The sequence below is a fragment of the Mesocricetus auratus genome, unplaced genomic scaffold (genome assembly GCF_017639785.1).
Source record: "Mesocricetus auratus isolate SY011 unplaced genomic scaffold, BCM_Maur_2.0 Super-Scaffold_4256, whole genome shotgun sequence".
Classification (NCBI taxonomy): domain Eukaryota; kingdom Metazoa; phylum Chordata; class Mammalia; order Rodentia; family Cricetidae; genus Mesocricetus; species Mesocricetus auratus.
The window spans coordinates 109,870,759-109,942,847 of NW_024429182.1; the positions used below are offsets into that span (position 1 = coordinate 109,870,759).

Here is a 72,089-nt window from a genome sequence, read left to right on the forward strand (position 1 = left end):
TAATCCCAAAACCATATAACCAACAAAAATGAACAAGTTTTATTTATACATTTATGTGTATATGTGTAACAGCAATGATCAAAGAATTGGGGCTATCAACTTGAGAATGGAGAGCATAGGAGAAGGTGATAGGAAAGGATTGGGAGGGGCTAGAGGTCGTAAAAGAGGAAAGTGATATAATCTATTATAATTACAAGTGTACTAATATTAAAAAGTAAAATAAGGACTTATCCATTTAACAGATGCAAAAACTAATGCAAAATTCAGGGTAAGAAAACTTCCTAGGATTTAGCAAATTAGCAGCCAGAACTAGGAAGATTCTGGACACTATGACTCTGGGCTATGCCAGAATTAGAAAGTCCAATTCATTTTTCCCCCCTTTACCCCATGGACATGTCCTATAGATCTTCTGAGCATGTGTTTGGGAAGGTTTACAAGAAAGCTCATTCTTGTTTTTCCTGAGCCTAGCGTGTCTGTAGACTATGATGATATGACTTTTTGGTGCTACTATAAAGTATGTATAAAAAGCCTTCTTTGCTGCATGTCTTAGCAGTCTGGAAAGATGGTATGTGACTTAATTGCCCACTTTACTGAATTTTATCAACCACAGTATAGGGAGATGCTCTCTGCCTTATAGGAAAAACTGCTCCCCTTACCCCAATATAGTCTAAGCTTCACTTTTGAGTACAGAATACTTGTAAAAGTACTTGAGCTCTGATTCTTAATTATTCCTCTGACTACCTGAAAAGTTAGGGTCTCTTTAAACCATTGTTCTCAACTCAGCATAATTGTAAGAAGCAGTACACATAGCCAGTCAAGTTCAAATCTATAATATACCTTCCAAAATTTCCTAAAATATTTAATAAATGTCAGTAAATATACTTTAGACTTCACACAACTCACAAAGGAGAAAAGCAAGGTATTGTATAAGAATAAAATTATATTTGATAACAGTCACAAAAACTGTATGTCTTGTTGGAGGCCTACAAAGTAATGGTCTTAGCCACCCGTGGCAGAATATCTGCTTCCTTATCAGCATGAGAAAGTCAAAGACTTTTGGCTAACTCTACATGGTTCAAGAGGCTGTACCTTAAACATGGTATAGCTGGCCTTGGTAATGAAAATCTACAGCCCTAGGGCACAGTAGGAAGAATCAAGAGGATTATATGTCAAAGGCTAGGCTTAGGTAAATAGGAAGGCCCTGTCTCCAAACACCAAAAACCCAACAAACATGCACAAAACTTCAAAATAAGTAACAAAAGATGAATCCAGAGAGCATGTTTCTAGAGTGTTACTTTCCTTCAAGGGTAGAGAAAATTTCATTTTAGTCAACTGAAATAAAAAAAAAGAATCATGTCTGGAAGACAAGAGGTGCTCTGAGGTGCTCTGGGAAAACTGGACAATCTGGGTCTTGGTCATGACTCTATTTATTAACTTCAAGTCTCACTATGAAACCTCTTGCCCTTTGTCTAAATTACTGTCTTTATCTGTGTAAAGAGCTTAGGTGATATGACTTCTGTGGTCTTTTTGAGCCTCAAAACACTTCTGGTTTGTGACACTGTTGACCTAATTTGCCTGTCACATTACTTTTAATAGATATCAACTATTTATTCAGCATAGCAATTTCAAATCATTGTGAAACATCCACAGAGATCCCCAAGAGCTACTCACTAAGATTTCACTCACTAAGCTACTATTTTTCACCAGTCAAAGTCCACCAACATTTCCAAATGTAGAAGACACACCACAACAAATAGTTTAAACATGCAGGTATTATCAAAACTCCTTTATTTCCTGTATGGATTTAGGGTTCCTCGTCTAAGTTTAAACATTTTGTTGTTGTTGTTGTTTATTTTATTTTTACTTAAGTGTGTGTTCACTTATGCGCAGAAGCATAAGCATGTCTGGAAGACAGAGGCGAGAGATCAACCTTGTCTATAGCTTCTCAGGAACAATGTCTAACTTGGTTTTGACACAGGTCATTCAGTGACCTGGAAGTTGTCCATTTAATTACACTGGTTGACCAGTAGGCTCCAGGGATCGAATGTCTCTGCCTCCCTAGTGTTATGATTACAAGTGTGTCAGCATGTTTGGCTTGTTTTCTGACATGCATCCTGAAGACTGACTTCAGGTCCTCACGCCTGCACAACAAGCACTTTTGTAGCTGACTTATCTTCCCTGTTACCTAGTTTGGTTCCTACATGAAATATTTTCAATGGTTTTCCTCACTAAAGAAGTACTTCCTGGGACATAAATGCTTCTAAGGGAAGGAGTCAGTGACAACATTCTCTTAAATACACAGGAATTTCATAGTACCAACCAAAAGATGATTTATTTAAAAATCCTTTCAAAAATTAACTATCTTTGTCATGTTTTCATGTGAATTTGTAATTTAAAAACAAGACTCCACTTTTATATAGATTTTTAAAAAAATAAACATCTGGTTGCATTGTAGATGACCAGCAAAATTTATTATTTGACAACTTAACCATTGTTCGTAAAAGTCTTCCTTAACCAAATACTTTGGAAAGTAGTTCAATGTGTTTGGTAGAGAGACTACAAAACAAACAAACCAAGAAAACAAAACAAAAGGGTAATTTTAAATTCAAAGGCAAAAATCTTCATGGAAACTAGTGATATGCTTCTGGAATTGCTGTTATAGAAGCCTCAAGTCTGTGACTAAATCACTCTATGAATAAGGAAGACCCATATGGAACACTGGGAGCCATACCCTACAGTTTAGGAATCGGTATGGCTGCCACTGCTATACTCTCGATTGCACACTCGTCAGTTCCTCTGCGGATCCGGAAGTAGCCACTCTCACCCCATTCAGTGCCCCAGCTGTTCTTCACAATCCAGTACTCTATACCAGTGTCTGGATCTCTTCCATAGCCCACAAGCAGAACAGCATGATTTGTCAGCTCAAAGGGGTTGAAAGGGTCTCTCAGCCCGGTGTGGTGGTAGATTCCACTGTGGTAGTGCAGGAAGTCATCCTGGACTTCAAAGGCAACTGCCATGGGCCCGTGTTGGACCAGTTCAAGCTTCATCAGGGCTTCATTGCAACCACCATAGAAACCACCCACATAGTAGTACCCAGAAGAATAGTAGCGGAGGCAGTTCTCCTTTGGTTTGCACGGAGCATCTGTGGCTGTGTAGGGGAAGCAGTCTTCTTCCACCACTCCAAAATCTTGGGCATACTTTCCTGCAATGAGGTATGGGAACCCACCATCACAACCTAAGGGTGAAAATACACATGGTTATTACACTTCTGCTGGCAGAAGGCAGACACAACTTCTGCTATGTCCTGTTTTTTCTTCTTTATTCCCTGGAAGTTTTTCTGAGTTTAAATATAACTTCATTCTTCCTTCCTTGGGCATTCTTCGAACAAATACACCCCCCCCACACACACATGTATCTTTACTAGGCATTTATTTAGCATGTAGTAAGAAATATAGCTACTCTAGCATAGTGGTTGGGTGATGGAGGCCCTGTAACCATAAAAGGTTCAAAACCAAAAGTCTGTGAATCATTTAACCTCTGTTTTCTTATCTGTAAAAAGTAGATAGTGACAGCACCACCCTCAGGGTTTATAGCAGTTATTTCATATAAAAGCAATAACTTTAGTAATAATGAAACCTCATGACACACACACACACACACACACACAAATACACACACACATACTGGCTTTCTCAATCAAATCTCCCATATCTATCCTCACACATATTAATAATTTGTACTTCTATCAATTCCATGATTGTTTTCAACATTATAATTATTTAACTTTTGTTTCTGTTACCTAATTGCAAACTTCATGAACATAAGAATAATTTTGATACCTTACATTGTCCAGGGTCTAGACTTCACAATATGTCATACAGTATTTCAGAGAGAATGAATGGTTCACTTACAGTCATTCACCAGCAGTTTCACTGGAAACCTAGAAACTACATCTAGGCTGGCATCAGAAAACTTTAAAATGGCAGTATTTAAAATAGTATTTCCTTCTGAATCCTATCTGAGTATTCTGCTGTATAGCCTGCTCTGAAAGGCTAAGTATAGCATGCTAAATTCTCTTAAAAACAGTTACTATACTTCAGTAGGAACCGGATAGAGGAAAGAGACCACCACTGGAACCCAAAGCTGCAATGCTTAAAAGCTGTATGATTTTCCAAAAAAAGCTTGCTCTGACTCATTTTCTGCTTTTGAACAAGGTTTATGCCTGCTTTTTTTTTCCTTAAGATTTATTTATTTATTATGTATACATTTTGCCTGAATGTATCCCTGCAGGCCAGAAGAGGGCACCAGATCTCATTACAGATGGTTGTGAGCCGCCATGTGGCCACTGGGAATTGAACACAGGCCCTCTGAAAGAGCAGCCAGAGCTCTTAACCTTTGTGCCATTTCTCCAGTCCCTTATTCCTGCTTTTTATAGTTTTGTATACTGTGAGGTGATATTGTAAGAGGCAGTACTCATTTGACATATATACATCTTACTATAGGATACAGTAGATTCCATGATGAACTTTCCACCAATAATTGATGGAGCCAGATTCGCATCAGGGTTTTCTGACTATAGACATTGTAGCTTTCTGCTATGCCACCCTTTTATTTTTGACAGTGATAGTTACTGACACGCAGTCAAATAGCACATAACATAGCTCTGAAATATTGCATTTACCTTGGGCATACATGCTACAAGATACAACCTCCTGAGGACTCAGGATTGGGGTCTGAGAATTGTTGGTTAATATGCGGATTCTTGCTTCTAGCATACCCATAGAGGCAAATGAATAGCAGCTCCCACAAGATTCTGTAGATGGAGAAAAAAATAATATATATATATATTATCTATTTATAATTTCACAAAGAAACATGAAAACCTGAGTAAATGAGATATTTTAATATAGGATTTATAATATAAAAGGTTGGTTTTTTTAATCAAAATCAGTACAATATAGAAGACTCAATCCCCAAGCACTGAACCTGAGATATTTCTTTACAGTGAAGACTGGATTTGTGTCTATAATAGTTTAGTCTGAGAGAAATATGGAAGGACACATTTGAGCTAAACTTAAAAGAAAATCTCTAATGCAGTAGAAACTTTGAGTTCACACAAAATTCTTGTTGAAATTCCAAGCTCTGCTTCCAGGAGTTGGGAGGACTTCTCATGAGTGGGATTAGTGGCCGGTAAAAGATATTCTATGACTTATTGGACAAGGCCAAATGAATTTATTAAAGGCATCTGCTATGAAGACAGTTGCCATCAGAAAAGGAGAAAAACTGTACTATGAGATAATGTACATGAACAATGCTATTTTTCTGTGTTTCTTCAAACTGCATGGGCAAAGAAAAAAATAAACATATATAACAAAATACTGCAAAACTGCACTTCCCTTTGTTATAATCTTTGCGCAAATGAATATAGCTTTATATTTCTATTGTCACACAGCCTCTCTCATCTGCCACCACTCCAAAGATTACAGAGAAATATGCAAATCTAAGGTAAAACCAGTACTACGCAAGATGTATATCATTCAATTTATTATATTAGTTTCACTAAACTGTTTACGTGCTAAGCATTCCACTATAAATCTAAAGATTTATGAAGTCAATTCAGCTAATTTTGAACATAGAGGTGTCTGGTTATGAAAAATTTGGTAACTGAACTGAAGAGATGGCTCAGCAGTTAAGAGCACTGACTGCTCTTCCAGAAGACATGGGGTTAATTCCCAGCATCCACATTAAACCTCATAGCTGTCTGCAACTCCTATTCAAGGGATCTGATTCCTGCATACAATCATACTTGCAGGCAAAACACTTTGTATACAAAATAAAATTAAATTACAAAAAGTTTTCTTTACAGAAAAGCATTATGAAAACTATTGTGCTTTTAAATGTTAGCAGGAAGACTGTTTTTCCTTCTCCAGGTAATAATTTATGAACCCCCTGGAGGCAAAGAAAAAGTCATGATGTTGTTCAAACTCCACCATCATAAACCCTGCTTGAAACATTTAGATTGTTTTTTCTTTCACTAAGCTGGATATGTCCTCGAGGACTCTTTATCTTGCCACGTGATACTGGAAAGGAGCTCAGTGCATGTTTGTGGAAAGAATGAGTCAAGAGATAATAAGTAAGCACATTTTTGCAATCCATAAATGAAGCAAAATCAAGGCAAACTATCAACCATTTATTTCTGAACTCCAGAGGATGCAAACTTTGTGTTTCACAAGTCACAGTGCCACATGACCCTGAACCCAACCTACCAAGCGCCTCCTTTCTACTTAACTACTGTCCTGTCTAATGCTCCCACAAATTCTCCCTTCTTAAAGTCTCATTTATCCATGTTATCCACTGCCGAGGCATCATCTAAATTCTGAAGATGAGAAGATAAGCACATGTAATGGTGGCTTAGAAGTACTATTCTACAATCAACTCACTTGATAATTGAGACCTAGAAACTGAGGCAATGAGCTAAACCTAGAAGCTAATGCAGTGGTTCTCAACCTTTGGGTCACATCCCCTTTTGTGTTCAGACAACCCTTTCACAGAAAACACAGATAGTTACAGTATGATTCATAACAGTTGCAAAACTACAGTTATGAAGTAGTAATGAAATTAACTTTATGGTTGGGGTCACTATATCATGAGGAACAGTGTTAAAGGGGTCACAGCATTTGGAAGGTTGAGAACCACTGAGCTAACCAATAGTAGATGTGAGTACTTGGTTTTCTCTTCCTGCTGAGCTCTTGGCATTTGCATTTTTTTAAGTCATTGTAATGTTGAACCACTACTTTGTTTATTCACGAACAGAGTATAAGGTCTGTAAGGGGAAAGACTGTCCATTATTCACCTTATTCACAGAACTGCAAAGAAAATCACATATTTTCTTTTCTTGTTTGGCTTTTGCTTTTTAAAAGTCTGTTTCAGATTTTCTTTCATTGTCACATAATCACTACATAGAAGATTAACTTCAACTTTGTGGTTTCCAAACCACCTAGAAAATACTTCCTTGGGACTCTTCCTTTAAACAAGGGAATAGGAAAGAACAGATGTGTGACAAAATAACCAAAGTCACTATCTATCTCTAGCTGGAGATACTAAAGTCCTATAAACCATCCAGCTTCCTCAGCTTTTAACAGCTATGGAGATGAGCCTGTGAGTATTAATCATTAAACCCGTTATCTGACCATCCTGTACGATGGGAGGGACAGGTCACAAGAACAGTCTCGTGGCTCAGAAAGTGCTTTGTTTTGAAATCACAGGAATGTGAAAACCCCCTTTAGGTCCTTGACTTTCTGGGAAGATTGTCAACTGTTAAGATAACCATTACCTCCTTTCAAACAGAAAATCTAGTCTAGTTTCCAAAAGAAAAATAATATGTAAGACAACTATAATGCAATAAATAAGGGGCCTGTCTCTTGGAAAGCTCTGTTTGTGTCTGCGCTTCCACAAAGAGATAAAAACGAACATGGTATCCACATAATGCACATCCTCCCCCAGTGTGATAACACATTGCAGTAGCATGGAAGAGTGACAGTTCTCACCTCTCTTGCTTTGTCCCTCGTTAGCCATGTGACCCTGAGCAAGTCACTTAGCCTTTCACATTTCTTTTCATTTTAGTGCAAAGATAAATTAGGTGGAGTGAACAATTTAACGGCCTTGTCTTCCTGCTCTAATGAACATTTATAGTCAACACTTAAATAGAGTGGATTCTAAATATCAGGAAAACCCTACACATTACCTAATATGACCCTGGAGAGACACTCTCATTCTCCCAGATACAATAAGACATGGTGGAAAACGAAGTAATCCATCTCACTCGGTTTCCTAGCTTCTCTCCCTACTTCCACCTCACAGCTAATCTAGCTATAAAGCATTTTAAAGAAAGTTTTAAAGTGTACAACTTCCAGTTTCCAATATTTCTTTTACTTTAATCTTAATTTGTTCTCAGACTAAAGAAAAGTCGTTAATGACCTTAACTATGCCCCTTTTGGAATTCTACACTGCATAAAAGACTAGTATTGTAAAAGTGGGACATTTCCAGGTACCCCAAATTAACAGGAAGAGGAAAAAAAAACAGTGTCTTTTCCACTCTGAAGTATAAGAAAAATATCAAAAAGTTCAAAGAGGAACTTCCAAGCACATTTTGTTTTCCTCAAGCACCTGATATGGCAGTGCAGGTAAGAGACTGATTGAAAAGCCATCAACCCACAAATGATTTGTGTCTTGAAATTGCTCTTTCTTGGTACAAATCATGTTTACAACATACAAAGAATGGGGAGGTTTGGGGACATTAAGCCTTTTTACCAACTTACCAGGAAAGCAATGTCAAAGAACTTCCTTCAAAATGTCTCATTTCCTTCCCCTGGATTACTGTCTCATCTTACCTGTTATCCATACATGTGGGAATAAACTCTACCCTTCCCCACTGAATTCCATAAGTCTCTTATTAATGTGATTATCATGTTGTACTTTAATGTCTTTCTTGTATATCCTTCTAAAGTCTAACTCTTGGGAACCAAGAGCTGCTACTCTTTAAATACTCTGCCATTATTAAAAAGCTTCTTAGGGGATGGAGAGGGGGCTTAGCGGATAAAGCACTTGTTATGCAAACACAAGAACATGCTTTCAGATTGCCAGGAGCCACAAGAACGCTGGGTGTGGCAACACATGTCTGTAACCACAGAATTGGGTTGATGGAACAGTAGGAAGCTTTTTGGGCAGCCAAAATGATGAACACCAGGGGCAGTGACAGATAGTGTTTCAAACAATAAGGTGAAGCATGATGAGAAAGACAGCCTTGACAACCTCTGGTCTCCCCACACACAGGTGAAGGCAACCACTCATACGTGTACCTACATTACACACACATACACATAAGCTTCCTAGCATAGAATAAATGACTACAAGCAATGGGGGATGCAGCATCAAAGCATTAGCAGCTCACATTATCTAGCAGTTGCTATGCGCCAGGCTGTCAATAATGAAGTCTGCACAGGACATTTCCTCTGTTCCCTAATTTCTCAAGTAGGTTCTAAGTAAGGGTTCTATTGCTGTGTTACAACACCATGACCGCCGGGCGTTGGTGGCGCATGCCTTTAATCCCAGCACTTGGGAGGCAGAGGCAGGCGAATCTCTGTGAGTTCGAGGCCAGGCTGGACCAACAGCCTCCAAAAACAGAGAAACCCCTGTCTCGTAAAAAACAAAAAAAAAAACAAAAAACAAAACAAAACAAAACAAAAAAAATAACAACACCATGACCAAAAGCAATTTGGGGAAGAAACGGTTCATTTCATCTTACATTTCCAGATAATGCTGCTCTATTATACAGGTAAACCAGGGCAGGAACGCAAGGCAGGCACTGAGGCAGAAGACATTGAAGAGGTCTGTTACTGATTTGCCTTTTATGGCTTGTTCAGCTTTTCTTACATTACCCAGGTCCACCAAGCTCATGGATGTTATCTTCCTCAGTGATCTGGACCGTTCCACATCAGTCTTCAATCAACAAAAAGCCCTACAGGTTGCCCACAAGCTGGTGGGGGCTTTTTTACAACTAAGGTTCTATCTTCTCAAGACTCTAGTTTGTGTCAAGTTGACACAAAACCAGCCAGCAATGGATCTATTTGATGATCAAGTAAGCTTAAATCCTTTGCAGGCTGAGTGACTGATTAGAATGCTATACTAGCGAATTATTTGAGATTCCAGATTCTTTTTAGCTATCTTTAGTGGCCCCAACAGCTATTTACGCACCACTGCTGTAATCTGACCTAATATCCTTTTGGTTACAAAGTAACTTCTTTGGAATGTACTAATTAACTAACTTAATAGCAAGCCATGAACTTCCATTAACCCCAAAACCCAAGAATATCATTAGATAGCATCTGAATCTCCCAGTCGGGAATTGTCATCTTTCCTGTAACCCACCTACTTGATGCTCCCGCCAACATATTTGGCAAATATATTCAGTTATAACTTTGTCTTGTTCTGTGACTCCAAAACATTTTGTTTAAAATGTAATGGCTCCTTACCATAGAATGTCACATTTGGAGAAACCTAACATCTTTTTTATGTGTCAAAAGTTGATTTACCAATTACTTGCCATTTTCCTTCATTTCCCTCCCTAGGAAATGGAAAAGGTAAGGGATATCTGGATGTATGCCTTCTCTAGAGGCAGTGATCCCAGGAAGGTTAAGGGGAACACCCCTGGAATCAAATGAATGATGGAGGTCTTTGCACTGGGTGAATCCAGACCTGATCAAAACTTTTCAACACTCAAAACTCCTTCATTGAGGAATTAATGGTAAGACATGGAAGAAGTTATTACAGATATATTTGTAGAAAAGAGGAAGAATTTCTTTTTCAAAATCATACATTTATAATGATGGTCTTCATTTGATAAAAACTATGGCTAATTTATTTTCTAAGTGGAAAAATAAAAAATATTGAAGAATTCCTCAAATTTTTCAGGGTTTATGCAGAGTTAGTCACTCTCCTTTAGCAAATTTGCAACATCTACAAACAAAACCATTTTGTTGTTGTTGATGTTTTATTTTTCATAGTAACTAACAACTTATCTTCAAATTGAATGAGTGTGTTCTTTTACCAGCTTTGTGTCCTTAATTTAAGAAATCTGCAATCTAACATGTTAACAAACTTTGAAACTTATTTTAACATCACAAAACTTCTTGGAGAGTGTCATGTTTGGAGCACTTCAGATCAGATATATAACATGTAGTAATGAGTCTTTATGCAATTGTCGTGTAAAACTTGGGAAAGTAAGATTATCTGTTATTATATATAGCTAAAGGAAGTTTTATAATTGTAAAACTAAATCAACTCATGACTTAGGAAACTGAGTTAATCCATTCCATCAGAACTCATATTTTGATACAAAGGGGATTAAAAGGTCCATATACAGCTCAAGAAATCTAAGCTTGTGTGGTAATTAAAGATAACATAATGGTAGAAACAGGAGGGCAGATAGCAGAAGAGATTCAACAAACCAGTTTAACTTGCATTGGAAAGAAGACCAGTTTAATTGCATACAATTATTTTTTTCCACAGAAGTATCTCCTAGCAGCCAGGTAAATGAGTTGTACTTACTAATCTGGTGAAATCCATATAGAGAAATGTTGAGCTCAGCTAAAAAGATTAATTTTAGCACATTTTGTCACTGATGCAAAGGAAGGGAGTAAGAATTCAAAGGCCACAATTTTTAAATGCAGAATCACACTCCATAGTGTGGGCTATCTACCAATTGGCAGTCCTCCCTCCTCAGCCTCCATGACATACGCCACCACACTTGGCCTGCATCTGTATACTAAATCGCAAGATCATGACCATCCCTTTCCTGTATCCCTAAGTCCATCCTAGAGACTAGTACACAATGAATATTCAGTTACCAACAGCTTGGAATAATTTGATGAAAACTCAGACTTTTGTTAGTTTTACCTTGGTTTCGAACAGGGCTAACATAATTGACACCATGGACATTTCTCCAGTCCCAAGATTCTGGCAAATTTAAAATCTGTTTCTGTATTTCATCAGTCATCGGGGCAGGTTTAGGCCTAGAATGGAAATATATATTTAATAGAAACATAAAGTCTTTCTTTAAAGATCATCATCTAACCTCTGATTCCAAGGTTTAAGCCACCAGAGTAGCTAGTAACTTCATTGAGAACCAAAGAGCACTTGTCCCATGAGTGGGTCAATGGGGCCATTACACATGTGTCAATTACATAACTCAACTGCATAAATAGTTTTCATTTACTGCAGATTTATAGAATCTAGTCATTTTCCTTGTACAGTGAAAGCTAGTTTTAGAGCTCTTGAACAGTTACATTCCCTTACTTTTGGGAGATGTTGGTCAAGAAAGGAGATACAAGTTAAAGATGATCATTTAGAGGGTCCAGAGAAAACATTGAACTAACTGGTATTTGACTCAAGAGGTAATGATTGTTTTACACTTATTATGTGACATTCTGTAAAGAAGTTTAATGTCATAAACAAAGTCCTGTTTATTCTTAAGAAAGTAGATATACCTATTTCAAAGAATTTTCACAAAATTCAATGAAGTAATAATAATAATGATAATAATAATAAAACTCAAAAATGAAGACATACATATAAATTATAGGTATGATAACTACTATCACCATCGTATATGCCCCTCAAAATACTAAGTAATATAGTGGTGCTGTGAAAAGACTTTCTGGTACAAACTGTATATTGAATTGCTAACTTCTGTCTTCTTTGCATTCTGTAAGGAAGAGCATTTGGCCATAATACACACATACTAAAGAAAATAAAAGTTGGAAAACAACATTATATGGGCACAAACAGAATGAGAAAGAAGAGTTTAGGGGCACTAACATAGAATTAGAAACACTTTACAGATACTGTCCATTATCAGGTCTTATTGCCTTGGGCCTCAATGCCTTAGGGGTCCAGTGAAATGCCTGTGTCAGAATGAATGTCTGTGAAATCTCTGTATCAGAGAGTTGCTAAGAAGTATAATCATTGTGTGTGATTGCAGTAGTTCTCTGACTTCTTAAGCCTCAGTTTAATGATATTTCAACTTTTTACTATAGAACTACATATTTACACCAGAATCAACTTATATACAAAAATTCGGCTGGAAATCAAGCAGCCAGACTTTCATATTTGCTTTAATATTTCCTTCTCCATATGACTTCCATCTTATCTTAAACTTTCTATGGCACTCTAGTGGTAATAACTTTCCATAAAACAAATGTTAGTGTGTGGCCAAAGTCTAAGATAAAGGGTATCCCCTGAAATATAGCATGTAACACATAGTTTCAGACTCACACTCTCAGAGCAAGCCCCTGCCTCCATTGCTAATCCCTCTGTTTCAGGTTTCTGTTAAACAAGTCTTAATGTTTTCTCACAGATACAGTGGCAAATTTGACAGTTATTGTTAGTAAGTTGAGAGATACCCAAGGAGCAAAAGTGGTGGCAGAAAAATAAAAAGAAAACAAAGTTTTCAAGAATGTTTATCATAGTTTATGAAAATAAGTCATATGGTAAACACACTTATGGTCCTATTTAGATTACCTGGGCTAGCAAGGCTGAGTCTAGTGATTAGATTGTGGTCAGTAACAGCTGTAGCTGGGGACAAGAAAGTGAAACTGAAAAATTTCAAAGAATGGCTAAAAAATGACAATAAGGAGAAGAGACAAGACAAGACACAGGCATAAAAAGAATAGACACAAGAAAGATCCACATGACTTGGAGGAAAAAAAAGACAACAAAAATCCCAATAAATTGGACTACTAATTAAAATCCAGTTGGGACTTGAGTAGAAGGAGGATAACCTTCAGTATTGAAGTTCTTACTAGTGACAAAGAGAGACTGTGTTACCTTGGGATCCTTTGGCTTTGGCCACCACTTCTCCTGAGCAGATCTCTTAGGCTCAGTTTCTCATATTCCTTGTATGTGGTTGCAGTCCAAGATTTCTGAACACTGTTGATGGCCTTCACAAAGTCGTGGTCATAACTGTAGAGTCTATTGGAGAATCTGCCAACACAGAGACATAGTTTCAGATGTAGTCTTGTCTGGTAAAACGGCTCTCCAATAAAACTGATACTTACACCGTCAAAGAGTGAGTGGTATAGTCTTTTAGGAATACAGATGGCAACAGAAAAGAGTTGAAAGCTGTTATGTCTCCCACAAAATTTAAAATTAAACAGGATGTATACAATATTTGGTAGAATACTTATGCACTAGTGATAGATTGGAAACAACCTATATCAATGTCCTAAAATAAGGAACTTATTAATGTAAATGATAGTCCATTTATATATATTTCATGCTATAATATATATAGAAAATTATTTAGTGATATGAAGAGAATTTATATTATATTAATTTTAAAAGGTAAACTTTATACAGAATTAAATTTTATAAAAGTTTATATGTAATTTCTTTTTAAAGTCATGTTTATCTTTGTAGTTAGAATGAGAGTGTTATTTTTTCTGCATGTCCCTTTTATATATTTATTTATTTGTTTTTGAGGTTGGCTTTGTACTCAAAATCATTATGTATCCAAAGATATCTTTGTACTTCTGCTCCTCCAGTCTCTATTTCTTAAGTGATGGGGTTACCGGCATGCAGCACTACACACGGTTTATGCAGGTACTCTACCTGTCAAGCTAATCCTCAGTGTCTACATTTTCCCTTCCAAAGTGCTCCTTTATAATAGGTTACATGAACAAAAGAGGAGAGCAAAGGGTATATGTAATATACACATGTTTTATAAATACACAATTCCTAAATATTATTCTGTATAGGTGTTTTGTGCCCTTGTTATTAAAACCCGGTATCAGCAGGCATATGTGAGGACTTTTAAACAATGTGGAAAATACTCAGCTCAGATCCTTGAAATCACAATCTGAAATAAGTTCCTCATGTGATACTCAGCTCAGATCCTTGAAATCACAATCTGAAATAAGTTCCTCATGTGATTCACAAAAACATCAATGTCAGAATCATTTGTCTACTTTGTAGTGATATATTATTTATGATGTATTAAAACTTGACTGAAGATTCAGAAAAGCAAGGTTAACTATTCATTGAATTCTAACATTTGACAAACCTGTGTGTCGATGGACAGCAATTATATAAGTGATTGCTATACTTCTATTATAAAACACTCAATGGTTTGAGCAAATGTAACTCATCTTCAAGACTTTCACCAATATCCACTTCCACAAAGTAAGATGCACCCAACCCAAGCGACACCTAATTTAGGCACTCGGAACTTTTCTTTCACATTTCATTCACATTTGTAGAGAAAGTATTCTGATAGAGTCAGGGAAATAGAGAACAGTGCAAAGAAAACTGTGTATCACACTGATAACTATTTTCTCAAAGTTCTTTCCAGTTGCTCCAAAGTGTGACACCAAAGGACCCTTTATTAGATAAGCCATGTATCTGCCCCAGCCTTAACCCAACAGTAAAAAGAAACTACAGGTTTTTGTTTTTATTTTTCTAGATACAAGAGTAAATTTTAAACAGTAAGTGAAATATTTTAAAATATTTTCCACCAAGTCCATTTTCCCCAGTCTATTAAATTTGAGAAGCATTGCTTCCTGCTTTCCTTACTTAACCATAATTAGTAGGAGAGCCTCATATGTTGATATATGCATTACAGTAATGACAGGATACCATCATAGTTGTTAAATGCTATTTTTGGTGCTTAAGAGTCAAGGAGATTTAAAAAAAGATCAAGTCAGTCAACATTCAAGTGTGGATGGGGAGGGACTCGGGAGACCACATCCCTATCTGAGAGCTACTGACCAATGACGGCTGGAGGGGGAGGAAGAGTCAGTTCTCTTTAGGGGTGTGGCCTCAGAAAAGTTGCCCAGCTCCAATGGAGGTTACACACCAAATTGGACTCAGTAAGGTGTAAAGGAAAAAAAGGAGACAAAATAAATATGAATTTTAAAGGGAACATGGGAGGTGGTCTTGGAGAAGTTGGAGTGGATGACTGAATGGCAGATATGAGAAAAATATATTATATAGATATATGAAGTTCTGAAAGAACAGATATAAATAAAATATAATAATGTATCCAGTATTAGGTAACATATCACTAAGAACAGAAAGATCTCTTAAAGTTAATGTAATTGATAGCAATTACATTACAATCTCAAATAAATAAATAAATAAAAAGTCACATTTAAAATGCTTACCTCCAATATCTCAGCCAGAGATTGGATTTGGAAATAGGTCTTTAAAGAGGTAATAAAGGCTAAATGAGGCCATTAGTGTGGGCTCTGGTCTAGCTTAAAAGGTCCTGAGAAGCAAACTTTAGGACACAGCAAGGAAGGCAAAGTGAGGAGACAGTGGGAGGGAGAGCTGCCAGTAAGCAAAACAGAAACCAAGTTCTGGCCTTTAAAAGCCACAGCAGAAACTCTCCTTTAGGCCCCCCAGTCTGCAATGCTTCCATGTGACAGCCTGAGCAAATAACACACTGTGGAAAAGCCAAGAACTTTAATTTCAGTTGCTAGCTGGGTTTGCAGTTTGTTGAGTTTGTAACTGGACACCCATTGTAGCATCATCACATATGTAAATATTATTCAAGACATTACAATACCACAGCCAATGAAATACTTTTTCCTTACTAGTAATTTGCTATTTTGTTCCTTTGATGGTTTTGATTTTTAGGCATTTCCTGTTCCATTGGTTTTGAAATATTACTCACTTTTCCTGGAGGCTTCCTAGGTGCGCCAAGTTCATATTAACCTTCTCCAAAGGACTTCCCACCTTCTTGCCGGAAAAGCAAGCCCAGTTCCGGCCCAGCACATCATGGACCCATCCGGTCATGGTCTCATGGCAGTAGCTGATGACTTTGCTACCTTTGGTTTCATACTGCAATCAAGCAGAAACACAAAAGGGTAATCACACCTGTGCTCGGCTCTCAGGTCCCGTTGCCTGGCTATTTGCCATAAAGCTGCGCTGGGGCCCTCAGCCAAGCAAAATGAATACTTTAGCTGATAATGGTCTGATAATTGTTCTAGAAAGCGAAGGAACCACTTCTAAGATTAGCATTGTTGGCCACCCAACAAAAAATGTACTTCTAGGAAGGAATGAATGGCTGTGGGAAAAGCTCACATTCTTGAAGGAATTTTCATATCCAAGGCAGTTTGCGTGCATTTCTCACTGTAAGTCTCTGAAGAAATAATAAACGATCCTGGATTTCCGATGACCATTCAGGGAGAGTCATCATTCCTCCTGTGGCCACAGAGCTGTTACCTGGCAGGAACAGTTTCCTCCTCTGCTTTATTGTCAGAAGAGGCTCCCATCAGTAGACTATAAGAGCAGATGGCAAATACTTCCTGGGTAGCTAAACTAAATCCTCTTTTGCTGTTAATCTCCTGATGTATTAGAATATGCCCATTATGACGTACTTAATTGTTGTGTCCACTTTATTTCAGTAATATGACTCGTTGCACGTTTCCATGAAAGAATGCTATGCAGTGACAGGCCCAGGTTTGAATTCAGACACATTGGCTCTACAACCCCGTTACTTTCATGCAATGACAGCTCATCAAGGAGAAGAATATGACCAGAATGAGCAAGGAAGGAGGCAGGCAGAAAGAAGAAAGGCATGGGCATAGGTTTAACTTGCAGAAATTTGAAGGAGATTCTATTAAGCCATATTTATCTGTAAAACAAGGATACCAGAAAAAAAAGACACCCAAAAGTATAACACGGGGACTCTGAGATCCAGTATAAATTGATAAACTTGTCACCAAATGGACAAATACAAACGCTTTAGACTATACAGTATCAAAATTTATTGAATCTGCTGACTCTGACACACAGCTTGAGAGGTTGAGTTTAATAAAAAACATTTTGACATAATTATTTCCAACACACAATGTACTTACAAGATCCTGGCCAAATCAAGAGACAGCCCTACTAAACTACATAAAAGTTCTTATCAATAAATATTGGTGACCTTATACAATAAACCCTAAATTCCTTAGACCTTAATCATGTATTTCTTTTCGGTTTTAGAATTTGGTCCTATTCATTAGTCTTCTCTCATTTGCTAAGACAGACCAGGTAGGCCTTGGAGGGCCATTGCTGACTGAAATGTTTCAAAAGCCCTGAAGTTTTCCTTATAGTCATATCTTTCACTCCCTGTCTCCATCTCCCTCTCTCTCTACAGCAATATTCCAGTAAATGTTTACAGCAGTATAATAGGAAAGTAAAAAGAAAGAAGGCTAAACAGTTTCAATATAAAAATTGAGAACATTTTTATTAACTAATAACATTTTGCATGATTAATAAGTTCTATAAGAAAAGGGGAGGCAACCAAGGTTCGGGAAAACTGGGGAATGTGCCTCATACTGCAAGCCAGTTTTCTTGGACTCCTGGGAAGCGTTGATACATTTCACACAGCCGCTTTTCCATTACAAAATCAGAAACCCCCTCTTTTCTTAAAAGCTGTTCAGATTCCTTATCCATCCTAGGGTTCCAAGATAACATCAAAATATCTGAGGGCAGAAATAAAAGATCTAAGAACTTTGTTAAATTAGAATTTAATACCAACCACTCTAACAACCAAACACTGTTCCCTATATCAAGCCGTGTTTCTTCATACACTGCTCTTTCACAAACAGCTAGAGTGGTCAATGACACAGAGGACAGAATCCAGGAACTACAGAAAAAAATAAAAAAGGCTAAATTCTCAATGATGCATCACTCTGTGTTATCCCAACCTCACCATAACGTTTTGAGACAAGGAGAGCTATTTCTTTCTGTAGTAAAGGTGGTCCTGCAAAGAGTGAGGCTAGGTGGAGGTCACAGCTAACACTCCTTTGTTGTTCATTTGGTTTTTAACCCACTGGATGTTCTGTAAACACCAGATTAGCTGACTCAGGAGAGCTTCACACTGTGGCTCATGACCATTTCCAGTTCTTTGCTATTCTTGCCAAGGGCCCATTACTGCAGAGCAGAGGTGAAAGATACCTAAGCCCTGGGAGGCTTGGAATGTCTAGATAGACTCCAGCTCTGCTGCTGTGGGCCTGTATGATCCTGTGTCAGTGTCTTCCATCTGTGCTTCCACTAGTAAACTGGAGTTGATAATAAGAGACTCCATTCCACTGACTGTGTTTGTGCTCTCTCCCTCAGGAAACCTCTATGTTTATTCTTCCCCAAAAGACATAAGCATTGGGAAAATCAGATTTTTGTTTATTTACTATCTAGGAAGCTGCCTGACAGGAGGAAGCGAATAATTATTGAATGAGTGAATAAGCAAAAAATGAACAACAAAGAAAGAGCCTTATTAAGACTGATTTCAACATGGACTTACAAAATTCAGAAAAGGTAAGGAATTAATAATTAATAGCAGAGTTGTAATGCCAAGTCATCCAAGAGCCCAGAAATAAAACAGTGTGTCTTCTGAAATGCCCACTCTTCTGCAAGCCTGTTTATGCTGTGAATCCAGGTTTACCTAGCAGTCCCAAACATTTCCCTGAAATTTCTGTGGGTCTAGGCAAGATTAGCAAAGTCTGGTAAATAACTGTTACTGCAGACACTTTAATTTGTGTACATAGGAGTAATTTTTAAAAACATACAAGTGGGTCATTGTAACTCAATTTCGACAAATAGAGTAAAACTGGCGTTTGCAGTCACTTCTGATGTACTAAATTCATGGAATCATTTTCTGTTTTAAACTTGTATTTTATAGTATTCTGTAGCTGAGGAATCTGCTCTTTTACTTTGGTTAACCTGAAGTCACCTTGTGACAGGCAGGGCATGGTGGCACAGATAGGGCAGACCTGTCCAGTGTAGCTCTAAGGGGTAGAAATGCAGCATTGATAAGGTTAGCTCAAAGGTCAAGCACTAGAAACCTTAACCTGACTGCCCTCCCCAGAGGAAGTCTTTATTTCCTTGATTTGAAAGTTCCCAGGGTCTCTTCCAGCTACAGTGAACTCTTAATGTTTATGAGGACTAAGAGGCTGAAATTTTGGCCACATTATTCCACAGTAAGTGTAGTCAGTTTTTCCTCCCAAAGAATTTTTTTCATTTGTATCAACATTGGTCTCTGGAGACTGACTTGCATAGATGAGACAATTTAAGTTTCCACTCATGTTTGCCAATTCCTGCTGCAACAGAGAATTTGTTACAATTCATAGGCCTTTCAACATGTAGCACTTAAAAGTTCAGAGACCTGCTGTGCAGGAGCTCTTCTTCTTCAAGGTTCCTATTAATTTGTCATATATTCTCCAAAGTCCTTCCGTAATCTCCCACCCCCACCTCACCAACAAAGTTTCATCAACTTTCCTAGCTCTAACCTAGCAATACTGACTTCATGGGGATATTTTATAAATTAAGCTATTTAACCTATAACTTTTTTTTACTGCTTTGATACTTTAAAGGTTTGTATTTTTGTTGTTGTGGTTTTTTTTGTAATTAAATATCCTTCCATTGCTTCTCTGGATATACTTTACAGCAAATATTTGAATGCTTATTTCACATAGTTCACTGGTCAAGAGACACCAACAACCAAGAGTTTTGTTTCTGAAAGTCCAGTTCTGTTACTTATCATTCATGAAGCTTTGAGGAAGTTACCATTAGGAAGACTCTCTCTGTTTTCAACTGAAATGGGCAAGATAGCTATGACTGATCCTACTTTGCTTGATTGCTAGGGAGGATTAAAATAATGCTAAAGCTTAAACGATTTGAAATACTTAAAAAAAAACTCCCTGGAAATAACAATATAAGCACATATAAACAATTGTAAAGGCAACTAAGCCATGATCTGTTGCTGTTACTCATGGACATATAGGTAACAAATGTGTTTAACATTTTATCTATGCATTCAGACATCTTATACTTAATTTCAAATAGTCAACAGAGCTGTTTCTTTATTTAAAAGACTGGCAGTGGTGCACACCTAAGTCACAGCACTCCAGAGGCTCCTGTAATGCCAATTTAGGCAGCAACACATCAGAATTGTTTTTTGGAAACAGGACTCTGATAGTGACTTTCTTTCATTATTTAATGATTGCATCTGAAACTTCTTCTTATAATATACACTGCTCATTCAATCATTTAACATCTCATACACATTATAACACTACTATAGTGATCCACTCATGCAGTATTAAAAGATGTCTATACGAGTCATAAAATAAATAAAAACCTGGATCTGGAAGACTTATCCTTCAAGTTGATTAACTATTTCACAGAGCAGAAACTCAGAGATGGTTGAGAATTGAATGATAAACATGTATATGGAGATATATGACATCTGAGTAACACTAAAAACCAGGGAAGGTTACTCAACTTTTTCCCTTTCTTTCCCTCCCCTGGAGACAGTGACCTCAAAGCAAAGTAAACCACTTCATTTGCTGCTATGTTTACTGTGTGAAAAAAATGTTAAGAAGCAACAAGATGACCAAATCCACATTTGGCTAAATCCCTCCAGTTTACCATAGCTTTCTCAGAAAGTCAACTTCCCTAATTCTGTTCCAAGAATAAGCATCGGCATTCTGCCTATTAACAAACTAAACAGTTTATTTAAAAAGTTGAATTCTAATCAAATGTAAAGCTGCCAGGAAGTTGTAATCAAAGTAATCATACATTTTAAATGGGAAATATCAGCATTTAGATTCAAATATAAAAATTGAAGACATTAAATTTGATTGTTACCTATGCTGAAGACACTTCATTTAAGATCAAGAAATTTCAGAAATAGGTAAGAAACTACCATTTACAATGAAGCAAAGTGGTTAGTTCATTCTCAGTGCCTTGTTCACAAAGTCTCAACTGTGAGGTTGGAAGAAAACATAAAATCTCATTAAACTGTTAATTAGTTCCAAGTCCTTCATAGGCTCAGCAGAGATAGGGCATATCCTATTCTGTTCCAGGCTAGTTAAAATAGGAACTGCCACAGACACAAAAATCTCTCTTTTCCTAGGCCACTAATTGAGTTGAAGCTCCAAAAGCTAGAACTTTGCTATTTTCAGTTTAGAGCCTTTTTTGGTTTCATAATCTCAAGAAATTTAAGACATAAGTAAACACACACACACACACACAAGTGAATCTGATCTCTTTTCTATTAAGTCACTTAACAAATGACTTGAAGGCCTGCCATAGCCTCTAAGGACACAAAGGTAAGAACATTTGGGAAATATCAATAAAAAAATACCACAACAAGGTTATTTCTTTTAATCTTCTTTCATACAAAATTATTTATTCAACCCATTATTTTCATGTTATTTGACAAATATTGCATGATATACACAGAATACAGTATTTTGTAACACAGTCAATAACCCCTTCTCTTACAGAGCAGAAGGGAAAACAAACAGGCAATTCTAACAAACAATGCTAAGCATTAGTGTACTGTGAGCCCGTCTGGCACATATCTACAATTTCGGGTCTCCTCATTTGCTCACATGATCATTTAGAAACCAAATTACACAGAGAAAGATAAGAATTACTCCTAGAAAATACATCTCTGTGTATAGACAACAATATTTTTAGACCTTGAAAATCAGCTTTAAAATACATAACTCTCTGAGGGCTCTGAAAGAAGGAAACGTGAAAATATTTCCTGTAACACAGAACTCACGCTATAGCGCCAACCTAGGCCAGTGTTCCCAGAACCCCAGAAAAGTGGTACTTTGTGCGTTGGTTTGAATGAGGATGTCCCACTCCCAGAGGCTCATGAGCTTAAATACTTTGTTCCCCACTGTTTGGGAAGGATTAGGACATATGGCCTTGTTAGAGGAGGTGTGTCACTCACTAGAGGTGAGTTGAGAGGATTCAGATGACTCCACAATTCTCTCTCAGTTAGCTCTCTCTGCCTAGAGGCTGTGGACCTCTAGGCCATTCTTTCACTCCATCATCATGGACTGTAGCCATCTAAAAATGTAAGCCAAATTAATCACTTTCTTTTATAGATAAAGCCATCATCATGACTCACAGAGTATAAATCTTCTGAGTTTACCCAGCCATAATAGAAAAGCAGGGTGGGTAATATGGATTATGTACACGTGCACCATTTAGATCTTCTAAGTCAGTTCTAAACCCAGTGAGAAGGAAATGACTCCACTGCTCAGCAGGAAAGAGCTAGAAGATAGCAATCAGGTTGAACAATAGTACAATTAAGGAAAGTCAATTTCACAGGGGATTTCTTTGGGGTTTATGCTTCAGTTCAAAAGCTTGATTCTCGGTGTGTGGGACTCCACAGGGGAAAGACAAGTTAATGTTACCCGCTGAGTGAAAGAACTCTGGTTTAAAGTAAGGAAGTGAGTGTGCTCAGTGGTAGGAAACCTAAATTGGAAAGGCACTCACCTAAGTCTTCGGTGACAGCCAATGCAATACACACTCCACCCCACCAAACCAACCCTCAAGATGCTTATGTGCTGGAATGCATCAGAAAAACTTCACAAAGGTGGATTGAAATATCATTTACTTGGTTGAGATGGCTTTTCTTTTCTTTTTTAGCCCCAGGGAACTTCTGAGTTTTGAAAGATTATGGAGTGTCATTATACAGTCAGAAATTACATGACCTTGAACTTTAGAAGAGACTAAGCAATGCTATCGGTAAAAGGAAATTAGTCCCATCACTTTTATAGGGCTTTCAGACTCATAGCAAGTCAACTTAGCAAAAAGCTAGCACCTAATTTAGAAAACAAATGAAGAAGCAGAAGAGAAAAAGAGAAGAGAAAAACAAGAGAAAGAGAAAGCTATTAGCCACATCATCTTTATGGCTAGGGGTGCTGCAAAACCACTGTCTACAAAAAGATACACCTTTCAGTATTTGGCTAAGAAAGCATCTTTCCTCCTTGTACATGCCTTGCATGGGACCATCTTCCCTCCAGTAGTTAGCATATGTCTACTTTAAGTCATCTCAAAGCCTTCTTTTCTTCTACATTAGGTGTGGGACTTACTTACTAGAGGAAATTAGAGAAAGCGAAAGCACCAAGGAAGAGTGAGTAAATTTGCACTGTGACAGAACACAGAAAAAAGATCCCCAAACCCAAAACCCAAACCCTGTCTAGTTTGAAGAAACCATTTTAACATGACAGTATTCAACTAAGAAAAGAAAGAAAAAACACTTGATGTGTTATAAATCGTTCCTCTTATGAAAACACTAAATGCTGAAGCCCCTGAGGCTTCAGCTTGTCCACAGTGTTTTCCCTTTATTCTGTGAAGGTTCTGGTTGTTCACATTCCACAGTGGTGATTACTTTTTTCCAAGGAAACGTTCAGGATGGCAGCTGCCTTGGAGGTAGGTCGCCAGGACTCCTCTGCATTTTACATGCAAACAAACTCCAGAAGGGACTGTAGCTGCCATGGCCTCTGCTAGCTGCTAGAGGTAGATTCAGCTCTTTGCCTCTTAAACCAAAGTCTATTCTTGGCTGTGGTATTAAAAGAGCCTCTCAACAGACGATCTATTTAATAACTACAAAACAAAAACTAGGGTTACATACCAACAAAGATCATATACCATCTCTTAACACTTTATCACAGTAATCTTTGTTAAATTAAAAAAAGCAATACGAGCACTAATATATTAGGTGTTGGTAGCTATTGAGGTCAATACTGAAAAAAAAACATGCATTATGCATACATGCAACATGCTTGCAAAGCAGATGCATAGGCAAGTGACTGTTTCTCTGAAAGGCTAATGTGACTTTAAAGTATACTAAGGCAACAAGCTAAGTTCTAGCAGCTTAGGCCCATAGCATGTGTCTGCTACATATCTAAATATAGTCCTCTAATGCTGCTTCGATGTGTGTGTAGGTTCCAAGGTATATACCCCACTTATGAAGCAAAGACCAGGGCGGAACTTTCCTACTGGCTGATGTCTCCCCGAAAGTAGAAGAAAGGTTGAAGAGACTTAGAGCAGAATTTCATTGGGAAACCTGTAGATCTACTTTATCGTGGTTTCCCATTCAATCTTTGTCTCACCACTTGATATATTAAAAATTCTGTGCAGTTTCCAACTAAAGAAAACTAACATAATCTCTACTCATCCAGTTTCATGAAGAACAAAAAATGCACAGCTTACTTCTGTCAGTTGGGCTCATACTGAGCTGGTTTTAGAGAATGCCTCACACTCTCTAAATTTTAGGGGGATGCAGGAAGAGTCTAGAAGCAGTTCCTGGTAATATGGACTGGTAGGAACCCATTCCAAAGCCTGGGAAATGTGGCTACAGAGTGATGGTGGTGCTTTCCCAATCTGTTCTCATTTCTTTTTCCACCTGATTTTTAGGACTTAGCAACAAAGAAAAGGAGGAAGGACGAGAAGAAACAATGTTATTTTAAAACACAAAGACGGGTAAGACATTCCATCATTTTTATTTGCTCATCATCCATTATTCCCATCAAATCCTATATGAACAATAATGTAAATATTTATTGTTAAACTATGAAGGGAATGAACCAAAGGGATCTGTCTTTTCCCAGTCAACATTCTATGCTCTTAGTAGAAGCTGCTTTCAAAATGATGACTGACAACTTGGTGGTGAGTGATCAGTATGCCAATTCATTTGAGCAGCTTAGACACATAGCATGTGTCTCCTACCTATTCTAACGTCTTACACAGATGTCTTGGTACTAGTGTACATGCTACACATGCTTCTTCCTTGAGGGAGTCTTTGGGGGAAAAGAAGAAAAAAACCTAGGACAGCTTAGTTACTATACAAATGTGAATTACATGTTAGCCAATCTTTGCCAGGAGGCTCTTCTCCTTTTTGGGCTCATGTCTACTAAGGCTATAATATGACACTTGGGATTTGATGGTGCAATCAGAGCACACGAGATGGAAAGTTCCACAGAACATCAAAGAAGTTAAAGGTAGCAGAAAAGCAAGCTCAAGCAAGCATGCACAGGATAACAACAATCTGCATTCTCCTTTTTCTGAAGAATAAATAGGCTCTGATTTACTAAGACAACAGCACAAGAAAAGGCTGGTTTAGCAATGAATATAAAGATATTTCAGTTGTGCTCACCCAGTTTGTTCCTCAGATGTGTCAAATCATATATTCCCACAGTTCCCAGCTGCATGAACAACTGACTGATAAAATCAGTGACATCCTATGAAGAGTTTACAGTGGTAAACTGAGTCATGACAAAATTTCACATCAATAAGCCAATACACACAAGGCATGCATCCAGATGCTTTTGGTACCAACCCTTCACCAAAACTCTTAAAAGTCAATCTCAATTTTTAAAAAAGCAAATCTTGTGTTCAACATATAGAATTTGTATTTTTTAAAAAGTACACTCACCACAGAAATAATCATCTAAAATTGTTTCATCTTAAAAGTAAACCCAGAAGGCACAGTGAAACAATTAGTAGATGGTTCTCAAATCTTTTATTGTGGAAACACAACTGATATTTCTGGTTGGGGAGAATAGTTTGAAACTTGCAAATTGCTGGCACATGATCTGTGGAATTAAAAACCTGACATGGGCTTCTCAGTATGTTGGCCTGGTTGTAAGTAAAAGCTTGCATTATGAACTTAGTGGTGGTGGTCTCCCTTTTATTATTATTATTATTATTATTATTATTATTATTTATTCTATAAATCAATTAAAACTAGAGGACAAAGTGCTCGATAATTGCAAAGTTTAGCTTGACTACCAAAAAAAAAAAAAAAAAAAAAGCAAAGCCATACCAAGGGTCCAGTGAGATGGCTCAGTAAGCAACAGTGATTGCTGCCAAACCTATAGACCTGGGTTCAATCCCCAGAATCCCCATTGTGGACAGAAAGAATCACAGGTTCCATTCATAGGTTGCCTTTTGACTACATAGGAGCTGTGGCATACAATTTCCCCTCAACCCTCACCACTACCCATAACCTCCACAAAATAAAGAAATATAACAAATATAATTAGCCATAACAAATGTTTTCCCATCTATTTTTCTCACTCCTTGAATAACTATCTTCATAACAATATGAGGTTCTTTTCTACCCTTCATCTCTGCTACCTCAGAGGAGATAAAATGAGAAAAAGGGAAGGGTCAGGAACTTGTTCTCCTTGAAGACATACTTTGGGGCACAGTTTGTTTACATGCCCTCTGGACAATTTGGCTGGGATGTCATTCAGTGCAGCTTTATATAGCTTGTCATAAAAACTGATGAAAGCACATCAAAACACAAGAAAAGGAAAAGTAGCCTTCACGGATGCCATAAAGTCAGACATAATCACAGCTGTTTATATTCTGCCTGGTTTTGTTTCTTTGGTTTTTTTTTTTTTTTTATAGGAGGCCAGCTGCTTTTTTATTATGTAGATACCTCACAGAGGTGTAAATGTGTCACAGGGACAAGGAGAGCCCAATGATAACTGCCATTATAATCCACCAGTGTAGAGCATGCCTGCAGAGATGATCTTCATTTGTTCTACACAGCCTTACGTTTTCAAAGGATACTTCTAAGAAGTTTCCATTTTGTCACAAGCCTAATTATTCTGTTTGGTTTTACAGGAGGTTTTAAAGGCCTTAGGTCCCTGCCTGGGCAGGAGTTCAAGTCATAAACTGCCTAGAAGAAATAGGAAAAAAATATCCTTTAAAAACATATAGTTGCTGGGCATGGTGACTCACGCCTTTAATCCCAGCATTTCAGAGGCAGAAGCAAGCAGGTACCTGTGAGTTCAAGGTCAACCTGATCTACGTAGTGAGTTCCAGGATAGCCAGAGGTAAACTGTAAGATGGTCTTAATACAAACCAAAACTCCCAGCTAAGATTCTGGTACTCTCCTTTTGCTGGGCAATGGTGGCACAGGCCTTTAATCCTAGAACTTGGTAGGCAGAGGCAGGTGGATCTCTGTGAGTTAGAGGTCAGCCTGGTCTACAAAGAAATTTACAGGACAGTCAGGACTGTTACACAGAGAAATCTTGTCTTGGAAAGTAAAAAAAAAAATCCCATATAGCCGGTGTTTTCTGTTGAACTTGAACTATGCAACTTGAACGCATATCTACAACCACAGAGAGACTAGTCCTATTTCTACCTACCACATTTCACATTTTAAGTCATTAAAATGTTTTGTCTCCAGTTTTTTTTTATTGCTTAGGGATCTTCATGTCATCAGAAATGTTAATCTTTCAGCTAATACCTGAATAAGATGTGAACAATGCAAGGTGCCAGCCAAGAGACAGGCATTAGTCACCCCAAGCCAAGGCCAAGACTAAATTCAGAGAATGAAGGGGAGGTCATGTCTGCTGCTGTACTGTAGGATACAAAAGGATAATGGATGAACACCCTGCACGCATGCACCACCTACTCAATAAATTCTGGCAGGACAACAGTCAGAGATCTGAGAAAAGTACATTTCACGAATGTAATGGGAAGCACATTATATGGTCTTAGGTGTGTTAATGGAAAGATCTGGCAATCCAACTGCTTTGTAGAATAATAATGGACAGCACTGCAAATGGCAAGCACGTGCAGTAAAAGTTTATTAGATATTCATGTAATAGTTGGGTTACGTACATGTAATGCTGTTTATCCATTTTAAGCCAGGCCTATTGGCCACACTTAGGAGACTGCTTTTAAATTTTAAATTCAAGGTTAGCCTGGATGACAATTCAAGACCTTCTTTCAAAAAGATAAAACAAATGAAAGATCAAATTTTAAATGTAGTTCACAAGATATTTCCTATGCTAGTAGAAAAAAAAACATCTGTGTGTTTTATTCAGTGAACATGTTTTATTTTTGTTGAGTCAAACATTTCTCGAAGTATGCTTTTGCAGCACTCTAGAAAATTCCCTAATGTTGATGGTAAAATCCAACTAGCTTTGGGTTAACAAAGTTACCCAAAGTACTTGTCTCTCCTTATATATATAGTAACTCTACTTTTTTTAGTTTTTTAGTTTTTCTTGCAATTTTAAACACTTTCCCCCAGTATTGCTGCTGTGTTCACTATTAAAATGCTTTACATTTTAATTATTTATTACTATTGTATAAGTAGACAGGGATGTATTCCGTCATGCTACCTGTGTGGAGGTCAGAGACAACTTTCTGGATCTCTATCTGCCTTTACGTGGCTTCCAGGCTCTAACTCAGGTCACCAGGTCCATGCAACAAACTTTGCAAACTATGTTCATCTGGAACTACTGGAATACATTAAACCATGTTTTAGAGAATCGTATATACTTTATTAACTGCTTGTTGAAAGTATTATCTTCATCACCAGACCTAATTAACCTCAGTGCTTGGTTATTCCATAGGGAAAGACAATATGGCCTTACTGACAGTTCTGGAAAATGGCCACTTTAAATCCACATATATAAAAAAAAAATCAGTAGGGATTGGGTGGGGGATTGGGGGGCCTGGTGGGGAGGTCAGGGGAGGAGGGGAGGGAGAGGGAGATGGGATTGACATGTGAAACAAGCTTGTTTCTAACTTTAAAAAAATTAGTAGGGTAAGAACCATCTTCCTACTTGTTTTTTTTTCCCAGACAGGGTTTCTTTGTAGCTTTGGAGCCTGTCCTGAAACTTACTCTGCAAACCAGGCTAGCCTCGAACTCAGATATCCACTTGCCTTTGTCTCCCTAGTGCTGGGATTAAAAGGCATGTGTCCACCACCTGTCCCATCTTCTTACTTAACAAGAGAAGAAGCATCTGTTTAGTACCATACAGAGAGGTATGTGAGAACCTGCTAATCACTGAATTGTCACTTATGTGTACATTGACTCCTCCCTCTAAGCTTAACAACACATTTACTTTTATTTGACTTTAAAATTACTTCTTTTGAACTATTGTGATTAATACTTTCATGTTCTGGCAGAATACTTAACCTATCTGTACTGATTTGAAAAAAAAAAAAAGTACAGTGTGCTCCAGTTCGTTATTCAGCTGAGGATAAATACTGTGAGAAATTACCCTAGCCTATTTCTGATAATTATGCCTCTCCTAATTAAACGGTGATTTTACTAGTTGTCCCACCAGTATTTTGCAGGACCAATAAATGGTTAGTTTTCTAAGACAAGTGGATAAATAATGTATTCCTCTATTTATATCCCATTCCCAACTTCTTAATAATTTGTTATTTCCAAACTGAGTTCAAGTTCATCCACTGCATTCATTCTTCATTTGTGAGCAAACAAAACTGAGTATTTCTTATGTGTCAATAAGAGATAGAGGAAGAAGAAAACCACAATGACAGTAAATTATGACACTTCTCAGGGTTCATAATGAAAGCAAAGTATCTTTTATGTTCATTTGTTTGTCAAATCTGTAGGCAAATTTGATCTGAAGGCAAAGAACTTTGAAAGGAATGTGGCTGCACAAGAGGTCTAAAAACCCCAGGCCCTGAACATGAGCCAAAGAAGGACAATAACAATGAAGATGTTAAAGTAGCCTAGGGAAAGTCTATTAACATTCAACCCCACACAAAGAACGATAGACAAGGAAGAGTTCTGAGAAGGCGAGAAAGTCTTCCTCAGGGAAGAGCACACCAAATGATGTCAGACAGACTGGAAAAGTTATACTTATGTACTTAGGAATGTGTGTGTGTGTGTGTGTGTGGTGTGTATACATACATGCATACATACATACATGCATGTATATATGTCTGTAAATAGAGGTCATGAATTTGAAAAAGAGAAAGGAAGTATATAAGAGGGTTTGGAGGGAGAAAAGAGAAGGGGGAAATGATGTATTTCAAAACAAACAAACAAACAAACAAACAAAAACCCTAGGCCCATTCAAATTCACCCTGAGACCTAAGCCCAGATTGAATATACCCACCATATAACTAAAACATGAGATTCAGTTACTGTTAGGATGAATTTTAGTACAGTGCTTGGAGTTGTTATTTAAAATAGTTAGCAACTAGTCACACATGAGCTTGAACTAATCAAATGGGTTCCTAACTAACAACTCCCAGACTGATTCTTACTAGTTACAGGATAGAAATTAAGCATTCTTTTGGATCTCTTCCTTTTATTTTTTATTTATTTTTATATTAAAAAGGAGTCTGTAACTAAAGTATTTCTGGAAGTTGTTATCCTAAGAAATATGTTTGGTTCAGAATACTATATCCCAATGATAAATCATGTCACAAGAGAAATCAAACTTAGAGGTCAGGCCTCTATTCCTATGCTGTCTGTTGTCACTTTTAACAGATGCATTCCCCAGTTTCCCAGAAGTCTCTATAAATGGTATATTCTTACCAGATGCTCCAGCGGCTGCAAAGACCATCCATGAATACATTTGTATTCCATGCATAATGAGAAACAGCTGCTTTAGTTTCAACGGACTTGAATTGTTTACTATTAGGCCTATAGGAAAAGCTTCAACTCTTCCTTAGGAACACATGGGAGCCATAGAAGCCAGACAGTCCCATCCATTTTAACCCAGAGAGTGCTTGGACCTGGAAGCAGTGTGTTTGAATGTGGAAGCAGACAAAGGTTCTTCCTAGTCAGATAAGTAAAATTCTAACTGTGTAGGATAGCCTGTTTCTTTACTCAGCCCAGAGAGCATAATGACTTTTATGCATCTTATTGCTCTCTTTAGCCAGATAAATTATTCACATTGCCCTATGTAATACATTTTAACACTCCAATGAGTCCTTGAGGCCATTCTCTCACAGCCCACAGGCCATGATCAGAAAGATAGCATGAACTCCAGAAAATGAAACTTATCATCTTATCCTTATAGAGAGTCATCACAAAATCAGTGACTAAGGGAACATTTAAAAGGAAAAGTATAATAATAAAAGAAATAAAACTCTTTTCATACTTACACATGTATATTTTATATACATACAAAATATATTTAAACACAAAAGACTACAGTTTCAAATGTACAAAGTAACTGAAATTTTAATTTTTAAATGTCAATTCTACAATGTCCAACTTGTCTTAGGTAAACAGAATCTAATCTAGTTATGTTCTTAGTCTAAAAAGGAACACTCCAGGGAGTCCCTAATCAGGAGAAATTTTAGGTAAGAAATGATTGGAAACATAAACTAACCTTGAAAAAGGCAAACCACTTGTAGTCATTCAACACAATCTCGAAGCCTTGGTTGTAAATGAGGGTGAAATGTCCAGAATTGCCAAATTCATCATAAGCTGTATCCAACTTCTTAAGGTGTACTGTAACCACTGCTTTTTCCTTTGTTGGTTCTAAAGAAAATAAAGTGCATGAAAGTTAAGTGAATACACAGGGGAGCACAGTCACCCCAATAACTTCTACATTTAGATACTTTCCCACCTTGCAGCCTAACTGAGATTCGTAATATGACTCATGAAACAATTGGTCTCTGCACAAGCCTTTAATTGTAAACAGCACTGGGGATACAGAGGCAGGCAGATTTCTCGGAGACTAGCCTGAGCTATGTAATGAGTTCTAGGCAATACAGGGATACATGATGAGACTCTGCCTAGAAGACTTACAAAGTTTCAATTTTGTTCTCTGAGTATAGTGATGGAGGGGTCTGGAAAAGCCTAGGAAGTGAGGTTTCTGAAGTGAGGTGTCAGGTAGCACAGTAGGCAGAGAGACCACTATGTAACCAAACATTTAAAATATTTTTCTAGCTGGGTATGTTAATCTCAGCAGTCCAGATTTAGAGGTAGGTGGATCTCTGGAAGCTCAAAGTCAGTCTTGTCTACACAGCAGTTATGTGCAAACCAGGGCTACATAAAAAGGTGCTGTCTCCAAAAAAGGAAAAGGAAAGAAAAAAGAAAGAAAGGTTAAGAAAAACAAAGAGAAAAAATATTTTCCTGGTAAAGAATGCAGAGGAGGCTGGAGAGATGGCTTAGTAGGTAAGAGTACTGGCTGCTCTTCCAGGAAGGACTCAGGTTCAATTCCCAGCACCCACATGGCAGTTCACAACAGTCTGTAATTCTACTTCCAGGGTACCTGACACCCTTATACAAACATACAGGCAAAACAGCAATGCAAACACACACATACATACACAAAAAAAATTGCCAGGCGGTGGTGGTGCTCTCCACTTTTAATCCCAGTGCTCATCTGGGAGGCCAAAGGCAGGCCTGGTCCACAGCCAGTACTACATAGAGAGACCCTGTCTTGAAAAGCAAATGAATAAATAAATAAATGATAAAGTGTGCCTAGGTGGTGTAACTCAGTGGAAGAATTTTGACCTAGTAAAGAATGGGGAGGACACTATTCAAAATTACAGAAAGTAATGGGGGAACGACAAAAAGTACTGATTAAAGAGGAAAGACTATAAAAGGACCAGCGTTCAAGTCATAAAGATGCGTTGAGCATATTAAGACAGAAAGTAATCTGTTCAAAGAGATGAGGTAACTCTCTCCTCAACACCTGCAAAAATTAACAACGCAGTCTGACTCCTTCCAAAGGCTTCTAATACATAAAACTAATTTGAGTTGATAGGTAGTAATGTTTAATTTTCATAAGATCAGGGGTCAGATCTTTGTGCTCCTTCAATTGTTGAGTTAGAATCAGAGGGAGGTTTATAGGTAGGGACTTCCAGAAAGCAATCAGCTATATCCATCCTCAGAATCCTACACTTTCGTCTCTCCTTCTTTCAGAACAAACACCCTAGATGGAAGACTGCCTGTGATAAGTCATTGCAAAACCTTTCTCCCTTCTGTCTCATCTCAATGCTCAAATTTAGAAAAGAAACAATGGTAGACACAGGCCAGGATTGACCAAAACCTAGTCGCCTGCAATTAATTAAATGAGCCTTTTTTGGGTGTGTGCAGGAAATTAGCAGGTGACAGAGGTCCAGTTTGAAATTATCTGAGAAATGGTCCTGTTCCACAACCTCCCGGTGCGGGGAGGGGGTGAGACACGCGGGGGGGGGCGCCGCCGACACAACCTCATCTACCCCCCTAAAAAACAAACAAAAGAGAACAAACAAACAGCAATAACAACAACAAAACCCTAACAACAACTTGCTGCGTTCTACAGTCTGAGTTCAAAGGATTTTTAAAAACAAGAGCGTGCCAGACTGAAGTGGAAGCTCATGAAAGCACTGCTCCACTCTCTTCTAAGAAATCAAAGCAACTAAAACAATTGGAAAGCAGTGGGACGGACGCTTTCTTGAAAATACAAGCTGTGAGAATATCAAGAAGGTAAGTGTGAAGTTCTCAGCAGCTCAACTTCACCTTGGCGGCCCTAGCTCTGGCTCTGGCTCTGATCCACCAAGGGACCGGTCGCATGTTCTTAAGTCCCCAGTCACCTACAAGCGCCCACGAGGCAGGGACTCAGGGTCAGAAAAGGAGAACTCAGGGATCCCCGGGACGCGGCTTACCCAGCACCGAACAGTTAAGGTCGCTTCGGGGGCGTCTGGGGCCCACCTGGAAGACCCAGGTGCCCAGCAGGTCAGGGTAGGTGCAGTTGGCAGGTGTGTCGGAGCGCACTGTGCAGGCTCCCAGGAACACCAACAACAGGGCGGCGCGTGCCAAGTAGGTCCAGAGACCCATGGCTGATGGCGCCCGGGGAGCAGACGGCAGTGAAAGCGAGAACTGGGGCAGGGCGCGCGATGGGAGTCAGGCGACCCTAGTGGCTCTTGCCTTAAAATACCCAAGAGCCCGGAAACCCTAAACCCGGGGGGCGGGGTTACAGGGCGCTGAGAACCTTATGGGGTGGGGGAGGAGCAGTGCAGCTGCGAGGAAGGGGGAGGAGAGGCGGGGCAGGGTGTGGCTAGGTGAGGCCGGACGAGGTGGGAAGAGCTGGGTGGGGTAGAAGGAAAGGTGGCCTGAGAAAGTTAGAGATAGGGCCGGGTGGGGTTGGGCACCATTAGGAGGGAGGAGGGCCTCTGTCCTTAACCGCCTCTGGCCAGACCCTGAAGCTGAGGAGTCTGGCCAGATTACTGAGTTTTGTAATACCAAGTGATTAAAATAGAACCTAGCACGGGCCAGAAAGGGTTGACCGACAGGCTAACTTCTTCTTCTACCGAGTGTAATTCTCTTCCCCTTGTTTTCCTTCTTTAAACCTTTGGTCCAGTTGCTTGCAATTTTGTCTCCTGTGGAAAAACGTTACTCGTGAACCCCAGCCACTTGAGTTGTTTGAGAACTTCTGTTCTGTTTCCGAACTCTACCTTTCTATCTTCTCGGTTTTGTTTGGTTTCTGGTCTGCCTATTTGACAGATGATTTCACTTGTAGTGCATATTTGCAGGTTGGGTGCATTAGGGTTTTTGTTTTGTTTTGTTTTGTTTTGTTTTGTTTTGTTTTGTTTTTTCCCTATCTAGGATTTTGTTGAATGGAGTGAGGGGGTGGAAATGGTTTTGTGACTCTCAACTGACCAAATTGCTCAAGCCCTTCTGTTTTCAGAATGAAAAGCAAGAGGTGGAGAAAGAGGAAGTAGCTAGTAGTCGTCTGAGCTCCTGTGTCGGGCTGGCTTTGCCCAGCTTGAGCTGATGGTAGAGTGGTCTTTGGAATCTTAGCCCCTCTACCAATCTTCTTGCCTACAATTGTTAGGTAGCAATCTTTAGGGAAGCCCCCTTCTCTACTCGTGAGAGCGGTTCTGAGTTGCCTGGCTGTTGTTGGCTAGGCTCACGTATCTTCTGAGCTAACTTGAAGATACAGTGATATGCCTCTTTGCCCAATTAGGCTTGTTCTTTTTGTTGTTGTTGTTAATCATTTTTTTTCTTTTTAGAACATTCTTTTCTCATTTTACACACCAATCCAGTTCCCACTCCTTCCCTTCCTCCTCTCTTCACCTTTCCCCTACCCTCCCCCCTCCAATCCACAGAGAGGATAAGGCTTACCCTGGGGAGTCAACAAAGTCTGGCACATTTCTTTGAAGCAGGACCAAGGCCCTCCCCATATCTAGGCTGGGCAAGATATCCTCCAAAGAGAATGAACTCAAAAAAGCCAATTCAAGCATAGGAATAAATCCTGGTCCCACTGCCAGTGGCCCCACAGACTGCCCAAGTCACACAACTGTCAGTCACATTGACAGGGCCTAGTTTGCTCCTATGCAGGTTCCCCTGCTGTCAGTCCAGAGTCAGTGAGCTCCCACTAGCTCAGGTCAGCTGTATCTGTGAGTATCCCCAAAATGGTCTTGCCCCCTTTGCTCTTATTATCACTCCTGCCTCTCTTCAACTAGACACCGGGAGTTCTGCCCAGTGGTTAGCTGCAGATCTCTGCATCTGCTTCCATCAGTTGCTACATGAAGGTTCTATGATGACAATTAAGGTAGTCATCAATCTGATTAGAGGGGAAGGCCAGTTCAGGCACCCCCTCCACTAATGTTTAGGGTCTTAGCTGGGGTCATCTTTTTGGATTCCTGGAAATTTTCCAAGTGCCAGGTTTCTTGATAGCCCCATAATGACTCCCTCAATCAAGATATCTCTTTCCTTGTTCTCCTTCTCTGTCCTTCTCCCATCTCAACCATCCCATTCCCTCATGTTCCCCTGCCCCCTGTCCTCTTCCCCTCCCCTTCTCCCCTCTTCCTCCTCTTCTGTCCTCCTGTCTCCCCTCCACTCTCCCAATTTTCTCAGGAGATCTTGTTTATTTCCACTTCCCAGGGAGATCCATGTGTCTCTCTTAAGATTCTCCTTGTTACCTAGCTTCTCTGGGGTCATGGATTATAGACTGGTTCTTCTTTCCTTTACATCTAGTAATTCACTTATAAATGAGTACATACAGTGTTTGTCTTCCTGGGTCTGGGTTACCTCACTCAGGATGTTTTGTTTTTCCCCAGTTCCATCCATTTGCCTGCAAATTTCAAGATGTCATTTTTTTAACCACCGAGTACTACTCCATTGTGTAAATGTATCACATTTTCTTTATATATTATTCAGTTGATGGGCATCTAGGTTGTTTTCAGTTTCTGGCTGTTATGAATAATGCTGCTATGAACACAGTTGAGCTAATGTCTTTGTGGTAGGAGTATGCATCCTTTGGGTATATACCTAAGAGTAGTATTGCTGGGTCTTGAAGTAGATTGATTACCAATTTACTGAGAAACAGCCATATTGATGATTTCTAACTTGACTGTACAAGTTTGCACTCTCACCAGCAATGGAGGAGTATCCCCCTTACTCCAAATCTTCTACAGCATAAGCTATCTCAGCATTTTGATTTGGAGATCAGTCCTCTGTCCTATGTGGGATTGTTGAAGATTTTTTCCCATGCTGTAGGCTGTCTTTTTGTTTTATTGATTGTGATCTTTGTCCTACAGATATTTCTCAGTTTCAGAAGGTCCCATTTATTAATTGTTGCTCTCAGTATCTGTGCTACTGGTGTTATATTTAGGAAGTGGTCTTCTGTGTTCATGCATTCAAGGGTACTTTCAACTTTCTCTTCTGTGACATTCAGTGTGGTTGGATTTATGCTAAGGTCTGTGATCCATTTGGACTTAAGTTTTGTGCATTGCAGTTGATATGAATCTATCTGCAACCTTCTACATGTCAGCATCTAACTATGCCAGCACCATTTGTTGAAGATGCTTTCTTTTTTCCATTTTAGCTTCTTTGTCAAAAATCAGGTTTTCATAGGTGAGTGGATTAATATTAGGGTCTTTGATATGATTCCATTGGTCCACCTGTCTGTTTTCGTGCCAATACCAAGCTGTTTTCTTTATGATAGTTCTATAGTAGAGCTTGGAGTCAGGGATGATGAGGCCTCTGGACTTTCCTTTATTGTACAGGGTTGTTTTGAATCTTCTGGTTTTTGTTTTTCCTTACAAACTTGAGTATTGTTCTGTGGAAGTCTATGAAGAATTGTGCTGGGATTATGATGGGGTTTGCATTGAATCTGTAGATTGCTTGCCACAAGATTTCCCATTTATATTGTGTTGATTCTATCTATCCAAGAGCATGGGAGATCTTTCCATTTTCTGATATACTCTTCAATTTCTTTCTTCAAAGATTTAAAATTCTTGTCATACAGGTTTTTCACTTCTTTGGTTAGCATCACCCCATGTTATTTTATATTATTTGTAGCTATTGTAAAGGGTGATATTTCTCTGGTTTCTTTCTCAGCCTTTTATCATTTGTATACAGGAGGGCTCCTGACTGTTCTAAAAGTTGGTCTTGTATCCTGACACATTACTGATCGTGTTTATCAGCTGTAGGAGTTCCCTGGTAGATTTTTGGGGTCACTTATGTAAACTATCATATCATCTACAAATAGTGAAATTTCCTTTCCAAATTGTAAGCCCTTGATCACTGTTTGTTCTCTTATCATTCTAGCTAGAACTCCAAGCACTATATTGAATAGATACGGAGAGAGTGGATAGCCTTGTCTTGTTACTGACTTTGGAGGAATCACATTGAGTTTCTCTCCATTTAGTTTGGTGTTGACTGTTGACTTGCTGTATATTACCTTTATTATGTTTAAGTATGTTTCTTGTACCTCTGGTGTCTCCAAGACCTTTATCATGAAGGGAGGTTGGATTTTGTCAAAGGCCTTTTCAGGATCTAATGAGATGATCATGTGGTTTTTTTTCCAGTTTGTTTATATGGTGAATTACACTGACAGATTTTCAAATGGTAAGCCATCCCTACATCTCTAGGATGAAACCTACTTGATCGTGGTGGATGATATTTCTGTGTTCTTGGATTCAGTTTGCTAGTATTTTATTGTGTATTTTTACATCGATGTTCATGGGGGATATTGGTCTGTAATTCTCTATTTTGTTGAGTCTTTGTGTGGTTTGAGTATCAAGGTAAATGTAGCCCCATAAAAATAGTTTAGCAATGTTCCTTTTGTTTCTGTTGTGTGGAATAATTTGAGGAATATAGATATTAGCTCTTCTTTGGAGTTGTGGTAGAATTCTGTGCTGAAACCATCTGGCCCAGGCTTGTTTTTTTTTTTGTTTGTTTGTTTTGTTTTGTTTGTTTGTTTTGTTTTTAGAGAGAGTGGTGATACTTTTGATGACTGCTTCTGTTTACTTAGGTCTTATAGGTCTATTTAAATTATTTATCTGGTCTTGATTTAATTTCGGTATGTGGTACCTACCCAGAAAACTGTCCGTTTCTTTAAGAGTTTCCAATTTTGTAGAGTACAGGTTTTCAAAGTATGATCTAATGATTCTCTGGATTTCCTCATTGTCTGTTGTTATGCCCCCTTTCATTTCTGATTTTATTAATTTGCATATTCTTGCTCTACCTTTTGGTTAGTTTGGATAAAGCTTTGTCTATCTTGTTGATTTCTAGAAGAACCCGCTCTCTGTTTCATTGATTCTTTTTATATTGTTCTCTTTGTTACTATCTTATTGATTTCAGCCCTCAATTTGATTACATCCTGTCATCTACTCCTCCTGGGTAATCTGCTTCTTTTTGTTCTATAGATTTCAGGTGTCCCGTTAAGTCATGTGTGGGATTTCTCCATTTGCTTTATGTAGGCACTTAGTGCTATGAACTTTGCTCTTAACACTGTTTTTATAGTGTCTCATAGGTTTAAATACGTTGTGTATTTATTTTCATTGAATTCTAGGAAGTCTTTAATTTCTTTCTTTATTTTTTTCATTGAGCCAGAGGTAATTCAATTGAGCATTGTTCAATTTCCACAAGTTTGTAGGATTTCTGCAATTAGTCCTGTTGTTGAATTCTAACTTTAAACAATGGTGATCAGATAAGATACAGGGGGTTATTCCAGCTCAAAGACACAGAAAATATTCAACAAAATCATAGAAGAAAGCTTTCCCAACCTAAAGAAGGATATGCCTATGAAGGTACAAGAAGCTATAGACTGAACCAAAACAAAAATAATCCCCTAGTCATATAATAATCAAAATGCTAAGCATATAGAATAAAGAAATAATATTAAGAGCAGCAAAGGAAAAAGGTCGAGTAGCAAATTAAAGACAGACCTATCAGAATCACACCCAACTCTCAACGTAAACTCTGGAAGCCTGAAGGTCCTGGACATATGTGCTACAGACACTAAGAGATCATGGAGGCCAGCACAGACTGCTATACCCAGCAAAGCTTTCAGTCACCATACATGCAGAAAACAAGGTATTCCATGGCAAAACCATATTTAACCAATACCTATCCAAAAATTCAGCCTTTCAGAAAGCACTAGAAGGAAATATCCAAGCCAAGGAAGTTAGCTGAATCCATGAAACACAGGCAACAGATAACTTCACACCAGCAAATCCCAAAGATGAGAAACACACAAATACTACCACCAAAAGATAACAGGAATTAACAATCACTGGTCATTAATATCTCTTAATATCAATGAACTCAATTCACCTATAAAAAGACACAGGATAATAGAATGGACACAAAAACAAGATCCATCTTCAGGGGCATACAAGAAACACACCTCAACCACAAAGACAGGCATTACCTGAGAGTAAAGGGCTGGGGAAAGACCCTCCAATCAAATAGACCTAAGAAACAAGCAGGAGTAGCTATTCTAATATCTAACAAAATGAACTTCAAATTAATATCCCCCAAAAGAGATGAAGAAAGACACTTCATACTCATCATGGGAAAAATTCATCAAGATGGAGTTGCAATTCTGAACATCTATGTCCCAAATACAAGGGCACCCACATTTGTAAAAGAAACATTAAATCTTAACTCACCACGCCCCACACACTAATAGTAGGAGACTTCAACACCCCACTCTCACCAATGGACATCTACCAGACAGAAACTTAAAAGAGAAATAAGAGAACTAACAGATGTCATGACTCAAATGAACTTAACATGCATTTTGCCCAAACACAAAGGAATATGCTTTCTTTTCAGCGCCTCACAGAACCTTTCTAAAACTGACCACTTATTCGGTAACAAAACAATCCTCAACAGATGCAAAAATGGTTTCTTCTTTTTTTACCCCAATTCACAGGTCACAGATATATTCTTGCAGACTTTCTCCAATGAATGCAAGCAGTATGAGGAAGCAAAGTAGTTGAAGAACAAACCACTTCTGTCTCTAGAATCTACCTTAAAAACACCATGCATCTGAGTCTGAAGGCATACTTTGGTAGGGTTCATTCTTGGGAACTGAGGAGTGAAATTAAGCTACAGGGCCTTTATAGTAAGCTAGCCTTTTTAAAGGCACCATTACATACTAATATCACCTTCCTAAACTTCTGCAAAGTTTGCCATTGTTAAAACACTAGAATTTTTTACTAAATAATCCATATGTTGCAGCTAAACAATGATTCTGGGGATTTTTTGATGGGAATGATCAAAGTAGAACATTTGATTTTGAAAGAAATTTCCAGCAGCCTTTCTGCAATTGATGATAAATAGAGATTGTTGGGCTTTTGGATTAATGAATTCATCCTGATATTATGAAATAGAGATTTAGAGAGTTAAATCACTTGCTAGTCAGTAAGAATTAGCAAGAAATGGGTGCGTGTTGCATGCCCCAAAGTGCAGTGTATGTTGAATGACATGAGATAAAATGGGTTTGAAAGCAAAGCACCCTTTGTCCCTGGGCTTCCACAATCTTGGGAAGGTTTTCAGAGGTAGCACTGTCTAGCATGGTTCTGAAAATGTAGTTCCATGGCCAGCAAATATCAGCATCTCCTTGAAATTTACTATAAACGCCAGTCCCTGTGTCCTACCTTATTGTTCCAAATGGACAATGTTGAGATAAGTTCTAACAATGTATAATAAGCAGTCTTTTAGAGGATATGAGCTCAGTTTGACGTAGGGCACCTCTTAGGGACTTGCTGAGACTCAAGCTTGAAGTCTGGCTGTGACATAGCTGTTGTAGATCCGTTATTGCCTTTTAGCTTTTAAAAAAATCTATAATATGTACATAGCTACATCCTCTATCTCTACCGCATCTGGTTTTGCAATGACTAAGTGAATCACTAGCAAATATCTTCAGATATCAGACATTTATCATTATATATATATGATATATATGTATATATATGAAACCATTTTTCTTCTCTCTTTTTTTTACATTTATGTATTCATTTTGTGTAAGGAGAAGGTACACAGAAATTGGAGTAGGTTCCATTCTTCCACCACATGTGTCCCAAGGCTCAAACTTATATACTCAGGCTCCTGGCAAACACTTTTACCCAGTGAGCCATCTCATCAATTTTACCACTGTATACATTTTTGTTAGACAACTTTTGCCCTGTTTGTTAGACTCAAAATCCTGTGTCCTAAATAATTCCCGTCACATAATTAGTTCTCCACTTACTTACAAAAAAGAATGAATAACATAATGATATTTGGCATTGTGATTCCATATTCTCTGCCTTGTGAATAAATTTGAAAATGAAAAGCACTGTACAGGAATTCACATCAAAATAAAACGCCTTGAAGGCAGAGGGAACATTGGACCTATCAACTCTGTGTATGGGTTTGGTATTATAAACGTCTGGCACTGGTGATGATAATAACTTTTTATTTAGTTTGTTACATATTATCAAGACAATATATTTAATAAATAATAATAAAGCAATAAACATATGCCATCCTATTTAATAGGTATGGCATAATTCTCTAAGGTAGCTATTATGTATTTCAAACTTATTCTTAGTAAGGACTTACTTGAGACTAATATCTATACAATAAAATGTGACAAAGGAATATGTATAGACAGAACCAAGAAAATGTAGGTGAAGAAAGAAGGACAGAGAATTTGGGCAAAGAATCCTCAGAAAGAGATCTGAGGTAATCATAGCTAGCCCAGTAAGGAGTTTGGGTACCAAAATGGCCCACAGAGAAGTGTTTCAAGAGCAGAAATGTCTGACCCTTGGGATGGGAGCTGTACTGTCAGTGACTGGCCTGGTTAGGATGCTGAGGTGGATCCTGAAATCTGGCTGTAGATACTACATAGCAGGAGCTTTTGAAAGGAAAAGAGCTTAGTGTGGCCTGTGGGGTGGCTACAGTTGGTGGGGAGACTTTTGTTCCAAATTACCTTCAGTGGGAAAAGACGGATAGCAGTTTATTGGGAGCCTTGTAATATCCTGCCTTGGTTACTACTTTATTTCTCTACTATGTGCTAGGCAGCGGCCAAAACTCTCCTCATCCTGCTGCATTCCTGTGGTTCATTCTAATGACACAGTTGGCTTTTCTACTAGACTTCATGCTTTTCCACCGTATGAGTGTATCAATTCTGTACATCAAGCTGTATCACAGAGCTCAGCCAATGTCTCCCTGCTGATTTCCTCAACAACATGGATAAAAGAAAGGAAGGCAGGAAGTGAAGGCAGAAGGAACAGTTACCTGATTCGAACCTATTATTACTCAAAGCTATCTTTGTAATGCTGCCTGGTTGGTTCATTGCACTGTGGATTATTTCTCAATCTCTTCTCACAGTTGTGAGTGCCTTTGCTTGCCTTTTTTGTGATTAGAGCTCATTATGTACCCTTCCGTTGCCTGGAACTCAAACTCACTATGTAAACCAGGCTAGCCTTCTATTCATAGAGATACACCTGCCTCTGCTTCCCAAGTTCTGGGAACAAACGAGTGCCACCATGCTCAGCTTCATGAAAGTTATAAGGACCCCAAGATAAAGCTTATTCTACTATGCCTGAAAAGTGTTTTTAAAAGAAGAAAACTATTTAACGATAATGGCAAAAACATGAGATAGAACTGGACATGTAGGGCAGGGACACCCCTAAGCAGCAACTTCTAGAATGTGCTTGCTGGAGGCCAGAAAAGAGTTCTAGTTTCTGTGTCTTTATTATCTCCAAGATGAGCGCTGCTGCCTAGAGGCTGCACTTAACTATGCAACTACGTGACTACTGGATGAAACCTAGAAAGGGCACCTGAACACCTGCTTGGGCCAACTGGACTGGCCTGCTCATCCCCTTCCCCATGCCTCACCCCAGTTTCTGTCATAAGTCTTTGAAAAGCCCCCAAACTTGTAGCTCAGTGGTACTCTATTTCCTGGGGACCACACACTTTGCCATCTCCCTCTTAAGCCCCCGCATATGAATCTGTAATCAATTTCTCTCTCAACCCCATCATCTGTGGTTCATGAATTTCATCCTTCAAATTATCAAGACAAGAAAGAACCTGAAAGCTACTGTAGGGCTCAGGGAAGATTTTGTGGCCTTGGAATTTCCAGAAACCTGCTCCCACCTGCCCCCTTGATCCCCTAATGGTAAGATTCTCTCAAAAGCTGAGGAAAGCTGTGTAGTTTTCAAAGCCATTGTACTATCTTCCTATAAATAACAAAATACAATGAAAATGACAGGTGACTTACTCTTTTTCAAAACCAGCCGTGTGTCTCTTCACAGAAGAGATACACCCCAAGACACATGCCATTTAGTGAGGCTGGCAAACATCACAGAGTATACTCATAAAAACCCAGATCATAGCTGGGCATTAGTGGCGCATGCCTTTAATCCCAGCACTCGTGAGGCAGAGGCAGGTGGATCTCTGTGAGTTCGAGGACAGCCTGGTCTACAGAGCGAGTTCCAGGACAGGCTCCAAAGCAACACAGAGAAAACTTGTCTCGAAAAACAAACAAACAAATAAAAACCCAGATCGTTTAGGCCAGTGACTCTGAATGGTCTTTTTCTATCCAGAAGAGACCAGTGACTCTGAATGGTCTTTTTCTATCCGGAAGAGACATGGTAAAAACACATGATTAGTATACTATGTTGCAGCAGTTCTTGATTTCTAGTAATTAGAAGTTTTGTCCTCTAAAATAAGGATTGAACATGGAATGCAGCATGTTGACCACAGTCTTACAGATCTAGAGTGACAGCCTTGAGAGACAGAGACTAAAGGATCATGAGATCATAGCCATCTTGGGCTACAAATCAGACTTCATCTTAGAAAGCAGAAAAGATAGACACTCACTGTCTCTACTAAATAGCATGTGTTGTATGGCTCATAATCCAGGTTTTTTGAGTGGCTGGCAGCAGTGTTTATTTCTTGTATACCCCCTAAAATACATGAATAATGTACTCTAATAACATCTTAGCTAGGATATTTTCTACCTGCCATCCTGTCAGGGACAGCTGTCTCAAAAATGTGTGGTCTTACTCACAAGACAGCAGGGGTGAATAAGTAGAGAGTGATTATATGGCCACAGCATGGGTCTGTGAATGGAAGAAGGCTGAAAGCATGCTCCCCGTTAGCCGTGGGTCTCGGTTTTCATTTTTAACATCAAGTATGGGAGTGCTCTAGTTTTATTCAGATAATGAATAAAAAATAGAACTTCCTAGAATTTGATGCAATCTCAAGTTTATGACATTAGAAAGAATTATTCTTCATAGCTTGCTGGCATCTTTCTGTCAACCCAAAGGTAATCTCCCAGATTTTTCTACTTCTATGGATAGATAAAGAGACAGTTTAGAAAGGTAAGTTATTTTTCTGTGGGCTCCCTGATAGCAACTGTAAATCTAAGAACCAAGAGAAGACATAAGGTTTTAAATTAGAATGTTAGAATGCAGCTAAGAAAGCGAGACTTCTCTGATGATGAATGCAATCACATACAAAAGGGAGAGAAACAGGTTTTGCAAGTGAACTGTCCAGACTGGAAGCAGATGAGCTGTGAATTGCCCAGCTAATCTCTACTCTGTGATTCCATTCCCACTTCACTAGCTACTTGCATTGCATCAGCCCAGGCTTCTGGAGTAACAATTTAGAGAAACATTTATTCCACCCAAAGTAAAATTTTCCCTTGAGCCACAGAATAGGAATAGCCCACTTGAGCAAACTTGATAACCTTAATGTCTATACCCTCTTTGGCTTAGCATCTACCAATGTTCCTTGTTCAATGTACCATCATCACTTCTTTTTTTTTTTTAACCCATCATCACTTCTTGCTGCTACCCATGGTAACTATTTTCTATTTTCACATTTTTTTTTGGCCTGATGCATAAGACAGGATCTAAGTGAATCTCTTGATGTTCCAGTCTCCTATCTCTCCCTGCCCCTTCTTCATCTGGTCATCAGTGTGTTCCAGGAATCCTTACCATTGTGCTTTTATTTCTTCCTTTATCAAGTTAACACCTGTTTAACACACCTCACTCTGTCAGATTTTTACCACTTTGGCCAAAATCCTATGAGCCCTGTGTACCTGGTCTCACATACTCTTTCTTTACTCCTCTGATAGCTAACTGTCCTAGCAATATTTGATCGTCACGCTGTCCAGATTCCTTTCCTCATTATTACCTTTGAGTCTTCCTCACCTCTCTGCTTGAAATAGTTCAGCATTTTCTTAATGACCACTCATTTGCACCCCTAGGGAAATTCTTTCTTGTAAACACTTTACCTCCTCAGAGGCTCCTCCCAAAAGGCAGTACTTAAAAGAGTACTGCGGGCCAACTTTCTTACTTCTGTTTATTTGTAAATAGTTCTTAAAGCCATGTTTAATTAATCTTTCTGCTCTCCTGGAATAGACACACTTAGCTAACTGAGGCTTGGGTGCCTCATCAATAAGAAATTTTCTCTAAGTGTTATTAAATGTTGACTTAAAATATCCCACTTCACTCTCCAGCCTAAAGAATCAGGTTTACCAGGAGCAGATTTTCCCTGGATGAGCACTTGCATTAATGGGTGCTGAGTTTCTTACACTGTACTGTTCACTTCAGACACATTCATCCAGCATCCAGCATAAGAGAGAAGTTGTAAAAGTTGACCTCAAAATACTTAACAAATACTTGACCTGTGAGAAACAACTTAAAAACACATATTAGGCAACAGGAAGGTTAAACTATGTGTCATCATTTTATTTTCAAAGCTTTGACTTCCTTTTCTGTTATAGGCTATGCCAGGAGGAAAAGATAAATTCAACAAAGGGAGTTATGAAGCAACAAAACTGCTTCTTGCCAAGAAGAGATCAGAACCAAGGCAGCAGATCATCTAAGGTGCTAGGAGTGAAGGTCAAGACTATCATTTTCTCCAGGTTGAGAAAGTTCTTTGCTTTTCAGAATCAGATACCTTCCTTAATTAACAACAGGGTGAACTTAAACATTTAATGTGCATAATAATTGATATGGCGGAGAGATTTATGTGTCCCTCCTCCACATCTTTAAAGTGAATGGGTAGTAGATCACAGACAGACAGACAGACAGAGATAGAACTTTAGTGCTTACATTAAAGATTATGAAATCTGACAAAAGGACTAGGGAGGTGGCTTAGTCAGCAAAATGCTTGCCATGTTAGCATGAATTCCTGAGTTCTGTCTCACGCCTCTCCCCACACAGAAAGCCAGGAGTAGTGGTTCCTGCTGTTACAATATCACAGGATAGGCACAGACATGAAGGTCCCAGGGGTGCATTGGCCAGTCGGCCTAGCCAAATGGGTGAGTTTTATGTTCAGTGAGAGACCCTGAGGTTTTGAATAAACAGTCATGTGAAATATTTAGAGTAACTCTGCCATAGATTATATACTGGAAGCAATAGTCTTTTGATAATAAACACACACACACAAATATTTTGGGTTATGCCCATTAAACGGTAACATGCTCAACACACTTCTCCTCAATCAGTTTCCCCTTGCTCCCTCCTCTACTTCCAGTCCCTCTGCCCCATTATTTTTACTTCAAACAATTGAATTAACTTGTAGAATACAGCTGCACAGTGCTAAATATCTATAATAAATCAATTTAACAAGTTCCTTATCAATGGACATTTGGGTATTTTAGCGTTATCATTCTTCACCACTGCAAACATTGTCATAATAATTCTTGAATATGTATATGCCTTAAAATACTTTTATTTCTTTTAAAAAATAACAATTCTTAAAAAGTACTTTTTTTTTATTTCTTTATGTGTGATGTGGGGGTCAGGTGACAACTTGCAGGAGTCTCATCTCTCCTACCACATGGTTTACAGGAAGTAACCTCAGAACTTCGGGCTTTATATGCTGAGTCATCCTGTCAGCCCAAGGAACAGAACAACATGGATCCCAGCAAGAATTGTTGCCAGTGGGGTCAGAAGCTTCCAGTATCCTCACCAGACTCCCTGGTGAAAAACTCCTTTCTCTTGGTTGTTGGAAATGTAAACATTTCAGATTTTTTAAAATTCTTTGAATGATTTCAGGTAAGTGCTTATTTAATTTTAGCCTTGCATCATTTGTAGTGTGATATTGGAGTTCACTTAGACTATGACTAGCAAGTGCTTCTGGCACTCTTTAAAAATCCTCATCGTCCTTCTAAATGTAATTTCCAAATTTAAATACATCAAATTCCTTAGTTCACGGGAAATATTTAACTTTGTTTTGTTTTAAGGTTCAAATGAAAGGTAAATTCGTCAATATTTTCATAATTCTTTCCAGACATTTCCATCTTTGTGAATTCTAAGATCTCTCTACTTTTATTTTTTTCCAAAATAGTCAATGTGCTCAAAATTTCACATTTTTTGCCAAACTCTACTTCTCTGTTTTTTTACTAAGTGAAACATTCAGTATAACTAATTTTTAAATATTTTAGAAAAAATTCTTGGATACGTCTACCTCCAATTAAGTTTCTGGTTTTTAATTAAGGCTACCTTTCATTCATAGTGATTTTTTTCTTCTTACCATATCTAGCTTGTTTTAGTGTTATTTTTTCTTATTCATAAGACCTCTTAGTAATAAGGACATAGTAGTTTCTGCATTTAAAAAAAACACATCCATTAGTTAAAATGTGAGGTGCTAGTTTTTGTAATTTTAAAAATATATTGCATCTGTTCGGTTACCAACTTCTTTTATATGTTATTTAAGAAACTCTGTTTCTTATTTTATGGAGTTATTTTTAGTGCAACATCTTGTTATTAAACAAGACTGTTTTGGAATATGGCCTACACAGTATCATTTTAAATTTTGGAAATACTTTCTTTGTGGTCAAGTTGATTTATCAGTTTATAAGATCATATTTATAAAAATGTTACAATATTTTCTGTTCAAAATAATGCACTACAGTCACTATGTTGTCTTCCTGCTACTTTTGTTTGTTTGTTTGTTCTTTGGTCAATACAGTGTTAGAATCTGATTGAAATATTTCAGTGTAATTTCAAATCAACTGTAGAGTTTATTATTTTTAATATATTTAGTTGCTACATAAATTGCTTTATTTTATTTTTTAGTTGAAGACGGCTTTTAATATGTTGACCAAGAAAAAATTACTGCAACATTGTAAAAATTAAGAGGAAAAACTGATGGGCAGTATAAATCAGTCATGGATGTCCTTTTTCCTCTATCTGTACTCATATATATTTCATGTTTTTAGAAACATGGCATTTGCTTATTCAGAAGTGTTCTAAAATAGTTATCTTCCCTGGGATGTCTCCCTAAGCTTTATTCTGGCAAATGTTTGTTAGTTTGCCAGTCCTACATATTGTCTTTGACAATGACTACATGAGATTAAATTGAGAGAGTTTACACAGAACACAAGCTTTTATTATTAGATGTTTTAATTTTATAATTTTCACTATTTACTTTCCATTTTTTATTTCTGTGATTTTAGTAGAAGACCTTTGTGACAGGACAAGACAGTATAGAGATTTCTCCATCTTATATTTTGGCTGAGGTCATTCCCTATTTAATTAGAATCTGATCTCCTTAGTAGAGAATCCCACAGAAAACTACCCAGCTCTATTCTAGGACACAAAGATCAGGATGTCCTAGCTAATTTATCTCTGCTTTTGTTAAAACTATGTGTTTATGCAGAACCCCCTCCGACTATTCCTTCAAACTACTCTCTTCAGCAAAGCACTACTGTACCTGCTGAGCCAGATGCCAGGACATAGTTTCTGCCTTTAAAATCTCATGTTCTTGACCTTCCAGACCACACCTAGATCACTGGACACTTGGGTGTGGTCACAGGCTGATTGAATAAAGACTTTCAATTAACTGTACATCTGTGATGAGTTCCCACAACATTTCTGACCCATACAGGGGACACAGTACTTACAAGTGTGTTAACCATGAGATAAGAACTGAGAAATTGAATTAAATATGAGAGCAGTGGGGAAGGAGAGATAGCTCAGTGGTTAAGAGCACTTGCTACACCAGCGTGAGGTACTCACAATCTCCTTTAACTCCAGTTCCAGGGAATCTGACACTGTCTTCTAGCATAGCTATTGCTCACTGCCTTTATCTAAATTTACAGTGGGAGAACAAAAGCTGAAACAGAAAGACCCAGAATATGTATAGCTTGGAGAGAAAAAGAGTATAAACTCAATGATAGTTGCAAACAGGACATTTAAAGTTTGTGAGGACAGAATGGCTTAATTCAGTTAAAGAGATGCTATGCAGTTTGCTGTTGGACAATAGAGCTGATTTTATTTATTTATTTATTTATTTATTTATTTATTTATTTGGTTTTTCAAGATAGGGTTTCTCTCTATTGTTTTGGAGGCTGTCCTGGAACTCACTCTGTAGACCAGCGTGGCCTCGAACTCATGGAGATCCTCCTGCCTCTGCCTCCCAAGTGCTGGGATTAATTGAGCTGATCTTTGACCCTTTGCACTGAGACCTACAGAATTTAAAATGGAAAATTTATTTGAAAACATTCACATAAAAAAAAGACTGCCTTTGCAGTGGTAGTCTTCTTGAACTCATGAACTTCCTGCCTTTGGAATATCTTACTGGCACAATTGGCAGGAGTGTACTTATGGAAATCAATTGCCTACAGCAATGTTTTTTATCAGTTCAACCATACAGGAAGGCTGCTGCATCTGTGAATGAAGAGGCCCCCCATCAACACTTCAAGCTGACAGCAGTATTTCAGGTGGTTTCCATTCAGTGCTGCTCTGTATGTATGCATGTAACAGTTTATGTAAGTATGTATGCATGTATGTATGGGGTCATGGAGGCCTCCTTGGGCACTATACATGCAAAAAGTGCATTAACATGCATGTGGGGAAAATACTCATGTGTATAAAATAAGATAATAATTTAAAGAATGAATGTTCATATTAGGCAGAAGGCTAAAGATGATTAATAGTCAATAAAAATGTAAGGATAAGCTTTAAAGGGGGTTTTGAAAGAAAAAAAATCTTGGAATGTGTTGCACCAAAGAAAGAATGCTGTGATAAAAGCATAAAAGAGGAAATTTAATGAATGAATTTGTGTTGCCACCAAGCCTCAAACCTATGCAAGTAAGAGACAACTTGGACTTCTGCCTCTAAGATCAATTCCAAAGCTGGTGCCAAAAGTCTTGAACTCAAAGCAGACTCCCAGTTTAGTGGACACAGACATTCAGTTGACAGTTTCAACAATTAGAGAGCTTGAGGTCAGCTGACACTATGGTTTTAGCTACCCTGATAGACATCACTATGGAAACTGGCTCTTATTTGTTGGTTCTGTGACATGGACTGAGTGGAACTAACTGATAAGCTTCCTTAAACCATTATATCACATGGAAGCATGTCATGATGCTTTTGAAGTTAATCTGATATGAACTTATCACTTCCCTGTCATTAGAGAAAGGTATAGACATTAGTTATATAAACTTTCTGGATTCTTAGAATCTGAGTAAAGATGAATAAAACAGAACTATTGTAACACTAGCACATTGACTGTTTTTATTGGTTTTCTTTGGAACACTTACATGTTGTAGGCAACAGATGTGTTGCATAATTGCAAGGGCTAATGAAAGGCTCATCTGCATTTGATTTCACGTATAGCAGCCAAAAGAAAAGCATGACTTAATTTCACATGTAGTGCTAAACTCTTTTTCAGATCAGGATCTAAATAGCTTTGTTGTTCCTGCAGTCATTTCCCACCACAGTGCTGTGATGGGATTCTGCCTTGTACAAGGCTGATCAATCACAGAATGGGGTCTCTAAAACTTTGAACCAAAGCCAGCCTTTTCTGTTGGTAATTTTATTTGTCTAAAGTATCCATCACTCTAACAAAAAATAGATTCAAACCTAGGAAACTCTCAGATGAGGCTGCCTGATCTTTCAGACTTTCTGGTAAACCTGTGTATCTCCCTCAGGAAATAGAAATTAACCTTATTTCCATGGAACGTTTCCAGAAAGGAGGAGGTTAGCAAACGAGTGTGTCTTTTGACTTGTAGAGACTCTGGTTTTAGTTTCTAAGAGGCTCTTTGTCATGGGAACATGGTCTGAAGAACTTAAGAGAGTTATCTTTTCACAACTCTTATTTTAAATTACTTTTACTACTTTTATCTAATGATTGCTGATGTTGTTTTAGCAATGGTTAGTCTAAGAAAAGCACAGTTGCATCAGAGTTGTAATCTGGCTAGAGAGTGACTCAGAATGCCCTCTCCCACTACCTGTGTTAGTCAATCTACAGATGTTTCTATCATTAATTAGATGCAGCAACTTCTCCAGCTCTGAGTTTCCACTAAAGCCATGTCAATAATACTGTCGAAACTCTACCTTGCGTTATATGATTAATTACTCTTTGTGTAGGAGGACAATGACTACAAATAAGTGACTAAAATATTCAAATTGTTTTATTCAAAAGAACTGTGTGGCAGTTACATTTATAGCCTGTAGTCAATATAAGCAAATGAAGTGGTCTGACACATTTTCTGTGAATAGAAAGGCCTTTATAACTATGCTTTAAAGTAAAACTCAAGTGCTTTGATTCTATGAACATATTAATTGCACTGAGTACTTTTGGCTGACCTGTAGTCTTGGAAAAATTATCAAAACAATTCAGTAAGTAAGTATCATCAATAAATAATGAAACTTAAATATGTAACAGTAATTGGGGCAGATACTTGAATTGAGGAGGTAATGCTAGTCTTTTAAAGGGACAGATTTTATTAAACACAGGGAGTAGAGAGGTAAATGGAGAGAATGGGAAAGAGAGGGTGAAGGAGAGAGAAAGAAAGAGATAGTCCATATAGGCAGGTTGGACAGTGACAAAATTAGGAAAAGATGTTAAAATTCTACTTTTCTTTTTTTAAAAGTGAATTTAAATGCACTTTATTTTCAGACAACCTACGTGAGAAGTTCTTTCTTAAAAAAAAAAGAAAGACAAGACAAGAAAAAAACAATGTCTCCACTCCAAATAAATTATGGTCAAAATAAAAGCTAAAGATGACAACAGTCCCATTTGTCCTTAGTCCTGGTGTTCTATAGATGGTAAACAGCAGCCTGCTATGCTGACAGGTAATAGATCCAATTTGTTAACATTTTTCCATGTCTAGGGCGTCTTTAAAGAAAATCATGAAAGGAGTCACACCATCTTCATGGTAGTCCAGGAGAGCAACCATGCCATCTGGATTCATGTTCTCACCAATAAAAAAACTGGTAGTTATTGAAATTACCAAGGATATGCTTAATTTGCTCTGCAGGCCCAGTCATAAAAGGTTTCTGTTCTTCAAGTTTGCCTTTGAGTGACTTCACGTAATCTTTGATGTAATTTTTGTAGGCCTCTTTTGTGAAGCTGGTTTCTTGTAAGTGGTGGTTCATGACAATATCAACACCGGTGACTACTGTGCTTTTGGTACCTTGGCCTCTGGGCCTTCAGAGGAAGCATTCGCATCAGTGAGCCAGTCATCAATGTTACCTTCTGTTCTACTGACCATCTTGCCCTCCACCTCCATGTACAGGCCATCTGCGATTTCCCGGATTTGTAGATGTCGGAAAAGAGCTGGTGACGGCTGATGAGGTCCCGGTAGGTGATCATGGTGGCGGTTGCGGACAGCTGTGCTAGCTGACAGCGCGGAGCGAGCGCTATGATTCTACTTTTCTTTATTAAATTTTCAATGTGGCAAAAATGAAGTTTAATGGGAGGTCTCAATATCAAGATTTCCACTAGTTCATCATTGATGGTATCTGACAATTCATTTCACTTTTATGATGAATGCCTGTGAGATATTGAGAAAGTCCTCATTTTAATAGAGCACATACACTCAATTGTTCTTGTATATAACTACTTCACAGAGTCCCTTCTTCCACTGTCACTTGAATTGTGTGATTTATTTCCTTCATTTAGTTATCTATTTCCATCAGCATACTTGCAGGTGGTGGGCATGACACAGAAGTGTTGTAACTTGTAGTATATAGACTTGGAATAGTGTTTAATTGGATGTTTATAAATCAATTTGGTTAATAGGCAGATTTCTGACAGCTATAATAAAATATACCTACATATCACTTTTCCACTAGTAAAATGAAAGCCAATGTGACTTCAAATGGTTAAGGTAATTTTTCTGCTATCCTTCGTGATATGGTGAAAAGAATTAAAGAGAAAGAGTTGCAGTGGGGCCCTCACTATTGAAGCTGTCCTGCAGCCTATATAGGAGCAAAGGGGAAATACAGCCCTACAGCCCTACAGACAACTTTGATCTTTCCAAGTATTACTCTCCAGCATTTTTCCTCTCTGTATTCAAGACACTGCTAGTTATTTTGAGGAGAAAACCAGGAAGACCTGTACATCCAAGGTTTCCAAAAAGATTGTATAAGATTGCTTTAAGGAGTAGAGGAAGCAAAATGTTCAGACAAGTGAAGACAGGTTATGTTCCTTGTAGTTAAATGGATGTTCTTATGCTTATGTTAATATTTCAATATTATGAAATACACAAAGGTTAGAAGATCAAATGGAGTTGATTGTTTCCATCTTACCCCTCCCATTTAATAAAATCAGGAGGCTATGGGTTCCTACATATAATACTTTATATGAACTGTTGCATAAGACAGCCATCAAAGTGAACTTAGCCTCTTATAGCAAGTACTTCTGTAAAGACATGCCAGGAACTATCCCTTCAGCCTTTGATAGATTCCACTCTCATTTTTTAATCTAAATTTTTTTTTCATTTTGCATATCAACACCAAGTTCCCCTTCCTCCCCTTCCACCATTCCCCAACCATCCACACCTCAGAGTGGGTAAGGCTTCCCTTGGGGAGTCAACTAAGTCTTCTATACCAAGTTGAAGCAGGACTTGATCAACCTGATCAAGGTATCCCACCATCGGGAGTGGGATCCAAATAACCAGTTCATGTACCTGGAATAAGTCCTGGTCCCACTTTCAGGAGGCCTCCAAACAGATCAAGTCACATAACTGCCAGCCACTTTCAAAGGGCCTAGTTCAGTCCCATGCAGGTTCCCTAGCCATCATTCCATAGTCTGTGAGAATCCACTAGATATATTAGATGTTTCTATGGTTTTCCCCATCATGATTTTGACACTCCCCCCAATACTCATATGATCCCTATTACCTCTCTACAACTGAAGCCCAGGAGCTCAGCCTAGTGTTTGACTGTGGACCACTGCATCTGCTTCCATCAGTTACTGGATGAAAGTTCAATGATGACAATCAGGGTAGTCACTAATCTGGTTATAGGGAAGGTCAATTCAGGCACTCTCTCCACTATTGCTAGGAGTTTTAACTGGGATTATCTTAGTAGATTCCTCAGAATTTCTCTAGTACCAGGCTTTTCCCTGCCTCCATAATGGTTCCCTCTATCAAGATATCTCTTTCATTGCTCTCCCTCTTTGTTCCTCCCCTACTCAGCCATCTCAATACCTCTTGTTCTCATCCCCATACCCTCCCTTATACTCCCTACTCCCAGTTTTCCCAGGAAATCATAACTATTTCCCCTTATTCCATGTGTGTCCCTGTTAGGGTCCACCATCTTTTACCCAGTTTCTCGGGCTTGTGGATTGTAGCCTGGTTATGATTTGCTTTGCATCTAGTATCCATTTATGTGTGAGTACATACAGTGTTTGTCTTTCTGGGTCTGGGTTACCTCATTCAGGATGATTTTTTCTAGTTCCATCCATTTTCCTGAGAGTTTCATGACATCAGTGCCTTTTTTCTTAAACCACTGAGTAATACTCTATTGTTTAGATGTGTCAAATTTTCTTTTCCATTCTTGGGGTGAAGGGCATCTATTCATATGACCAAGCAAGAAGGATTATTTCAAAATCACTGATGCAGTCTTTCTTGCTGTAGTTATTTTAAAGCTCCCTCTCCTTTACTCCCCTTATCTCAGTTTCTCTGGAAGTATCCCTGTTCACTGTAGCCTCTACATTCTTCCTGCATTGTTCTGCTCTTTACACTCAAATACAGTATTCATTGGAGAATCTTTCTCTGATTCTTTTGTCACTGAGATTGTCAAGATTCTGTTGTAAATAATACACACACACACACACACACACACACACACACACACACACACATTTCAAGACAGTTTTTCTATGTAGCCCTGATTCTCCTGGAACTCACTTTGCAGCCTAGGCTGGCCTTGAACTCAGAGATCCACCTATTTCTTCCTAAAGGTGTGTACCACCACCACCTGGCTCCAGTATGTATGTGTATATATAAATATATATATGTATATATATATTTAATTATAGCACTCAAGTTAATTTCTTTACCAACAAATTTGGAATCTAGTTTATAGGTTATCAATGAACATATTATTTTTAATTGCTTAAGCTGATTATTTTGTATAAGGAAATGTAGAAATAATTATATATTATCTTAGGGAGGCATACATTAGAAGTTAGAAATTATAATACCTTTGCATAATTATTAAGATTCTAACTATTTGAAATGTTGTTATTTGTGTTTCAAGATAAAAGAGAGACAAGCTCTTTTATTAAATATGTTCTATTTCATGTATTAGGAATTACATTAGGAAACCACAATCTTGGCAAATGGGTGAGGTAGGTATATCACAGTGCAATCTGCTGATTTTGTAGATACTACCAAGCTTACAAGTGATGGTATCAGCATGCAAATTCCAGCCTGTGTCCAATTCTACATGCTTTCAATGTGTAATATGTTGCTTGCATCTATTTTTACTATATAAAAATAAACGGGAAAGTTCCTATATCCCAAGGTCTGAATTACATATTTTCATGGTCTTTTTTGTTCTCTGTTGATTTTCCCTTGTGGAAACAGCACCTCAGGAAGCATTTAGATTTGACACTTGCCTGTCACAGAATGAAGCAATCTGGCAAAGCTCCTAAAACTTCAAATCAAGGTCTTTCTGCTTGTGTAACATCTTTCATTTTGATGTAAGAGCTAGTACTGACCACGTGTGCATCTTCTAGAAAGGGTACAATGGTAGGCAGAAGGAACTGAGTGCATGCAGAAGGTTCAGTCATGATCTGGAGGAATGCAAAGTTGACCACTGGGGTAGCTTTATGGAGAGAGGAATTTGTTTCTGTCATTTTGGATCAAACACTCACATATCCTATGTGAACACATTGAAGTGGGAGAAAAACTTATCCAGGAAAGAGAAAAACTGCAAAAATCCCCTGGGAAATTTTGATATGAAATGTGTAGTAAAAGTCAACCAGGTGGAACTGTGGAGATAGCTCAGTGGATAAAGCTTTTGCTGTGCACTTGTGAAAGCTATTAGGGGACAGTTGCCAACCTGTAACCCCAATGGGAATGAAGCAGTGACAAAAATCTCAGGAGAAAGTTAGCAAGCCACGCTAGCCAAACCTGGTGAGCTATGGTTCAGCAAGAGACCCTGCCTCAATATGCAAGGTGGAAGATGACAAAAGACGAAGCCTGAGGTCAACCTTGGACCTTCCTGTAAATGCACACATGTGTACATGTATGCCCATACACTGTAAATACACACAAATATACACATATGAACCACCCATACAAAAAATATAAAGTCTGCCAGGTTAAAAAAAACGACTAGCTGTTTTATGGTTCCATTTCCTAAATGATAACCAGAACACATTTCTACCACACATGCACCAATGTCTTTTCCTATTACTGATGCATTTCCCCAGTCAGCTTGTGCATCAATAACTACTTCTCTTCACACAGCCATCCTTCCACCTGCCCTCATCTCTCCCCCAGCAATGAACAAAGACTTAAGAATTGTGTTAGAAGACAGATCAGGCACCAGTGTGACCTCTAGTGATCTAAACGGATGACACCAATTGGCAAGCTAAGCAATAGTGTAGAGACCACCTCGAATGCCTATTCCTGATAGTGAACTTGATGTCTATAACCATCCTGGAGCCTTCATCCAGTGACTGATGGAAGCAGAGGCAAGCACCCACAGATAAATACTGAACAGAACCCAAGGAATCCAGCGACAGAAAGAGAGGAGCAAAGAGCAAATTGGCAAAGAATGGGCTGGCAAAACCAGCAGAGACAGCTGATCCGAACAGGGGAGAGCTCTTGGACTCCAGACCGACAGCTGGGAGGCCAGCATGGGACCGATCCAGACCTCCTGAATGTGAGAGTCAATGAGGATGCCTGGGTTACCTATGGGGTCCTGAGCAGTGGATCAGTGTTTATCCCTCGAATACTAACAGACATCATGTGTCCATAACACAAAGAGGGTTGCTCTCTCTGCCTGGACTCTTAGGGAAGTGCCTGGACCCTACCCTGAATGAAATGATAGACTCTAGATATCCCCTATGCAGAAGGAATTGGCAATAGGGTGGGAGGATGGGGGGTTTGGTGGGGGGGGTGCAGGAGGAGGGGAGGGAGAGGGAACTGGGATTGACATGTAAAACAAGCTATTTAAAATTTTAAAAAATGGTAAAAAAAAAGAATTGTGTTCACATCTGTAGCAGTGCTATATACAGGTACATGTGTGATAAATGTTTCTTTCATGCGAGTATCCGAAGTACTTGAAGAAGTTTTAGTCCCAGTGGAAAACTGAAAGTGCTGTCAAGCTAATCTTAACTATGCCTCAGCTTAAATTATCATTTACATGAATGGGGATTTCTCTGCTAATGGGGAAGGACTCAAAATGCTGCTGCAATTATAATCATCAATTCCAAATTCTTACTCTCTCTGCTCCCCTCATGGCTTTTATTCTCCATTGAGCTGCAAGTGATTTATTACCACTAGGAAAAAGAACACAATTTAGTAAGGCTTTTTAACAATTGCATTTCAATCTTCTCTTTGAACTAATAGATGATCTTGACTGATAATGAAGGAAAACCCAATAGAAAAATGAACTGAGGTTATAAATGGGCAGTTTAAATGAATTAAAATATTATAATTCTGATCAATAATTCAATAAGCAATATAGGCATGTAACCTTTAAAACTGATTAAAAATTAATGCACTTATCACATTTAATTTGTGTGGAGATGCAGGAATTAGAGATATTGTCACATGTTTTAGTGGGGGAAAGAAATGGAAATGACCTCTCTTGAAGAGTAATTTAGCGTATCAGTCATGACTTTAAGTCCATGTGAGTGCAATTCCATGGCTAACAGGCTTATTGCATAACTGTCTATGAGAATAAATGGTGAGTATTATGGATGCAACACACAATGGAGTAGATATGGGACTATCAAAATAGAATTTAAACACAGACTGGAAATATTTAAGATGCACGATACAAAAACATGACCTGATGAATAAATATTTTAGTGTTTTATGTGTATATAAAAAACACTCCCAGATAACCTGACAGCTCTAAACAGTATTGATTTTGAGTGAGGAAGAATACACAATGTCTGTAATTCACCATTCTAAAGGAGAACTATCTCCAATATTCCACAGTCCTATCATTTTTATCATTTAATTTCTACATAATAGCTTCTGCTAAGGAAAAAGACTTTTCTTTGAAAAATTATTTATTTACTTATTGATTTTACATCCTGGTCCACGTTTCCCCTCCCTCCTCTTTTCCCAGTCACTCTTTCATTCCCCCATTATTCTATCCACCAATCCACTCCTCTTCCATTTCTGCTTAGGAAAGGGCAGATCTCTCATGAGTATCAACAAAACATGACATATCAAATTGCAGTAAGATTAAGAACCTCCCCATAGACTCATAGACTCATAGACAACCACTGAGCATGCAAGGACTGACCTTGTCACTCCACATATATGTTACAGTGGTTTAGCTTGGTCCACTCAGGGGACTCCTAATGGTGCGAACCGGGTTTGTCACCAATGCTTTTACAGGCTTTTGGGATCCTATTCTTCATGCTGGGTTGCTTTGCATAGCTATAGAGAAAAACTGAAGGTAAAAAACGTCAACCTTATATTGGTGTCCAACAGCTGCACTGCTGCAGGGACCATGCTAGTCTCAGTGACCTGCACTGTTACCTGGGACCATCATGATATCTGGGTCCACAGTCCTACCACAGCTAAGGTGCATATTGAAATGATGCTGCAACGATAAACGGCACACTTACTGAAAGTATAAGTAAGTATTTATTGTGGAAATTACTCACAAGGGAACAACAAGTAACGGAGATGAGCCAATCCATCGCTGAACTGGAAGCCATAAAGCCAGAAAGAGAGCAAGACTTCTGCTGTTCAGTCTTTTATCCCTTCCTCCGTACACACCCCTAGCCATGCCCAAAAGTGGGCCTGGCTAGTGATGTAGTTCACTGACTACATCTGTATATGTCTTTAGTCATGCCTAAAGTGGTTGTGGTTAGCAGTGCAGTAAACCACCCTTTTATTACCTCATCTGTATGCGCCTCTAATAAGTCACATGGCTAATGACGGAGTGCTGTTTCCTCCTACATGATGTCATCAAAGGCCACATAGATGCCTCAGGGTCTAGGCTGCAACCTGTGACGCTGAAGTCATTTGATGATCTTGCTGCCACCAGGGACACTAGGGTGTCATTAGGGCCAGGGCTGCTGCAGAGGGCCATGTCTGAGTCCATAGCCCTACAGCAGCCAGGGTCTGAGCTAATGTCCAGGGCTCCTGTTGTCACTGAGTGACATGAGAATGACCAGGTCTAGTTGGCTGCATTAGACTATGTCAGTGTCTGAGGTCCGTGCTGTACCCTGGGTCTTGCTGATCTGGTGCTGCCACATGGAGCCATGGAGACATCTGGACACTGGCTGCTGCCTAGGTCAATGTCTGAGTCCAAGGCCCCATGGAAGCTAGGATCTAGGGGGGGGTGTCCGTGGCTGCAGTTGCCACAACCCCTCCCCTCACATTAGACTTGCACCTCACATGGGAAGTACACTAGAGCTGACCCTGTGGTTGGGATACAGGTGAGCCAACCCTGAGGGCATGAGAGCAGGAGAGCTGAACTTGTCCCCTCTCAACTGCCGTGTTGTGGCATGTGTGAGGGAAAGATGCCCTCCTTCCTCTGTCACTTGCTGCCTGTGGTAGGCAAAGTAGGCAAGAGAAATGGCCCTAGGGACAGAGAGAAGTGGCCCATTATCAGTGGCAGAACAGAAGCAAGAGGCCTCGAGCCAGACCAATGACTCATGGCAATGAACACTGAACATTTGCAAGTAAAGATGAATGGACTAATGAGTAAACTGTGATTCAACAGGCCACACTACAGCTTCTTTTCTTTTTTGTTTTTGTTTTGGATAGAGGATCTCATGAGTTTTTAGTATTTATAGGTCAACTTGACACAAACTATAGTCATTTGAGAAGAAGGCCTCGTAATTGAATAAAAACAAATGTCTCCAAAAGATTAGCCTTCAGGTGAGTCTGTAGTGCATTTTTTAAATTAGTGATTGGTATGGGACCACCCAGCCTATGTAGGAGATTTCACCCCTAAACTGGTGGTTCTGGATGCTATAATAAAGCAAACTGAGTGATTCAGTAATAAGCATCCCTTTGTGGCATCTGCATTAACTCTTGCTTCTAGTTCCTGCCCTGTGTTTCTGCCCCGACTATCTCAGTGAAAGACTATGCTGTGGAACTGTGAACTGAAACAAATCCTTCTCTTTCTTCTTAGGTTGCTTTTGGTCAATGATGTATTAGCACAGCAATAAAAACTTTAAAACAGTATTTATATTTGTCTCTAGGGATTCTGAGAAGTGAAGATGGAGTTTCTGTAATGCCTAGTCCCACAGAAGTTTAGTCTCAAATAACAGAGGGTTGTATGGATTATAAATTGGCTGATGGCTCGGGCTTCTTATTAGATAGTTCTCTCTTACTTATTTAATCATTCCTATTAATTTAAGTATCTCCACCTAGTCTTGGCTCATTGAAGAATGCCCAGGAATCCTGTCCTCCCAGTAACTAGAAGATGTCTCTCTGGAGACTCATCTTCCTTCCTCTTCCCTGCCTATACTTCCTGTCTGTCTACTGGCCATCCAGCATTTATTCATCAGCCAATAAGAAAAACATATATTCACAACATGCAGAAAGATATTCCCCATCATTAAAGGATTTAATAAGAAGTGTTTCTCATGAAACTTCACTGCACAGGTAGACCATCACATTTGGTCTTCCAGCGGATCCAATCAGGTGCTTATTTGTTACAATTTGATTTCAAGTGTTCCCTCCACGTCCCAGTGTTGAAGCCTGTGGTGCTATATGAGTGAGCTCTCTTGAGAAAATGTGTGGTGGGGCTGAGAGGAAGGACCTTTGGTCATGGTAGATAATGTCCATGAAGAGTATACTGGGACACAAACATTCCATTTTACTTTTGCTTTCTTTATGGCAAGATGTGAGCAACTTTCTTCCCATCATGATATTCTGCCTTGCCACAGACCCAGACTGATGGGGACAAATGGCTATGGACTAAAATTTCTGAAACCACAGTCCCAAATAAACCATTCCTCTGTATAAACTGCTTATCTCTGTGCTTTAGTTACAGAAATGGAAAATTGAGTTATAAAATATTCTTATCTAATGTTTCTATGAGCAGAAATTCAAAGAAAATAAACTGTTGAGTGATGTGGGATGTTTTCTGTATGCTGTGAAATTGTGTTACTCTCATTGGTTGATAAATAAAGCTGCTTTGGCCTGTGGCAAGGCAGGATAGAGCTAGGTGGGAAATCCAAGCAGAGATACAGGAGAAAAAGGGCAGTGTGAGAGACACCAGCAGCCACCTATGGAGCAACATACCAGAATAACACCTGTACGCCACAGGTCACATGGTGATATACAGATTCATAGAAATGGGTTAACTTAAATGTAAGAGCTAGCTAGTAATAAGCCTGAGCCATTGGCCAAATATTTATAATTAATCTTAAGTTTCTGAGTGATTATTTAGAAATGGCTGTGGGGATGAGTGGGTCAGAAAAGCCTCTGTTATAGTTTAGAGTCATTATGGAAGAAATTGACACATTCTTAGTATGGATGTCAAGTAATGTAAAGCAGAGACCCTATCTCACTATGACTGAAGAGTCCCATTGTTATACACATTTGGAGGGCCCTGTGTTGTAATTAGATCTTGCTTGTTGCCATTGAAACACTGGATGTCCTTAGTGTTACTTATGATAAAAAATATCATAATAACACATTTCTCTCAATTTTCATTGATAGCAGGATCAAAAGAAAAATGGACCAGGAACTTCCAAGTCATGTGGAGTTAGAGAGTGAAAGCAAAGAGGTGACAAGATGGGTTTCATGGGAGAATTGTGTGTTCTGAGGAAACCAACCCTGAATTGATGCTTATATTCCTCATGTAAATCCAGGTCATCAAAAGCAGTTCACAGCTCTGCCCCATAGTATCTATCTTTACAACATTCATTTCTTTTTTTTGTTTTTTTGTTTTTTTGTTTTTCGAGACAGGGTTTCTCTGTATTGTTTTGGAGGCTCTCCTGGAAACCGCTTTGTAGACCAGGATGGCCTCGAACTCACAGAGATCCGCCTGCCTCTGCCTCCCGAGTGCTGGGATTAAAGGCGTGTGCCACCAACGCCCGGCACAACATTCATTTCTTAAAGAACAGTTGTGTTGATTATGTCAACTGTGCCTAAGGATTCAGGTAGATCCTCAGATACTTCACTTCCTCAGGTTTGGACAATCTTTCTGACATCTTTCTGAACCAATTTTGTGGAAATGAAAAAAAAAACTGTAGCATGAATAATTGTTCTTAATAGTAAAAACTCAGAGAAAGATATTGGGGTTAAAGCTAAAGATAGGAAAACCAAAGTGGCCAGCTCTTGAGAGTTCTCAGCTCTACCAATGAACAGACCTAAGGGGTGATTTTATACTCAGCTTGCATCTCCAGATTACACTGCTCCCCACCAAACCTCACACTGTCTTTGTCTTTACCAAACTTCAGAATGCCAGGTGTTTCTGTCTCCTCTTGCTTTTTTTTCCTCTCTCCACCTCTCACTGCATCTTTTTTCCTAGTCAGCAGGCTCCATCACTTTCTAATCTGCCCCTTGACTTTCTGGTGTCAGTACCTTCATTGAGCACCTTCAGTCAATCTGGCCAATGAGTCAATGGCCAAGATCAGATTCCAAGAGTAATTTTTCTAAGTATAATTCCAAGCATAATTCTTCTGAAACCTAAACCATTAACCTTACAACTCTATATTTTTGGACTTTCTCTAAACATTAATTGTTTTTAGTGTATTCTTTTTTTGCTATAAAATTGGTTTCTGTGAACATTCTTTTGAAATTATGAAGTACTTTGGAAGTTAAAGTTGTATTTATTTCTGCCTTTTGGCCAGTTGTTAGTAAATTCCTAACTACAGTCTTTGAAACTAAAAGCAACAAAAACCTCATGTACGTCTTGATTTTGTCTACAATATTATATTGTGATCAGACAGAAGGCTACTTGTACTGACAATGTGAAAGACAGACTTTTCCCATTTGTGAAATAGTTTCTTAAAATTTGAGGACTTTACAGTCAGTTAGTTCAACAAAACCTTCCTAAGGAAACCTTGGAATAAAATAGATTTATAAGACAACGCAGTTGTACTTGTTTCTTTATCAAGAAGTTCATTTAATTAGTCTTGGTTTATAATCACAGGTTTTGTAATCAAGTGATGACAATATAGGATACTTGGAAAATTATGTTGATGGATAAATACATAATTTTTAATTTACTATGAAGTATTTCTTTGGACATAATTGCTTATTATTCTTTATTATCAGTTCAAAATCCTGTTTATGTGTAGAATAATGTCATTGTAATGTAATTTAAGTGTGTTTTTTCTGTGATAGTCATACATGTTTTAAGTCATTAAATATTTGCATTGCATATTAATAATAAATTCCAAGCACTTCTATAGGAAAAGAGAAAAAGAAGAACACAAGAAGAAACAGAAACAATCAATATATTGCTAATAAGGTCACACCTGGAATTAAAAACAACTGTGATAAGATTGTACTGGATTTGTCATATCGCCAAAATATAAATTAGGCATAACATCTAGTCCATAATCTGATGTGGCAGTGTGACTTCACTCTCCGTGAGGGTGAAAACTCTCTGGAATACTGGTGTCCGCTGTAGGAGTCACTAACTGCGTGTGATAGTTGGCCAGGTACAATATTGCCAGTGTGCCTGAAAATTGAATTTTCAGTTCTTTATATTTTAAATTAAGGTTAGTGCCACTTGTGTTGAACACTACAACTTCAGAAATCAAGCAATTCATTAGTTTTCTTATTGTACATCCCATTTGGAAAACAGTTTGAAAAATGAAACATTAGTTTGACTAAGCAAAACTGATGCTAGAAATAAATAACACAAGAATACTTAAAGGTATATTAGGGTTAATAAATATAAACCATTAAACTATCTTAAATAGCCAGACAGTGGTGGTGCACACCTTTAATCCCAGCACTTGGGAGTCAGAGGCAGGTGGATCTCTGTGAATTCGAGACTAGCCTGGTCATCAAGAGCTAGTTCCAGGACAGCCTTCAAAGCCACAGAGAAACCCTGTCTCAAAACAAAACAAAACAAAACAAAATTCTTAAATAGCCATTAATCAAATGAAGTTAAATCAATGATCATATATACAATTTTAAAAATATGTGTTATATCTCCAGATGTTAACCTGAAAGGTAATCAATTATAATTTAAATTAAAGTAAAATCATACATTAAAATGTACAAGTTTTCAAACACATTTATCAAAGGGAGTAAAACAATCATATGCATAGATACTTAGCTGCACACAAAAGTACATGATAATATGCAAAGAAATGTGTCATGGGGTTGTCACCTTAATGTGAGGTTACAAACTAATTTACTTGAACATTTTAATAGCAAATTCCAACTACCTTGGAAAGTGGTGAAAAGTCTTTTTAAAAAAACTACATTAGGAAAGTATTAGTTGATATTTCATATTTAAGATTTTAGGGCTTTGTAGAAAAGATAGACTGAAAAATACAATTATAAACAGCTGTGAAGATTTGGACACTAACTCTACTAGTTATAGAAGATAGGGAATTGATGATAATACAGCCAAGGGTGACTGCAGTTTTGCTGAAGAAATTCTATGAAGTACTATTGCAGAATCTGCCATCACTCAAAGTAGAGGTCCCAGGTACACACCCTGCACACATATTTATGGTAGTTGCTAACCAAATATAGCCTTTTATCTATTGGATTTTCCCCTTAAACCATCTGCTTAGGTCTTATAATTTCTAAAATATAGATTGCAAACCAGGCATTCGAAGCTGAGGCAGGAGTACCACAAGTTGAAGGATATTAGTAAACCCATCTCACAGTATGAAATAAAAAGGAAGTTGGATCTCACTCAGTTCCTCACTTGAAAAGTCTTTAGGAGTGTACACACTTTTTTTTCAGAATATGGGCTTTCCTCAGTGTTTACAGAATACTGTGATATCCAAATTTCTATATTTACTTTTCCACCCTTATCTTAAACCACTTATCCTTTCTCTTACCTCTTGCATCAATACTTATTCATTCCCAAAATAGACCAAGAACCCTCATATGCTAATGCCTTCTGATACACTCTTCTCAAGAACAGCCTGACACTACCCCTCTGTGGAAAGTTTCCTGCCGAATTCAAGGACTTTGCCTAATGTCACCTCTTCAGATCCCTTCTGGATGCCCCAGGCAGAGCTAATTTCTCCTCTGCTCTGTGTTTTCTGAAACTCACTATAATTGCTTCTATCCTAAATTAGTGATAATGTTTCAACATTAAATTAGAGTTAATTATTTGCATCACTCATTAACATTTCCTCTCCATGATGACTTCCTCAGGCTGGTGTCATGCTTTATTCATCTCTGGATGAGGTGATGCATGTGTAACTCACAGTAAACCTTTGTTGTATGGAGCTATTGCCTTACTGCTTACAGTCCTACTGTTTCTTCAAATACACAGCCTAGATCTATTTTACTGATGTTGCTTGAATTTTCAGATTCTTTACACCACATAAATAACATCCCTTCTAAACCCTGCCTGACTACAGAGAGTACAATGATGTTTATCACTCTTTTTTCGTAAATCCTGTAAATTTTTATTTTCCTTGGTTTCATTAATCATATTGGTAACTGACTTCATTTGATAAAGAAATAGTTATTGAAAAATTATTATGAACAAGAGAGTTTAGTAGGTACTGGGGATATAGCCCTCAGGAAGTTTCACATCCATCAAAGAGCAAAATCATCACACAGTGAATTATATAATTAAATTGTTATATTTGATACAGAGCATGTTTTAAATAATTATAAAAATGTAAGTCTGACTTGGTAAGGTAGATTAAAGAATGTCTTCTTGAATGTGTGGTATTTCTGCTAATATCTGAAGGATTGGTAAGAACTAAGTAGAATGATAGGATCTAGGAAAGTAGAAGTAGTATAAAGATGGAGTCATGACGATGTATTTCCTGTAAAGGAAACTAAGGTCAGACAACTAGACCCTGTTCAGGAAAGAGTCTATCTTACCCAGAAAAACTTTTTAGTAAAAACAATGATTCTAGATCTGAGAAGAAGTTAAAACACCTACCTTTGCTCACAATTCCTGGTCTCAAACCTACATCACAAACATACCTTTCAATATTTTCCTACAAATATATGCCTCAATTCAAATGCACCATGCCCGTGCACTGCTTTCTGGTTGGATCATCCCAGGTGTCCATCCTCAAACTCTACCTACCTACATGGACCAATTCAAATCTTGGCATGCTCTCTTTTCTCCTCAACTGGCAGCAAAAGTTCCTTTTGTTCATCACTTCAGCTATATTTTATATGCTTTACTATATATGCAAATTATATTTGATCATCTCTATACAAATTCTTGTTTAAAATAAAACTAACGCATTATCTTTTACAAAGTACATATTTAGAATATTTTCTTCAACAAAATGACTTCCAGTGGGTCACATATGAGGTTATGAAATAACCAGTGAGATTGTAACAAACTACAGAGTTCAACATCACATTTTCAGTTTAGTGAGGAGTTGAATGTGAATTTATGTGTGTCATCAGTGGTTGCTAACTGGTGAATGGGGACAATCTCCTTTGGCTCTCAAGTCTGAGAGAAGCATATGTGCCACAGCATATGTTATGGAAAAAAGTCTTTTTTCTAAAGTCATAATCTTAAAAAAATGTTGGAGAAGGTTTTTATTCCTCGACAGAATTAGTACTATCATCAAAGGGAAACTTTGCTCCTTTTAGGACAATCCAATAGACTCACCTACCTCTAGATTTCATGCTTGTGAAGATTGCTAGTGTTTGCTTTTTTGTTTTGAGTAAAGCCATAGGCATTTCCAGGGTTTGGTGTCTGTAGAAGTTTCATTGGTATACATAGGGAAAAATATAAATCTGTGGTCATAACCTTGTACAACCATCTTATAAAATTGAGCCTTTGGTCGTAAAAGTGCAAAACTGGAAATTATGGAGAGTGCCTTAGTGATTGTGTCTTCATGGAGGAAGGAAGTAGAATGCTTAAATCAAAGAAGACATTCTCCAGTTCATCCCTTGTATTCCTACCACTCTGGAAGTGAAAGCCATGAAAAAGTTTAGCATGAAGAAAGTTTGGGTTGAGCCAGGATGATTGAAGTATTTTCATTTAACTCAAATTACATTGGCAGACATTGGTTAAGGAACCCAAGTGATACAAGCTGATTCTTCAGAAATTCAGTTAGCTAAATCATAAGTGTGCCCGAAGACAGCATTATCTCAGCTTGGGAGGATATTTTCCTTGATTATTAGAGGAAGAATTGTCCTGGGTTCAGATTGTATCAAAAGGTTTATAGTATCATCTAAACTGATACCAAATTGCCTGACTTTGTTGCCTTCTAGCTCTCTGTCCTTTCTCAATGTCTACAGAATTAAGCACACTAGCGTTGATATTTTGCAATTTCCTGAATGAGAACTAGGGATAACTTTAGTGTTAAATAAAGGAGCTGTAAGTCAATATTATTTCTTTCTTTTCTATTTTGTGTTTCAAGAATTTTATTTATATTGTTAAATATGCTTGAAATATGACACTTAATCATATTTTGCTATTATTTTTTTGGACATGGAAACTCAGATGAAGATTGAAATCCATAGTAAGTTTAAACGGCATGTTTTCAGTTGTTTATTTTTCTTCACAGTTCTCCAGATCATCTAACAATGCTTGCAGCTGAATTCCTAATGCTTTTCTTAAGCCAGCAACAACAGTAAATAATCAGAAAGGTAAACTTGGCAGAACAGGAAGAGATTTCTTGAAAGATCTAGAGATGCTTTGCAGAGCAAGAAGAAGTTTAAAGGGAACAGGAATGTCGTGTATTATATATTTAAGAGTAGACAATTGGAGAAGAAATAAATGCCCTCCCTGTTACTCTAAAGTGGCAGACAGTAATCTTGAGTCAAAGCCAGCTCATGGAAAATGATGTGCTCTGAAGGTCCAATGCTTCTTACAAACTATCATCAAGTCTTATATATCAACTATATCTGCTAATGTAAGAAAAGTGTGTGTTGAGAAGATTTAAGGAAGTCACCATTAAGATACAAATGCTATCATTTATTTTCAGGAAGGCAAGTGAGGCCACAGACATAACAGAACTGTGGGCCTCTTTGTCCTGTGACTCTTACTCTTACTTCCTCCTCAGTTGAAATATTATGGGACTTTATCTATTTCTCCCGACAACATTGATGCCATAGACATGTTTTCTTTGTACAAGATTAACTGCTTAATAGAAAAAGTAACTATGAGCTACTTTTAAATTACTGTCAGACACAATCTTAGATTTTATTTGTACATTTCCTACTTTTAGTTTATTGTCAGACTAACTTAATGATCTCATTATTATTGTTTGACAACTTGGCATGAAACAAGGCTTGTAGAGAGATTCCCTTCTGTGACAACAATTTATAGAAGTGTACAGATGACTGAAGACTGAGTGTGGAGCAGGAGAATTGGTAAAAAACAAATTAAATATTTGATTAACAAAAAGCCACTTACAGCATGAAATGACATATCCCATCCCTGGAGGTACTGGAAGTATGTAGAGCACTCTGGTAAAGCATAGTAGATACGGTGAGCACATTCTACTTAATTACGCATGTGAGCAGTAGAAATAGGGTGTGCTTCTTTCTAGACACAAGAACATTTTATTTCCATCTTTATAGTTCTTGAGCACACAATCATAAATATGTAATGAAATATTATGAAATGATGATCCAAATCCACAAGAGCAAAAAAGAATAACAGACATTATAATAATGTCCTGGCATGGTGGCATATTCCTTCAGAAATGACCCATATATGTATATATATGTACATATATATATATATATAATATGTTCATGTCCCATGGTTATATATTATATCATCAGACAGGAACAATAAAATAATTGTGATTAGTACACTAAATTAATGAATGAAAAAGTACAGAATTAATGGGAAGATAAGGAATTTTGCCATAGAGGTGAGAAAAATAAAACAGTTAATGGAAATTCTAAAAACAAAAAGGCATTGTCTCAGATCAATATTGGAAATTTATAATAGGACCAGGCACAGCCAAGAAAATCAAATTAAACCAGATGAAATATTATTAAAACCACAACATACAAGTAAAGCATTAATAGGTCAATATCCAAAGTCAGATAAGAATTTAGAAATTATCATCATCATCCTTATTATTTGGTTGTAGAAAGGAAATGCTGGTACTATCAAAGGTTCACTGTTCCTCCTCACTTCTAGTTTCTAGTCTTTTTTACCTACATAAATCTGCTAATCTTCACACATTTTTTATTAGTCATTTGCTCTCTATTCAATTCAAATGTTCCTCTGGCCATCTAAACACTGTGGTAGCTATATGACAACAACATGAAAAGAAATACAGAACAAATATTTTAGGACTACACTACCCACCCCTTTATCTACCATGTAGGTCTTTATTCTCAATCAGCTTTAGTCAACACAGCCCATAGAGTCCTTACCCCTGCTTCTGACTTATCCTCTAGAAGTTTTTTATTTAGAAAGACTTCTTTGTTCTGGCCTTTGACAGCATGATTTCCCATGCTTCCTCAGTAGAGACCCATTCTCAGATTTGTTTCTGTTTTTCACTCTCCCACACAGCCTCTGCTTGGTATGGTGGAATGTGGAGTCATAGGTGGAATGTGATCTTCAGTCTGAGCCAGGGTTTTTCTTCTGCTTGTGCTTTTGGATTCCCTAATTTTTTTGGAAGTTGTTGAAGGTCCTTCTATGCTTTGTTGTCATGTCCCAAGAAGTAGTAATTGACATCAGCAATGCCTGCCAAGTATGTTCTGACTATGTCATTTGTTTCACACACATGTGTATTGAAACCATTTGACTTTGGGGGGCCCAACTGTCACTGACATTATGATGCATTCTGAGAAATACATAGAAAAGAGATCATATCTTTTCTGTTGTAAGCTCTCTGATGACTTCTTAACACTCCTGGTGTGTAATTCACACTTCTTAGTGTTCTCTACAGTGTTGCATGTGATATGGCTCCAACTTCTCTTTCTTCTACACTCAGTATACTTCAATACTACCAGCATTGTTGTCTCTTGAACACAATACAGTGTTCTACCGCCTGTTGCCTTCTTCTTGCTCTCACTGCTTCCCATTCACTTATATCTGATCACAAGGCCCTTGTCCTTAGAGAAACTTCCCTGGCTGCCTAAGTATGAATTACATTACATAATAAATTGAAATGGGTAAAGTAAAGCAAATAAGCAACAAACAAAAACAGCAAAAAAAAAACCAGCAATGAAAACAGTGACACAACAGGACACTAGTTTATTCCTGGTTCTGTGATATCTCTGAAGAAAATAAAAAGCAACATAAAGTTTGAATCCCCTCTCCCATTGTAATAATGGTGCTGAACAATTTATTCTTTCATATCTTATATTGGATAAGCTACAGAGAATGAAATACCATGGACTTCAGATAAGGGAGTCTACATTAGCCAGATGATTTTTTGTAATGTTTTTGTTTAAATTAGAAACATGAATGTTTCACATGTCAATCCCAGCTCCCTCTCCCACCGCTCCATGCCCACTCCCTCCCACCAGTCCCCCAGCCTCCCACCCAATCCCCACTCCATTCCTCAGGGAGGGTGAGGCCCTCCATGGGGGATCTCTAAAGTCTGTCATTTCATCCAGAGCAGGACCTAGGCCCTCCCCAAAGTGTCCAGATTGAGAGAGCATCCCTTATTGTGGGATGGGTCCCCAAAGTCCATTTGTGTGTCAGGGATAAATACTGATCTACTACCCAAATCCCCATAGATTTCCTAGGTCTCCTCACTGACATCCACATTCAGGGGTTCTGGATCAGTTCCATGCTGGCCTCTTAGCCATCAGTCTGGGGTCCAAGATCTCCCCCTTGTTCAGGTCAGCTGTTTCTGTGGGTCTCACCAGCCCTGTCTTGACCCCTTTGCTCATCACTCTTCCCTCTCTGTCACTGGGTTCCAGGAGTTCAGTTCAATGTTTGGCTGTGGGTGTCTGCCTCTGCTTCCTTCTGTCACTGGATGGAGGTTCAAGGATGGTATGTAAGATAGTCATCAAATCATTATCAGGGAGGGGTATTTAAAGAAGTCTCTCCACTACTGCTTAGTTTGCCTGTTGGTGTCATCCTTGTAGATCTTTGGAGATCTCACTAGTGCCAGATCTCCCCTCAAACCTAGAATGACTCCCTCTATTTTGGTATCTCTCATCCTGCTCTCCTCTATTCTTCCCCCAACTTCCTGTTCTCCCATGTCCTTCTCTCCCCTCCGCTTCTCCCCCTCTCTTCTTATCCTAAGTGCTTAATTGACA

The 72,089-nt window shown here is 38.3% G+C and overlaps 1 protein-coding gene and 1 pseudogene across 2 annotated transcripts; both read right to left on the reverse strand.

Annotated features, from left to right (window-relative positions):
- Positions 1 to 2,444: 2,444 nt before the first annotated feature.
- On the reverse strand, positions 2,445 to 34,008 carry Ctsc (cathepsin C). Of its 2 annotated transcripts, XM_005085370.4 has the most exons (7): positions 33,745 to 34,002; positions 31,476 to 31,627; positions 16,229 to 16,395; positions 13,384 to 13,539; positions 11,455 to 11,570; positions 4,682 to 4,813; positions 2,445 to 3,235 (listed from the first exon to the last, which is right to left on the reverse strand). In XM_005085370.4, the coding sequence occupies exons 1-7, from the start codon at positions 33,914 to 33,916 to the stop codon at positions 2,733 to 2,735; spliced, it is 1,398 nt and encodes a 465-aa protein (XP_005085427.1). In that variant the 5' UTR covers positions 33,917 to 34,002; the 3' UTR covers positions 2,445 to 2,732. The 2 variants fall into 2 exon arrangements, with proteins under 2 accessions (XP_005085427.1, XP_012980144.1); XM_013124690.3 differs by lacking the exons at positions 2,445 to 3,235; positions 4,682 to 4,813; positions 11,455 to 11,570; positions 13,384 to 13,539; positions 16,229 to 16,395 and adding exons at positions 21,705 to 23,955; positions 25,508 to 25,592 and having other exon boundaries at positions 33,745 to 34,008.
- Positions 34,009 to 52,325: 18,317 nt separating this feature from the next.
- LOC110343779 lies at positions 52,326 to 53,072 on the reverse strand (annotated as a pseudogene).
- Positions 53,073 to 72,089: the final 19,017 nt, after the last annotated feature.

Excerpts from the sequence above, each read along its gene's own strand:
- Ctsc (XM_005085370.4), bottom strand. The coding sequence starts at position 33,916 with ATGGGTCTCTGGACCTACTTGGCACGCGCCGCCCTGTTGTTGGTGTTC. Across the intron at positions 31,628-33,744 it reads CCTTAACTGTTCGGTGCTGG|AACCAACAAAGGAAAAAGCA; the intron begins GTAAGCCGCGTC and ends TATTTTCTTTAG. Across the intron at positions 16,396-31,475 it reads AGTGGTTTGCCTTTTTCAAG|TATGAAACCAAAGGTAGCAA; the intron begins GTTAGTTTATGT and ends GCTTGATTGCAG.